The sequence below is a fragment of the Temnothorax nylanderi genome, unplaced genomic scaffold, assembly GCF_030848795.1.
Source record: "Temnothorax nylanderi isolate EJ_2023f unplaced genomic scaffold, tnyl_v1.0 TNYL_tig0497_pilon, whole genome shotgun sequence".
NCBI classification, from domain to species: domain Eukaryota; kingdom Metazoa; phylum Arthropoda; class Insecta; order Hymenoptera; family Formicidae; genus Temnothorax; species Temnothorax nylanderi.
The window spans coordinates 43956-99611 of record NW_027249559.1 but is presented as its reverse complement, the minus strand read 5'-3'; the positions used below and the strand labels follow the sequence as shown (position 1 = coordinate 99611).

Genomic DNA, 55656 nt, shown 5'->3' with positions numbered 1-55656 from the left:
GGATCCGACGAAGTTAGAAGTTTCTTAATAAGGTCTTCATTTGTTGCATTTCTACAATGTTTTCGAGTGTGATATTCTCTAAATCGCTTGAAATATTTGTTACGTGCTTCCTGCGCTTCTTCAGATAATTCACCGATTGGTAATAAATGTGAGTCTATAATCTTGCTCCCATGTAAAAGAATTTTGTGCACTGAAGCAGGCATGTAGTACCAAGGATACAGTTTAATGTACAGTTCTGCTGTTTCATAAGCATAATTTTGAAATTTAATAATATTTATTTTTTTTCCGCAAGCGAGAGTCTGAAGAATAATTCCGAATCTTCGAATAAGGGTTTCATCAACACCAGTTATCTTTGAAGTCATGTAAGGGTCTCTGAAAAATCTTCTCGCCGTGTTCCCATCATTTGATGATCCAGAACCTTGTTCTGGAGTATCCACATATAGAGCCATTTGTTTTCGAAATTCTTTTTGAATATTTTTCTTGGTTTCTTTCATCGCCATATTATTATTAGGTTCCCTTGCAGCCCATTTACAAAAACTTAGCCGGTAAGATATGTGTAGTATACACTCCATAAATCGAATCCACGCATGCAGTGTTGAAAGCCCATATTCAAAATTTTGCACAATTTCCTGCTTGTCCTTTAACTTAGAAAGATTGTTCATTTCGGATGGTTTTGCTCCACATATCACACATGTTGATGCAGATAATGTATCAGTTAAGGCTTGGCACACTTTTCCATCTATCATTGTTAAAATCATTTCATGTTTCACTTCATAATGACCCGTATCAGTATCTATAATAGTAGGAACAAGATTATCTATTTGTTTCTTTATTTGGTTAACTTCAAATATTGTTTTCTGTTTAGATTCAGATGCATATTCAAATTTAATAGGTCGACAATACTTTGTTGATGATGGGCGAGGATTTTTCCACAACTCTTTCCACTCGGATGAAGTACTAATTTCCAAGCGTAAAGGAACCATTGAAATCATGAAAATACTTTCATCTGATAATGTTTCATCAGCAAATTTTTGTTTATATTTGCTTTGACCTGATGCTCCATCACATCCCTATTTTGCTATCAACCGTAATGACATACTTTCGCCTTGAACTGCAATTGGTAGTTCAACACTTGGAATTAGTAATATGCGGTTGATAGTGTGATTTAATAGCTGCTGTAAATTAATTTCCGCACCCACCTCTGAAACCTGAAATGCATCTGGTGAGGGAAAGCATGTTTTTTTCATCTCAGAAAGTTTTTTATAAACTGGAAATATATTTGCATTTTTGGCAATTGCATGCAAACGAATTATTTCGTATTGATATTTTGTTAATTTAGCATCCTCAAACAAAGTCAAAGCTTCATGATCAGTAAATTGTGCGATATTTTTATCATTCATTATGTTTGTTGTCTCATCATTTTCAGAACAAAGCAGTTTAGAAATAGTATTTGCTAGAGCCGATTTCCCAGCATTTCTTAAGCCAGTAAGGAAAGCATTTTGTATTTCAGTATCAGAATAGGTATCTCTCAAAGAATTACTCTTTCTCCACTTAACAGACCGAGAACACTCATCAAAGTCTAAAGATTTTCTGCCACGCTTTTGAAGTGTGAAATCTGCGACGAAATCAGAATCTAACCAGTTCTTGTTATTCGATTCAAATTGTTTTTTATTATAAAATGCTATTTTATATATTTTTTTAAAAGTAGTCAAAAAGCTTTGATAAATTTTTTCTTGTATTATCTTTAGTTCCGTTTCACTAAAATTAAAATGGTGAGTAATGTAATTATAAATCTTTTCTATATCTGTATTATCTCCTTCTAACAGAATGTCCGAAAGGATCCTATTTTTTATCTTAAATTGATCCATATTAACGTTCTTTTAAAACTATTTAACTTATAACTTCTAAAAGTATAACTCAAATTTCGAGAAAATTAATGAACAGAAAAAAACGAACTAAAAGAAAAGCAAGGAACAGAAAGTAAATATAATATAAATAATAGATGATAGACTTTATTTATTTAAAGAACCTTTTTCCACCACTAGATGGCGAACAGCGCCACTAGCAAACTCGTAAGAAAAATTACTCTTCCAATGTTATATATACCGAACACATTAAGGCAGTCGATAAAGATTTGCATATATATTGTGGTGTATTTGAAGATTGTGGTTTATTTTTCAGATTTTTCGTATATTTCTTGGTGTACGTCAAAGATTGTCTATTAAAAATTGTTTGCGTTTAAAACTTTGGCTTGAAGATTTATTTCGGATTAAAATTTAATTTACTTTCTGTTCCTTGCTTTTCTTTCAGTTCGTTGTTTTCTGTTCATTAATTTTCTCGAAATTTGAGTTATACTTTTAGAAGTTATAAGTTAAATAGTTTTAAAAGAACGTTAATATGGATCAATTTAAGATAAAAAATAGGATCCTTTCGGACATTCTGTTAGAAGGAGATAATACAGATATAGAAAAGATTTATAATTACATTACTCACCATTTTAATTTTAGTGAAACGGAACTAAAGATAATACAAGAAAAAATTTATCAAAGCTTTTTGACTACTTTTAAAAAAATATATAAAATAGCATTTTATAATAAAAAACAATTTGAATCGAATAACAAGAACTGGTTAGATTCTGATTTCGTCGCAGATTTCACACCTCAAAAGCGTGGCAGAAAATCTTTAGACTTTGATGAGTGTTCTCGGTCTGTTAAGTGGAGAAAGAGTAATTCTTTGAGAGATACCTACCCGAGTCGAAATTTTAGACCTATTTTCGACCTGAATTTTCTAACATTTGTAGATGCTAGAGGATCAATGTAGGTTTAATTTACACGGAAACTTTAGTCCTACTTAGCGTCTCTAAGATAGCAGAAAACGCACAAAATGCCGCTTGTAGGTTCTAAAGAGGACTTCAGTAAAGCCTCGTAAAAGCCTCCAGTCCTCTGGATGATCAGGTCCATTAAGATTGCAGTCCTTTTAATGCTAGAGAAAAAACGAATATTCACCCGACAAAAAAAATTATTTATTTCGAAATTTTATTACTATTTTTTAACTAAATTTGTTTCTTAAGATGCAGTCTATGATTATAAATATTTTCTCGTATTTGAAAAAAACACTTACCTTGGTGGGATTCGAACTCGGGACCTCGGGACCTCTGGATCGTGAGCCAACTGCCTTACGTGGTAGACTACTTCTTAATTTAGTGTAAGTGTTATATATAGTCTACATATGTCATAACCAGCGCAAATATATAATTTTTCAAAAATCATCTTAAGAAACAAATTCAGTTTAAAAAGAGTAATAAAATTTTGAATTGGATATATGATATAATATTTCTTAATGTCGGGTGAATGTCAGAAACCAGTGCCGGCTCATTACGAAATTTTGTGTTCGTAAATATATTTATGAAAAAAGTATATTTATAAAGTTAAAACATCCTTATCAAATCCTTACAAGGGCCTCACTAGACAAAAATAAGGAAACCTTTCTTATGGCTTCCCTAATAAATAGTCATAGTCAGTAGACGTAAGTAACGCATAAGCTTTGGTGTATTTTAACAGTCAGGATATGCCAAAGCTTGTGTGTTACTTACGTCCACTGATTATGACTGTCGTATATCGTTACGCCATGTTATAATTTTTTTAATTACAGCGTAATGATCTCCATTACATCGACAAAGTCTTATGCAATTACAATTACTAATTTTAATAAAATAAATAATTGATCTTAATAGAAATAGATTATTGTTTACATATTGAATAATATAAGATTGAGTTTCTAAATTTCTTTGGTATGTTTGTGATATGTATAATTTCTCATTTTTTAATAAACGGAAATATTTATGAATTACGAGCGTGCCATTAATATCTTGCATATCCTCTTATTTTAAGAGGCTATTCGGATTATTATAGTAGAATTTGCTATAGAGGAATTTACTCTTGATTATATCTCACGCATCCACTCTTTTATAAAGTAATACGGCTTACTTAAAGAAAAATATGCTTCATGTAAGATTTTTTGCTTAGAGGAAGTGTCAAGAGGAATTCCCCACTTATCAGTAGAGTATTTTTTTTTTGGGTGTTCCATCGATGAGTTACTTCATTGGAAAGCATCAGAATTTAAAATGTGGTATTTTTTTTATTCTATTCCTGTACTTAAAGGTGTAATGCGACAAGACTATTTTGAACATTATCTTCTCTTAGTAACAGCAATAACTATATTCAATAGTGAAAAAATTACTTCGTTAATGATAAATGTAGCTGAAAATTTTTTAAAGAAATTCGTTAGAGAGTTTGAAATATTATATGGTTTAAATTTTTAGCACAGGAGTTTTGTTCGACCAAACTGGCAATTTTATTATTAAAAAGACGCTACGTTTCAACCGCAAAATTCGGTCCTTTTCAAGCGTGTATGACTCGCAAATATTAATTAGTTGGACATAGTTTCCAAAATACGCCGAATCTAAAAACTAAACATCAGATTTTGTAGAACGTAGCAGATAGAATAAGTCTAGGAGCATTATATAAATCAAAAACTTATATATTAGAGTGTTATTTCAAGAAATAGAAAACGGTTTCACTACATTTTAGTTGTCCGTAATTATATCAGAGGGACGAGTCCCTGTCGTGCGATGGTGAAATTGCGACTAACAAGAAAGGACGAAACAATAAACAATGACTTCGAAATGTGGCTGAAGTAAAGAGAGGGAAGCAGATGAGAAGGGGATATTACGTTTCCTTTATGATATGTTCGTAGAGAGCATTAAGACTCTCTGTGTCCTTTTGCATATTAATGGTATTATCCGATTTTTTGATGAAGAACATCTCCGCTAATTCCCTCTTTCTCATCAGCCTCTCCCTATGCATTATCTCTGGATTCCCCCAATCAAAGTCATGTCCACGGGATATTCGATGTTCACTAACTACAGAGTGTTTGCCGGCTGGTTTTTTGATATCCTTCTGGTGTTCTTTCAGACGCGTGCAAAGATGCCTTTTTGTTTGCCCTATATATATAGCATTACAATCCTTACAAGTGATCTTATATACGATTTCGGTTTGTTTCAGATCATCGATTTTATCTTTACCACGTTTAATTAGGCAATCCAATTTTTTGGGAATTGTGAACAGAGGCGTAATGTGGCACTTACTTAGCGTATAATTAATATTTTCGCTTAAACCCTTTATGTAAGGCAACGGCATGCACTTCCTTAAATCAAAATCTGTTTTGCCGTCCGTGGAGATGTTGTGTGGGGCATCGCGTGTTTTTAAGAGATGTAACCTTTTTAAAATGTGTTTCTTAATAATTTGTTTTGGAAAGTTATTGTTATTTAAGATGTCTTTGACTGTTTTAATATTGTTGCTATGGAATCTTTTATCAGAAAGCAGTATCGCACGATCAACAAGACTTGTAATGGTATTCAACTTGTATTTTAAGGGGTGGTTCGAATAAAAATTAGTGTACCTCCCTGAGAACGTTTGTTTTCGATACCAATTCGTTAGCAAAGTATTGCCATTTCTTATGACAGTTGTGTCGAGAAAATTGAGAGACCCGTTATTTTCAATTTCATATGTGAATTTAAGTCTAGGGTGATAGTCATTGAAAACTTTAAGTATCAAGTCCACATGTTTCCTCGGGACAACCGCGAAAATATCGTCCACATATCTGAAAAATACTGAGATGTTGAGATTTAAAAGATTCAAGCAATGTGTCTCTAGGTCGTCCATCACGATATCTGCAGTATCTGGAGATAACGGAGATCCCATTGGGCTACCAAAAATTTGTTCATATATTACCCCATTGAATACAAAACTCGTGGACGACAAAACTAGATCGATTGCGTGTAAAAATTGTGGTAACGTGAGATCAGTTTTTTTGGAAATGTGGAACCATCTCTTTTCGATACCCCTCAAAACCAAGTCCTTCGGTATGTTAGTAAATAAAGCTGTGACATCTAAAGAGATGAGTATCTCATCGTTGTTAATTTCCCTATTATTAATAAACTCAGCAAAGGCCCAGCTATCCTTGATATGTGACTTAGGTTTTGGGATAGAGGAATGCAAAGTATTTTGGAGGAGGCTGGCTACGTCATAAAGAGGGCTGCCCAACGTCGAGACAATAACGCGTAATGGGAAACCGGCCTTATGCACTTTCGGTAGTCCGTAGGCCCTTGGAAGATTTCCATTAGTACAATTCAACCTTCTGTACATCTGATCACTGACGATGCCATTATCATGCCAAGCTTTGACCAGTTCATTAATCTTGGTTGTAATCTTATTAATTGGATCTTTCATTAATTTTTTGTAAGTAGTTTGGTCATTTAGCATTTCGGTCATTTGATTCACATAAGAGTTCTTGTCTAAGATGACCGTTATTTGGCCTTTATCAGCTCTGGTGACAAGGACATCGTCATTATCACGTAGGAATTTTTTACAGATTATAAATTCCTTTGTGAAATATCTATCGATGTGATTCATATGTTTATTAAGGCTAAGAAATTTGTGCAGTGAGTTAGTAATTAAACGACGTGTTTCATCAACTGCCTTGTCAGGAATTTTGTATGTGTTGAATTCGAATTTTTTTTATAATGTCTAGAGAGGCACATACGCGATCCTTCTTCTCGCTTGAGGATTAATCCAAGCGAGAAGAAGGATCGCGTATGTGCCTCTCTAGACATTATAAAAAAATTTCGAATTCAACACATACAAAATTCCTGACAAGGCAGTTGATGAAACACGTCGTTTAATTACTAACTCACTGCACAAATTTCTTAGCCTTAATAAACATATGAATCACATCGATAGATATTTCACAAAGGAATTTATAATCTGTAAAAAATTCCTACGTGATAATGACGATGTCCTTGTCACCAGAGCTGATAAAGGCCAAATAACGGTCATCTTAGACAAGAACTCTTATGTGAATCAAATGACCGAAATGCTAAATGACCAAACTACTTACAAAAAATTAATGAAAGATCCAATTAATAAGATTACAACCAAGATTAATGAACTGGTCAAAGCTTGGCATGATAATGGCATCGTCAGTGATCAGATGTACAGAAGGTTGAATTGTACTAATGGAAATCTTCCAAGGGCCTACGGACTACCGAAAGTGCATAAGGCCGGTTTCCCATTACGCGTTATTGTCTCGACGTTGGGCAGCCCTCTTTATGACGTAGCCAGCCTCCTCCAAAATACTTTGCATTCCTCTATCCCAAAACCTAAGTCACATATCAAGGATAGCTGGGCCTTTGCTGAGTTTATTAATAATAGGGAAATTAACAACGATGAGATACTCATCTCTTTAGATGTCACAGCTTTATTTACTAACATACCGAAGGACTTGGTTTTGAGGGGTATCGAAAAGAGATGGTTCCACATTTCCAAAAAAACTGATCTCACGTTACCACAATTTTTACACGCAATCGATCTAGTTTTGTCGTCCACGAGTTTTGTATTCAATGGGGTAATATATGAACAAATTTTTGGTAGCCCAATGGGATCTCCGTTATCTCCAGATACTGCAGATATCGTGATGGACGACCTAGAGACACATTGCTTGAATCTTTTAAATCTCAACATCTCAGTATTTTTCAGATATGTGGACGATATTTTCGCGGTTGTCCCGAGGAAACATGTGGACTTGATACTTAAAGTTTTCAATGACTATCACCCTAGACTTAAATTCACATATGAAATTGAAAATAACGGGTCTCTCAATTTTCTCGACACAACTGTCATAAGAAATGGCAATACTTTGCTAACGAATTGGTATCGAAAACAAACGTTCTCAGGGAGGTACACTAATTTTTATTCGAACCACCCCTTAAAATACAAGTTGAATACCATTACAAGTCTTGTTGATCGTGCGATACTGCTTTCTGATAAAAGATTCCATAGCAACAATATTAAAACAGTCAAAGACATCTTAAATAACAATAACTTTCCAAAACAAATTATTAAGAAACACATTTTAAAAAGGTTACATCTCTTAAAAACACGCGATGCCCCACACAACATCTCCACGGACGGCAAAACAGATTTTGATTTAAGGAAGTGCATGCCGTTGCCTTACATAAAGGGTTTAAGCGAAAATATTAATTATACGCTAAGTAAGTGCCACATTACGCCTCTGTTCACAATTCCCAAAAAATTGGATTGCCTAATTAAACGTGGTAAAGATAAAATCGATGATCTGAAACAAACCGAAATCGTATATAAGATCACTTGTAAGGATTGTAATGCTATATATATAGGGCAAACAAAAAGGCATCTTTGCACGCGTCTGAAAGAACACCAGAAGGATATCAAAAAACCAGCCGGCAAACACTCTGTAGTTAGTGAACATCGAATATCCCGTGGACATGACTTTGATTGGGGGAATCCAGAGATAATGCATAGGGAGAGGCTGATGAGAAAGAGGGAATTAGCGGAGATGTTCTTCATCAAAAAATCGGATAATACCATTAATATGCAAAAGGACACAGAGAGTCTTAATGCTCTCTACGAACATATCATAAAGGAAACGTAATATCCCCTTCTCATCTGCTTCCCTCTCTTTACTTCAGCCACATTTCGAAGTCATTGTTTATTGTTTCGTCCTTTCTTGTTAGTCGCAATTTCACCATCGCACGACAGGGACTCGTCCCTCTGATATAATTACGGACAACTAAAATGTAGTGAAACCGTTTTCTATTTCTTGAAATAACACTCTAATATGTAAGTTTTTGATTTATATAATGCTCCTAGACTTATTCTATCTGCTACGTTCTACAAAATCTGATGTTTAGTTTTTAGATTCGGCGTATTTTGGAAACTATGTCCAACTAATTAATATTTGCGAGTCATACACGCTTGAAAAGGACCGAATTTTGCGGTTGAAACGTAGCGTCTTTTTAATAATAAAATTGCCAGTTTGGTCGAACAAAACTCCTGTGCTAATTGTTAATTATTTGCTGGCGACTCAACTTCTCAGTTTTGTGTTTAAATTTTTGTTCAATTAACATACATCAATTGCTTCGTTTAGCAGACTGTGTAAAAAGACTTGGACCATTATGGGCGTTTTCGTGTTTCGAATATGAAAATATTAATGGTCAATTATTGAAATTAATTCATGGAACAGGCCACATTGATACACAAATTGCTAAATCTCATGATCGCTATATTAAAATGATACGATTAATAGATGAAGTACCTGAAGGTCCTATCCGAGATTTTTGTCTAAATCGAAAAAAACAGGTTAAAATTATTGAAAGAGTTTCCGAAAGTTCTTTTAGTGTCGGGGTACATATCAAATTATACCATTAATCTTCGAATTCCTGAAAATGTAGTAATTCATAAATATTTCCGTTTATTAAAAAATGGGAAATTATACATATCACAAACATACCAAAGAAATTTAGAAACTCAATCTTATATTATTCAATATGTAAACAATAATCTATTTCTATTAGGATCAATTTATTTTATTAAAATTAGTAATTGTAATTGCATAAGACTTTGTCGATGTAATGGAGATCATTACGCTGTAATTAAAAAAATTATAACAGACTATATATTACATGTTGAAGGAGATAATTTTATATACGATAGCAATACTTTTTTACATAAATGTCACGTACAAAATAATATTGAATTAATTCCCATTGACAATATTGTTGCACCTTGTGTTCACATGATTATTAATAATGAAATGTATGTAGGTATTCCTGTAAATCAACAAGAACTTGAATAATGATGTTAACTTAACGATCAGAAATTCTCCCTGCAATTCTTAAATTGTTATAATAATTATGTCTTCAATAATTTTATATAATAAAATATTTCTGTTTTATAAAAACTAATACGTTTTGCTTGTCTTTCTTATAAATATTACATATTTTAATATATTTAAATTTCTATATTTATTTTATTTTATTGTAAAAAAATTCAAAAATAATGTAAAAAAGAAGAAAGTTTTGATTAACTATATTTAATTTATATTACAAAAGATTAAGAAGAATTTAGAAGTATCACAGTAGGATGAGTACCAATCCATCAAAATAAAATTTATAGGTTTTAAGTAGTAGCTGTAGGTTAAATAGAATCAATAGAGGTTGTTATAGACTTCAGAGTACTAAAGTAGACGTTAAGTTGAATCTGAGGTCGAAAGTAGGACCAAAATTTCAACTCAGAGGCTTCAGAGTACCAAAGTAGACGTTAAACTGAATACTGAGGTTGAAAGTAGGATCAAAATTTCGACTCGGGTATTCTGATACTGAAATACAAAATGCTTTCCTTACTGGCTTAAGAAATGCTGGGAAATCGGCTCTAGCAAATACTATTTCTAAACTGCTTTGTTCTGAAAATGATGAGACAACAAACATAATGAATGATAAAAATATCGCACAATTTACTGATCATGAAGCTTTGACTTTGTTTGAGGATGCTAAATTAACAAAATATCAATACGAAATAATTCGTTTGCATGCAATTGCCAAAAATGCAAATATATTTCCAGTTTATAAAAAACTTTCTGAGATGAAAAAAACATGCTTTCCCTCACCAGATGCATTTCAGGTTTCAGAGGTGGGTGCGGAAATTAATTTACAGCAGCTATTAAATCACACTATCAACCGCATATTACTAATTCCAAGTGTTGAACTACCAATTGCAGTTCAAGGCGAAAGTATGTCATTACGGTTGATAGCAAAATAGGGATGTGATGGAGCATCAGGTCAAAGCAAATATAAACAAAAATTTGCTGATGAAACATTATCAGATGAAAGTATTTTCATGATTTCAATGGTTCCTTTACGCTTGGAAATTAGTACTTCATCCGAGTGGAAAGAGTTGTGGAAAAATCCTCGCCCATCATCAACAAAGTATTGTCGACCTATTAAATTTGAATATGCATCTGAATCTAAACAGAAAACAATATTTGAAGTTAACCAAATAAAGAAACAAATAGATAATCTTGTTCCTACTATTATAGATACTGATACGGGTCATTATGAAGTGAAACATGAAATGATTTTAACAATGATAGATGGAAAAGTGTGCCAAGCCTTAACTGATACATTATCTGCATCAACATGTGTGATATGTGGAGCAAAACCATCCGAAATGAACAATCTTTCTAAGTTAAAGGACAAGCAGGAAATTGTGCAAAATTTTGAATATGGGCTTTCAACACTGCATGCGTGGATTCGATTTATGGAGTGTATACTACACATATCTTACCGGCTAAGTTTTTGTAAATGGGCTGCAAGGGAACCTAATAATAATATGGCGATGAAAAAAACCAAGAAAAATATTCAAAAAGAATTTCGAAAACAAATGGCTCTATATGTGGATACTCCAGAACAAGGTTCTGGATCATCAAATGATGGGAACACGGCGAGAAGATTTTTCAGAGACCCTTACATGACTTCAAAGATAACTGGTGTTGATGAAACCCTTATTCGAAGATTCGGAATTATTCTTCAGACTCTCGCTTGCGGAAAAAAAATAAATATTATTAAATTTCAAAATTATGCTTATGAAACAGCAGAACTGTACATTAAACTGTATCCTTGGTACTACATGCCTGCTTCAGTGCACAAAATTCTTTTACATGGGAGCAAGATTATAGACTCACATTTATTACCAATCGGTGAATTATCTGAAGAAGCGCAGGAAGCACGTAACAAATATTTCAAGCGATTTAGAGAATATCGCACTCGAAAACATTGTAGAAATGCAACAAATGAAGACCTTATTAAGAAACTTCTAACTTCGTCGGATCCGTACATAAGTAGTCAACGTAAAGAGTGGAAACAATCTTCAAAAACTATCGACCTTGAAGCTCAAAAGTTATTGTTGGACTTTTGTGAAAGTAACACTGTCGCATAAGAGGAGTATAACTATTTGGAGTATTCGCGTGAATAATCAATTACTTGGAAATCGTTATATGTAATTTTTTATAGAACTAGAAAACAATTTTTATTTAAATATCCGCCATATTGAATGCACCATTTTGATTTTTGCAATTTTGATTGCAGATAATGTAATCAACAATCTCTTAAACGTTTTAATATAATTTTTAACAAAAATTATATTAATTTTTAATTTTGGCATCCACCATACTTCATTTTCGCTATTTGAAATTTCTTAATTGTTGCAACATATTCACAATTAGTGGCCTTAAAAATATTTATTCATATGTATATCTTGTGCAAATCAGTTCATGATACTTACATTTATTCATATTTACTGGTACGATATATAATATATATTTCTTGTTTATGGTGACCATATTAAATTTATTATAATTAATTTTATAATTTTAATATTCTTTATTTGTTGCACTTCTGCAATGTTTTCGAGTGTAATATTCTCTAAATCACTAGAAATTTTTATTACGTTTTTCCTGTACTTCTTCAAATAATTCACCGATTGGTAATAAATGTGAGTCTATAATTTTGCTTCCATGTAAAAGAATTTTGTGCACTAAAGCAAATTCATGATCTGCGACATCAAAAACATACATATACGCAATTTAGTACAAATCGGTTTAATACTTTCTGTTTTCCAGCCGCTATATTACATCCACCATTTTGAAAGAAAACCCAATTCAAAAATCGGCTTCGACAACATTGTTCGGAATTAAATAAGCTTCAATTTAAAAAAAAAATGCATTAAAATTGAATAAGATTTGAAGGCTCTAGACAATTACGAAACACGATTTCTCATTTTGCCCCACTGTGCGACGTGCCGTGAGCGCGAGCGATCTCGAAAACAACGGTCCGCCATCTTTTCGGTCGGCCAAAACACCCGTTTTGCGACGATACGTGCGTACCATTTCCCTCCTACACAAACTGACGCACATGCAAGGGAAGACAGAATCACGCTCGAGGGAAACCTAACCTGAAATCGCCGTGAGCTGAAGTCGTGCGCCCGGCGCGCCACAGTGACGAGACTAGCGGACCAGCCCCGGGTGCTTACTAGCGGATAAGCCCCAAACATAAGTTTCAGGTTTGATCGCCCACGAAATATTAGACATTAACGATAATGAAAAAACTACACTGGATTCGTGTTCAGCATGCATTGCTCTTTATAATCACGTACCTCGAGATTTGGAGAGCAAATATTATTACAATATTTCCACGCGCAGAAAATTTCACTTTCACCTTCCGAAAACACGTTTGCCCTCGTAAAAATCATAACACGGCAGGTAACCTGCTGAAACTCCGTTGGTCACATGGGTACCATAAGCAGCGTTTACAATGTTAATAGCGAGTTCGCACAATATACAGGTTCCGAGATATTTGATTTGGCGGATTTACCCCGTTAGCGGTCTAGCCCCGGTCTCCCCTACTATAACTTACTCCGTGAACATATATGCACACACATACATAAAGAATAGATTTTTTTTAGATTTATGTTTCTTTAAATTTGATTCCTAATTATTTTTCAACTTTGATTCAATTCATTAAATAAATTCTTTATTTTGTCAGGTAGCATCTTTAGGCGTTATCATGCATGTTGTTAACGTTATTATATTAATATTATATTATGTTAAATATACGAATTTTATATTAATAATTATTGTACATTAATTGTAATTGCGTTATTATTTTTAATATTTACCGGTTATTATCATTACACGATTTTTGAACACTATAAAGATATGTTATATAGGAGTATAAGCAACAAGGAAGCGTCAGAATCAAAGGATCACCACTAGTCCGTTCGATCATCGATGTCAAGCGACGTTAGGTGCGGTACTGACTCGGATGGGTGACCGCGCGGCTGTATGCACACACGACATATACCTACATAATAAATGACTCATATTTATGTCGTTTTTAAAGCATTTTTAAAATTATTATGAACATATTTTATTTTTTAAAACAATATTTATAAAAGATTTTACAAATATTATTGAATATATTTATTTGCAATCTTTTAAAAATATTTTTGAAAATATTTTTCTGACATGATCTGACGGACATAGAAACATTCTAAAAATATTTTTGTAAATTATTTTAAATTATTTTAATCTTTCTAAAAAATATTTTAAAAATATTTAAAAAACATTTTTTGCTGTATGGGTGTTTATCCAAAATGTGGCGCCACATTTAAATGCAGCATTAGGCTGCGTTCTGCCCGTATCAGACTACGGATTGGGATTGAGATTGGATTGAAATTTGACCAATCAGAGCAAAGTTTACTAAACTTGAGATTAGTTTTCTCTGTTCTGATTGATTAAATTTCAATCCAATCTTAATCCCAATCCGTAGTCTGATACGGGCTTTCGGGGAGCGCACTATTAGCGCTATTGAATCATTCTGTCTTTATCGCTCATCAGGTGTAAAACAAAGGATAGAATAAGCAAATAGCGCTAATAGCGCGCTTCCCGAATCCAGCCTTAGTCACAGTTTGTGACAAAAATGCAAACAAAAATAAAAAATTTGTAAATATAATACGAAACCTCACAACCCTGGTGGAAATAATTTTACAAATTTTCACGCAAAAATTATGCGAAAACTACAATTTCTTATAATATAATTACAACTTTTCACGCTATTTTCACGTAATTTTTACGTCAAAAGTACGCGATTTGGGCCATGTTTGTAATTTTTCATAAATTTACGTAGAAATTTTTATGAATAACTACAACTTTTTGGATATACTACAAAATAAAATATAAAATTTACTTAAATTCTCTCGTTGAACATTATTTTATTGCTGAAAATCTTGATTACGTGCAAGCTTAATTAAATAAATTTATATTGTACTTAGAAAATTTGCTTACCACCGCTGGATTTGAACCTGAAACCCCTGGCTCTTGAGTCAGTCACCTTCCGCACTGTGCTACAACAATGATTGATGAAGACGTTTCGTAATGTCTATATATGTTACACTTATTGTTAGCAGACGTACGGAAGGTGTCAGCTCTTAATAGGGTCGGCTCATTATATATATATATTTCTTACAAAATTGATGTCGGTCATCTATTCGATATCGAATCGATGACTTATCGACATCGAATTTGACATTGAAAATCAGCCGATTTCAATCAAATTGTTTTGGCATTAAGTTGCTTCTTTCTAAGTTACTTGTGTTCAAAACTCTAAAAATTTTGTCTAAAATTAAGAGACTATCACCATATAGTATGCAGATAGTCATCGATTCGATGTCGATCGATATCGAACCGATGACTATGCATACTCTCATATGGTGACAGGCCGATATTCATAGTCGGTTCTTATATTCAAGTCCGTCTTAAGTTGAATCTTAAAATGTCATGAACCAATCGCATAGCCGTATTAAGCCTCTTGCACAATGCCAGGCAACAGGCAATAGGAACAGAAAATAACAAAAAAATCGTTAATTACGACCTAAAAAATTCGAATACTATGATTGGTTGGCAACAGGCAATAGGCACAGAATTTCCAACGTGACGGAAACTCTGTGTCTATTGCCTGTGTCACTGTTTATTCTGTATTTATACATGTATTTATACATGATTTCTGATTTCTATTCCCTGTTCCTATTGCCTGTTGCCTGGCATTGTGCAAGGGGCTTTGGCGTCTTAAGACATAACTTAAGACGGTCTTGAAATAAGATCCGACTATGAATACCGGCCATTAGTCTCTTAAGGGGGCATATACCTTTCTCGGACCAAAAAAACAGCATATTTCACGATTTTTTTCCGACGAAAATATAAAAGATACGAGGATCGGGTTTTTCGCAAATGAAAGTACATATTTTAAAGTGCATTTCCTGATTTTTTTTTTAATTAGTGATGGAAACCCCTTCCCCTACAGCCCCTCGCCCTAGGCCCTGCTTGTCGTGGAGGGTTTTGCGGTACCGGCGGAATCTCCAAGCTGGCTCATCTGAAGACAAAAAATAAAAAAGGGTCTTAAAGTTTATGATATTTTCTAGTCCCTGACGGATGGGATTTCCCAAATTTTGATTTTTAACAAAATGGCGGACTTCCAAACTTGAGACATCGATTTTTAGTCAAAATTTTCATTTTGTTTCTTAAAAAAAAATAGAAATAATTAAAAAATTGCAAAAAGCATCCGTCAGAGACTAGAAAATATCATAAATTTTAAAACTTTTTTTGATTTTTTATCTTCAGATGAACCAGCTCGGAGATTCCGCCGGTACCGCAAAAACATGCAGGGCCTAGGGCGAGGGGCTGTAGGGGAAGTACTTTCTATCGCAAATAAAAAACAAAAATCAGAAAATGCACTCTAAAATACGTACTTTCATTTGCGAAAAACCCGATCTTTGTATCTTTTATACTTTCGCCGGAAAAAAATCATGAAATATGCTATTTGTTTTTGTCCGAAAAAGGTATATGCCCCCTTAATTTTAGACAAAATTTTTAGAGTTTTGAACACAGGTAACTTAGAAAGAAGCAACTCTTGATGCCAAAACAATTTGATTGAAATCAGCTGATTTTTTTATGTTAATTTCGATGTCGATGAGTTTCCGGTGAATCGACGTTGAATTGACGTCGATTCGACATCAACCTTCTCACTGGATAAACATACTAAATATGCGACATGTTCGACATTTTTACATCAGGCTATGCTGAAATCTACAACTTTCAATAAGATCTGTTTCTATTCCTGCACTGCTAAACTAGTGCACACTGATGCAGTATAAGTTAGAGTGGGACAAGTATATCTTACATTTAATCATAAAAATATTTTTAGAATATTGTAGAAAGTTGTAAATAGTTGTAATTTTTACAATAATTTGCAACTTCTACAAATTACTAAAATTTTTATAAAAAATTTTGTTAGAACGTTGTAGAAAGTTGTAAATAGTTGATTTTTACAATAATCTACAACTTCTACAATTTACTACGTTCTCATAAAAAATATTCGCAGAATGTTGTAGATAGTTATAAATAGTTATGATTTTTACAATAATCTACAACTTCTACGATTTACTACGTCTCATAAAAATGTTCGTAAAAAAGTTGTTACAATTTTCTATTACTTTTTACAACTTACTACAATTTACTACAATTTACTACAATTCACCATGAATTTCTACAATTTTCACAAATTTGTAGAAATTTGTGATTTGTTGTAGAAGATTGCAATTTTTCATAGAAAATGCGTAAATTGTTGTAAAATTATTTCCACCAGGGAAATTAATAAAAAAATATAATACATAATATACTAATGATAAAAAAACAATATCTACATTAATAAGTAAATGAAAATTAAATATTGCAAATAAGGAATTAGAAAACGTTATTAATAAGGAAGTATACAGAAATGATTACTCGTATTGCAAACTGTAAGAACAATATTCCTGACACAATGTTATATTTAAAATCGTCTTAAGTTTATTATAAAATGCTATAATAAAATAGCCTTTGCAGCATCTTAAGATAAGCTTTTCTGTAATCTGAAATCTAAGATTGAACTATGAGCACCGTTCTAAGTTGTAGAGACGTGTAATTGATTGTAATATAAAAGAAAGTGTAGGAGTGATATTATATTAAAACAATTATAAATAAAGGAATGCAATTCTTCCAGAACATGTTTTTATTTTACATTTTGTACATTTTCCTTATTGCTTAATTTATACATTTTCTTCCTTTTTTCTTTTGATTATTATTTTGTACTATTTCTTTGTTAATTTTTCTTAACCTTATGTAAGTTCGAGTTCGAACGAGACAAGCAATGACTTCTTTCGGGAAATTATTGTCAACTTTTTGACAAACAATATTTGACAAACAATGTTGGAACAGATCCCTGTTTTAACCTTAACACTTCTTTAGCTGGTTTATTTTGTAATCGTGGTTTTGTCTTCTCAAGCATCAAACAATTTTCATCAAAATGGATTGCGCATATCGTTGCTGTAAGCATATTATATCATAATATAACACATGTAATAATGACATTGTATTGAGTTGGAAGTTAAAACATTAACTTAATTATCATTTTCTTTACATTAACTTACCCGAATCAACTTTCATATCCGTTTCTTTTCTTTGGCAGGCATTAAGCCATTGTTGACGAATAGATGTTTCTTTAGGAAAAGTAAAATACTTAATTCCTTTCGTCCCATTATGATTCGTACGATTCTTACAATTTTTTACACAGCACGTTGGCATAGCTTCTACGCAAAAATAGAATATCTAATATCTAAACACAATATAACCTTTAACTATACTTCACAATAATATGGGAGGAGCCATATTGCTTTTGGCATCTTGGATAAAATTCTGATTGGTCAAAGAAAATGACGACTGCGCATCCTCGAAACTGTTACACCTGTCTTCTAACACCATGCTCCTATATAACATATCTTTATCCCACGGAAAACAGTTAAATATGAACTTTATATGGACCTTAATAAAATCTCCATTTAAATTTTATTTGATTTAAATTAATGCTGAATAACTGCATTAATATGGCTCATATTTGTTCTATATATAAAACTTAATTAAGAATATAAGAAGAAATGCCGATATACATTTCGATTAAAAATCTCGAACATATGAATACATGTCGTATATTTTTAATCGACGTGTATACTCGTACGTATGTTTCGTAGTATACAAAGTATATATACGTACTTCTTACAGTATCATTTCATCATCAAAATATTCGTATTTAATTTGGCTTAATAAGGATTTAATTAGCTAATATATTCAATTTAAATATTAATCTTATTGAAACCATAGGGGAGACCGGGGCTAAGCCGACACTATTTTTTCAAAGGCAATTTTTAATATTTAATTAAAATTTTTAGGCAAATTCAATGGTACATATTTAAAGAGTGTTTCTTCAGGTACAAAATTGATTCAGGAAGTTTTGCTGTACGTCGCTTTGTTTTGCCGCCAGGAAAGAAAAAGTGACGCGAAGACAAATTTTCGAATTGAAAAATGCCGAGGCAAACTCGACACCCCGCCGGAGCAAACTCAACACTTTGTCTGATCGACACAAATTGATCTGGAACTTATTTTTTACTGTCTGAAAATGAAAATACATTGTTTATTGTGTATTTAAAAAGTACAAAAATTCGGAATAAAGTAGCTAGAACAATCATTTGAAATAATGAGAACAAAAATTGTTGAACTTTCAATTATCTTCATCTAAACTCATGTCTGAAAAACAATTAATGCAGGTAAACTCGCGATCGGACGTGCGCATACATTTGTCATGAGCCATACGGCTGCATGACAAGCATCGTTTGTTACTGGGAGCCGACGAAACGGCGTGGTGTTGACTTTGCCCCGGACGTTGTTTTTCACTTTTGTCACTTCAAAAACATGAAAATTTTGAAAATATCCAAAAACGATTATCGGATTCATATAGAGCATCAAATTTCCCATCAAAATCACTTACCGGTAGATTCGCAAGAGTAAAGCTCGATGAAAGAGTAGACATTTTCGAGAGATCAGAAAAATTACTTTTCACTATCAAAAACGCTTATGTCGCGTTAAAAATTACACTATAACTCAGAATGTTACCAAATTCCGTTGATAATACTGGCACATAAAGACGCATTTACAGTAGGAAAGGCAAGTTTCTACGATAGATTTAAATTGGCAAAAAGCCTAGTGTCAAGTTTGCCCCGTTGTCGGCTTAGCCCCGGTTTCCCCTATATGAAATTAATAAGTTGTACATTTTATTCAAATTTCATTAAATTCAAATAAAACTTTTATATGTTCTTAATATGTTGAATTCAAATAAGACCTTTATACGTTCTTAATGAGGCTTTTAAGGCACAGCGCGCACGCACCTGGGGCTGGATCCTTGAATTTATTCGCAAGAAAAACGTATGCGGAAATTCTGCTCTTATAAAAAAGTTGCAAGTTGATTAACTAAAAGCCATGCGATCAACTTGCAACTTTTCTGTAAGAGTAGAATTTGCGCATACTTTTCTCTTGCGAATAAATTCAAAAATCCAGCCCCTATTGTAGCTTGCCGAAATTTTGCGGTTTCAATCAACAGGCAATGTTTTTCAAACGTTTTGTAATATGTGTTTAAAACTGATTTTCAAATATTTTTCAAACGTTTAAAAAACATTGTCTGCCAATTAGGATAATAATGGGATTAGAGAATATGGTATCAACAGAGAATGAGTTATAAGATAAAAAAAAACGTTTATAAATTACAATTATTGTGTTTATATTGATTTGCTTTAAATCCAGTGGTACAAAAAGAAGATATGTAAACTTCTGATAAAATTAACGAAATGCGCAACACTTGCGCAGTAATCGAATACATAAAAACAAATATTAACCGCTAGCAACAAAAAGATTGATGCAGTTGCACAAAATATTAATCACCATAAAAACCAAGAATACAATTTGCTAGCTCAAAAGAATAAAAATAGAGACATTTTTTATATACTTAATCAAACTGAACCCTTATGGAAAAATACACTCAACTTTTGGTGTTAACCGTTAAAAAAACACCATAGAAAAACTCTTAAAGTTGGGTGTGATTTCGGACCAATTGAAGGTTAACCATTATTTGAAGGTTAATCTTCAATTGGCGGTCCGAAATCACACCCAACTTTAAGAGTTTTTCTTCGGATGATGATGGTTAACCTTCAAGTGATAGTTAACCTTCAATTAATGATTAATCCTTAAAAAATGACGGTATAAACCCTAAAAATATGAACCCTCAAATGAAAGTAACAAATATGGCGTCCCAATGAGAATCTCTTAAGGAGGGTGGTTAGTCAAATCAATTTGATAAGAATTAGTTCAATGGAGAATATTCGTCTATGGGAATCTGTCGTCCATATATGCCAAAGTTGAAGATAATCGTCTGCATGGTTGTCGAGTAATTAATTATTGAAGTTATACTCTTGTCTCTCTCTTATACACGGGCGACACAGCAAAAATGTTACCTAACCTGTAATGTAACTCTCGAAAGCAAATTAAATATTGCGATATTATATACGCATCAAGATCTTGTAGAGAGATTAGACGAAGAGGAGCTAATCAATTCATTTATAAAGAAAAAAAACTTGCACATTGCTTCCTCATAATTCTTAAGTGTGCAAGTAGAAACTTGCACATTGCTTCCTCATAATTCTTAAGTGTGCAAGTAGAAACTTGCACATTGCTTCCTCATAGTTTTTAAGTGTGCAAGTAGAAACTTGCACATTGCTTCCTCATAGTTCTTAAGTGTGCAAGTAGAAACCTGCACATTGCTTCCTTTAAGTTTTTAAGAGTGCAAGTAGAAACTTGCACATTACTTTGTCATAATTTTTAAGTAGGCAAATTATTTTTAAGTGTGCAACCTGCACATTGCTTCCTCATAGTTCTTAAGTGTGCAAGTAGAAACCTGCACATTGCTTCCTTTAAGTTTTTAAAAGTGCAAGTAGAAACTTGCACATTACTTTGTCATAATTTTTAAGTATGCAAATTATTTTTAAGTGTGCAAGTAGAAACCTGCACATTGCTTTCTTATTTATTTTTAAGTGTGCATTTTAAGTGATAGGGGTAGAAAAAATATTTTTTTTAGGCAGAAATCAGTAACTCTCACCAATTTTCGCGAAATTCAAAACAATCTTCCTTTAATGATACGTTCTATATATAAGATTACATATATAACTTGTACACTTTTTAGGCAAAAATCGGTAACCCCTTCACCGATCATTGCCAAATTCAACACCAACCTACCTTTAATGATACTTGCGATCTATCCATAAAAAAAATTAAGCTCGATATCTCAAAATTTGTGGAAATTAGGGCAATCTTGTAGATTCTTTTAGATAGAAATCGGTAACGCCTTTATTATTAACAATTTTTATTAATTCTATTATATTCTTCAGTTTTTTTACCCCTATTTTATATATAATTCTTTAAAATTTGGTTAATCAATTCTTAAGTTATAGAAATTTTAGTAAGTTTGGCTGTTTTTTTAACAGAAATCGGTAACCCCTTTATTATTAACAAAATTTATTAATTCTATTATATTCTTCAGTCTTTTCTACCCCTATTTCATATATAATTCGTTAAGATTTGGTTAATTAGTTCTGGAGTTATAGAAATTTCGGTAAACTTAGTTATTTTTTTTAACAGAAATCGGTAACCCCTTTATTATTAACAATTTTTATTAATTCTATTATATTCTTCAGTCTTTTCTACCCCTATTTCATATATAATTCGTTAAGATTTGGTTGATCAGTTCTGGAGTTATAGAAATTTCTATAAATTTGGCACAGACATACATACACACATACCGACATTTTTTTTTAATGCAATATTTCGACGTTTTAAAACACTCTGAACATATTGACATTAAAAACTCAAAAAACAATCTTTTCTTTGGTTTCTTGTACCCCTATTTTATATATAATTCTTTTAAATTTGGTTGATTAGAGCCAACTTTATACACAATCAAAGGTTCATATACGAATTTACGAAAACAAAGCTTCCTCTATGAGGAAGCAATAAGAATTTAATGAAAATAGGTGCAAATAACTCTTTACATATTTAGGAAAAACTTTCTCGAAGACTGAAATGATTCGTCTTTATAGTTATCAAGAAATTGTAAAAATAAAAAAAAACAGGACCACATTTATTATTTCCACATTTCAATGTGGATAATAACGTATTTGGGTTTCAATTGTACAAACAACTCTTTTTAAACCTTAAGAAACAGCAATTAAATGCATTCCACATATTTATTTGCTAAAATTCGTTTATTTCACGCGACGAAAATCTAACCTATATGCTTTCCCCCTGCCGCGCCGCCTGCCTCGCACCGAGAACTAACCAACCTCCTTAAGGACTCCGCTCGCTGAACTGGATTCCTCGCCTCGATCCTCCCTCTCGGACGCTAGCTGCCGCAGCTCTCCCTTTCCTGGCGGTGAGCTCTCCCTGGTGATCCGACTCTCGCTCGGTTAGTCTCCAGAACACGCGCCGCAACGATCAATCCGTCAAGAAAGAAATAACGGACTCGACACGTTCGAAGAAACGCAAGCAAGTGCGGCCATGACACCTAACGAGTGAGGAAGGAGGCGGGGGCTCTTTGAGAGTGGCGACTCGCGCGTCGCGCCATCTAATGTGAAACGATCGGGCGTTGTAAAACGCGAAAAGAATTCGAGCGCAATATCTGAACAAATTATTTAATTTTTAATAAGTCCAATTATTAATATTTATTTTCATAATTGAACTTATTTTTTATTTTGATAAATGTAAATACAAATATCTTATTGTATTAATATTTAATATTAATAATTTAATTAGTTGCTTAATTTAACTTCTTGTTTAATAAATGAGCGGATGTAGTACTGAAAATGTACCTATTATATAATATTTTAATTTTCAAAATTGTCAAATTACAAACAGGAATTTTGTTGTAACTTTTACAGTTATAAAGTAACTATTTAATGGAAATGGAAGCCTAAAAAAATTAATATTGTAACGCAATTATTATAATGCTCAAATTATAAAATATTTACATTATCCATGTCTGCCAATACAATATAATTTTTTATTCATATTGCATTCTATATAATGGCAATGTTATTATATATTTGACAGGCAAATCAAAATAGCTTTGAATCGATATCGAAATGATGAAATATCCATGTCTTAACAGAAAATACATAATTTGCCTGTTTTTCGATACATAGGGGAGACCGGGGCTAAACCGCCAGCGGGGTTGAACCGCCAAATCAAATATCTCGGAACCTGTATATTGTGCGAACTCGCTATTAACATTGTAAACGCTGCTTATGGTACCCATGTGACCAACGGAGTTTCGGCAGGTTACCTGCCGTGTTATGATTTTTACGAGGGCAAACGTGTTTTCGGAAGGTGAAAGTGAAATTTTCTGCGCGTGGAAATATTGTAATATCTGCAATAATATTTGCTCTCCAAATCTCGCGGTACGTGATTATAAAGAGTAATGCATGCTGAACACGAATCCAGTGTAGTTTTTTCATTATCGTTGATGTCTAATATTTCATGGGCGATCAAACCTGAAACTTATGTTTGGGGCTTATCCGCCAGTAAGCACCCGGGGTTGGTCCGCCAGTCTCGTCACTGTGGCGCGCCGGGCGCACGACTTCAGCTCACGGCGATTTCAGGTTAGGTTTCCCTCGAGCGTGATTCTGTCTTCCCTTGCACGTGCGTCAGTTTGTGTAGGAGGGAAATGGTACGCACGTATCGTCGCAAAACGGGTGTTTTTGGGTGTTTTGGCCGACCGAAAAGATGGCTGACCGTTGTTTTCGAGATCGCTTACGCTCACGGCACGTCGGCGAGGTACGGCGAGGCACGGCACGGCTCTGAGATCCCGCGATTTCCGCGCGAGAGTTGACATGCCGCGCGCGCTGTAGATCGTCCCGACTCCCGGCCGCGGTAAATCGTCGTTGTTGGTCGTTGTGTCAGTGACAGTCGCGCGTGCGACCGCATCGTCCAGCGTTCGCCGCATCGTCTCGGCGTCATTGTCGCCGCCGTTGTAGTGGTGGTGGTGTCGGTGGTGGTCATCGTCGTCGTCGTCGTCGTCGTCGTCGTCGTCGTCGTCGTCGTCGTCGTCGTCGTCGTCGTGGTGGTCGTGGCCGTTGTCGTCGTGGTGGTCGTGGCCGTCGTCGTCGTGGTGGTCGTGGCCGTCGTCGTCGTGGTGGTCATGGCCGTCGTCGTCGTCGTCGGCGGCGCGTCGAGGAATCGGCGCGAGGACGCCGTCGAGTCGGTAAAATGGTCGCGCTCCACCGCGAGCTTTTCTAACCCCCCTGTCGCTATTTATCGCTCCCCCGCGAGAAACGCGGCTTGGTTAGGTTGCTCGAGGGTCCGCGCTGATCCTATGGCACCGGAACGCCGTCACGCGTATTCCCCGTGGTTGCCCGCGTTGACAATGTGACGTGCCGTTGGGGAGTTTACGATTTGGTTAACCTCTGTATTCACGTGCCTAAATTGTTTTATGGAATAGGTAAAACAATTATTTTTTAATGTTTTGCATAAAAATTTTTAATAAATTTTTATATTTTTCTCTTAAAAAACAATTATTAAAATGTATCCTATCATTTTTCAGGATTACATGTACGTATATGTATTGAAAATGCAGTGTGGCGGATAAACCCCGGGGGGGTGGCGGTTCAACCCCGGCATTTTTGAGATTTCAATTTTTGCACCGTTGTCGTTTTTGTTCTATACCGGTTAAACAAAGCGACGTAGATAAAAATTTCCTTAATAAATTTTGTAGCTAAAGGTTCACTCTTTACAGTGGTATACCACATTTAACTTCAATTATTTATTTTGTTGTTAAAAATCGGCTCCGAAAAAAAACTGGCGGTTTAGCCCCGGTCTCCCCTATATATTTAAAATGATTAAAAACTCACATAGCATGCATATCAAAAAGACGTCCCGAAGATATCCCGAGAAGATATCCTATCTCCTAAATATATCTTCGGGATATCTTCTGGACGTCTTTTTGATATGCATGCTATGTGGGAAGCCAATGACCTACATAACTAAAACTGAAATTATAAAATATATGTACGATGTAGACAGTATAAAATAATTAACATAATTAAACATGCAGATTTGTGGTTGATAATGACAAAATTCAATAATAAACCTATAACCTAACAGACTACAACGCAAGACTAACATAACTCGCAGGTTTATTAAAATCTTATGAATCACAATTTTTGATTAAATATGAATATATGATGGGTCAATGGGAACACTTTCAGTTAAATAAAAATTTAATTTGGGTGTTAATTAAAATTTTATTTGTTTCAAATACAAATAAAATTTGAACTCAGGATGGTTAGATGCTTATTAAATATTAATATGATCCATATATGCGCCTGGACAAGTTAAATCCAATAGCAAGATCTTATTTAAATTTAATTTCGATCCAAATTTGGAACATATTTAAATTTAATTACTTTTATATTCAATATTTGGTTTTTATTTGAGTTTAATTTCGTTCATATAAATGACTAATATAAACCATATTTAAAACATATCTAACTCTTTTCCGCGGGATAGTGTTCAAAAATCGTGTCATGATAATAACCGTTAAATATTAAAAATAATAACGCAATTACAATTAATGTACAATAATTATTAATATGAAATTCGTATATTTAACATAATATAATATTAATATAATAACGTTAAGGGGATGCTGGAGTGGCAAGAATTACCGACATTTTTTTGAACAGACTAAACTTTGAATTGGCTTTACGGAATTGAAAAAACTTTTTTACAGAATTAAAGTACGCACAAAAACGGAGGGCGCTGCAGTCGATTTTACATCAAAAACGAAAAAAAATAGAAAAATTATAGTTCGACTCGTGACAACATTTGCTGCACATAAAAATTTAGACTTTGTACGTATAAAATAAGCATACAGCACCCTCGGAATTGCAAAAAAGAACAATGTTGTGCTTTCAGAAATGAGCCTAGAAGCTTTAGTATAAGAGAAAAATTTGTCTGAAAATCTCATATGTATGTATGCGTGCGGAGTAGTATTGCGTGTAGCGAGAGATGGCGCAGCAATCGAACAAAGGACAGATGTCATTTCGTTAGACAAAGACAGATATAGAGAAAACAAAATTAGAAATGTTGACATTATCGACACCGAGGAAGTTCGGCCGTCACTCCAGCATCCCCTTAAGGGGATCCTAAAGCCGTCTGTAATACCTACACTCGTACTTTAACAATATTTGCTTCGTATAAAAATTCTACAACTTGATGTTACAAAATGAGGGTGCAGGTCCATTCAGTAGACATCAAGGAATATCATACCGTTTGTAGAATTAGGCTGAGACTCCAAACAAAAAAGTTAAACGAAAAGTACGATTTAGAAAGACCTTTACGTTCACGTAATCGTACTTTTCGTTTAACTTTTTTGTTTGGAGTCTCAGCCTAATTCTACAAACGGTATGATATTCCTTGATGTCTACTGAATGGACCTGCACCCTCATTTTGTAACATCAAGTTGTAGAATTTTTATACGAAGCAAATATTGTTAAAGTACGAGTGTAGGTATTACAGACGGCTTTAGGATCCCCTTAACAACATGCATGATAACGCCTAAAGACGCTACCTGACAAAATAAAGAATTTATTTAATGAATTGAATCAAAGTTGAAAAATAATTAGGAATCAAATTTAAAGAAACATAAATCTAAAAAAAATCTATTCTTTATGTAGGTATGTGTGTGCATATATGTTCACGGAGTAAGTTATAGTACTATATTTTCAATTATTCTTACAATATTTCTGCAATGTTGTTCTAATATTTCAACGAAATGTTGCAATTGTCTTTACAACATTACATTGCAACTTGTAACGTTCCTGCAATGTCTTGCAAGCTTCTATGCTGTATGGGTCTGTTTTAATTAAGAAAAACTCAAAAAATGAAAATAAAATTGTCGTGTACCAAATTTGGTCTTAAAATGACGTCTAATTCATGTCCTTTTCATGACGTCATACTTTCATATCCACAATAGGACGCCAAATACACGTCATGTAAAGGACATATGACGTCGTGGACGAAATATGACCTTAAATTGACGTCAATAAGACCATGTGTGCTACCTGGGATATTTACATGGGAAGTATATACATATATATATATATATATATATATACAATTTCTGTAACTTTTAAAGTAAATATCTCAGAAACGGGTCGGACAATCGATCGCAAATTTAACACAGGTTTCTGGGATATATAAGTGCACAATCTCTGTAAATTTCAGCTTTATCCCTTTATTTTGACATAAGCGACATACATCTTTAATTAAGAATATTTTATAATATTTCAAAAATATTTTTGAAAATATTTGAAAAAAGATTATAAAACCAATAAGAAATAAAAATATTTTTTAAATATTTTGAAACAAGATTATGATACAATAAATATGTAGATTAGAATTAATATTTTAAAAATACATTTCAAATATTTAAGAAAATTTTATCTGGGTGATAAAAAAGAACGTTTTTAAAAATATTTTTAAAATATTTTTAAAATATTCTTAAAAATGTTACCACAAAAGGTTTTTAAACTATTTTAAAATATTCCTAAAACCATTTTAAAATGTTTCTCACAATATTTTTATAGAAATATTTAGAAATATTTTTTGAAAACATTTTGTGCTGAATGGGACTCAGCGAGCATGATACGAACAGTGCTATTGGAAAACATTCTCAGTGTAATTAAGTTTTTCTTCTTTTTTCTTTTTTTATTTATGACAACAAACTTACCCTTTTGACGAATTAATTTTTTAGCACTTGTGACTTTTCTATCAAAATCTCATGAACAGTTGACTGAGAATGGTTTGACGATGGTACATTTTCCTCATCAGGTACTTTCAATTGTTACACACGACTTAAATTCCGTACATTCATTAACCTAACTTATTGACGCTGCGATTCTTATAATTGTTGTTTGTTAGATCACTTGAGAAGGACCCGAAGCCTGGGTCGAAACGTCGTAAAAGTTATGTAATTTTTGCCAATTAGTAGTCGATTAAATATATGCACCTTTTGTTATTTATTATTAGCGGAACAAACACGTACTTCTTGATAATAATAAATAAATTTAAAATATTTTTTTAAATATTTTGGAACGAGATTATAAAACAATAAATATGTAGATTTGAATTAATATTTTAAAAGTATATTTCAAATATTTAAGAAAATATTGTCTGGGTGATAAAGAAGAACATTTTTATAAATATTTTTAAGGTGATGCTGGAGTCGTCTGTTTTATCGATAAAATTACCATTTTCTTTCTACTCATGTAGTGTCGTATTAATTTGACAGAATTAAAAATGCTTCTCCATAATAGCAGTACATACGTCACTGATTCAGGGAAACTCCGATTTTATATAGAAAACGAGAAAAAATTACGGAATTACAGATTTCCTTACCTACTTTTATCCTAATATGGCGTCTCGAGTTACAGTGATCGCTGTCAACTCATCACAAAATGTGCTTCATATAAAAGATATACCATTGATACGAACGTGAAAACGAGTTTCCCTGAATTGCACAACAAGAAAAACATCGATGAACCCTCCAAATCGAGATTAGAAGTCTTATAAGTGTATAGGTATCCTTGTCTATACAAGGACAGATATAGGTTTCGATAACATAGAAAATGGTAATTTTCTAAAATTTTCTTAAAATTTTCTTAAAAATGTTAGCACAAAGGATTTTAAAGCATTTTAAAATGTTTCTTACAATATTTTTATAGAAATATTCAGAAATATTTTTTGAAAACATTTTGTTCTGTATGGGAATTACACCAATTGGTAGATTGACAGAAAAGCCAATTATGTGCATTTCTAACCATTTCTTTAATAAAATATTCTTGTCAAGTTCTATCACAAATAAAAAGTGTTTGTAATCTAAAAAGGAAGCGTTTTTAGACTCATGTTTACATGACTTTTATCCTTACAGTGAGTAGAAAATGCTATATAAAGTTTGGCCATTTATTTCTAAAATACTCTCTATGTGTGTTGTATATGCATGTATACGTATGTATAGCATATATACATACATTTCTATGTATAGTCAGATTTATTGGCTGGGAGATTTAAATTATCGGATAACGGATATGGATGCAGCAACAGCTAAGCAGTACATTTCAGAGGGTAACTACGGCCCGGTCTTAGCATTGGATCAACTTGGACATCAACGCAAGGCAGGACGTGTGTTTCAAGGATTTCAGGAGGCCGAAATTAACTTCAAACCCACATATAAATATGATCCAGGTACCGACAACTGGGATTCAAGGTATCCTAAAAATTGTATTAAATTTCCAAAATGCACCTATCATTTATTATGTAAAATTTAATCTAATCTGTTAATCTGTTCCTTTTTTAATGCTCACATCGACAATATATAGCGAGAAATGCAGAGCTCCAGCTTGGTGTGATCGAGTATTATGGAAGGGAGATATGATTAAATCAGTCGGTTATAAAAGTTATCCGGAACTAAAGATATCTGATCACAAGCCGGTCAGTGCAAGTTTTGATTCTCAGGTAAGTATGCAAATATATATGAATACTGATTTCTTATTCTTTTTTTTTATTAATTACGTATTTATCACTCGAAAGAGATGGCATACTATTGTACATTGCGTTATATAATTTTCCAAAACAGATACGAATTATAGATACGGCTAAGTATCGTAAAATTCATGAGGAAGTTATGAAAAAACTGGATAAATTAGAGAATGAATTTTTACCTCAAGTAATGGTCGACACCACGGATATTATCTTTGATATTTTGAGATTTCTCGAGCCTAGCAGTAAAGAGCTTATTATCGCTAATACAGGCCAGGTAGAGTGAATAAATAATTATTTCTTATTGAATAGATAATTAATTTTTGCCATGTTATGACATGCATACGCAGAGAGGGGGAGAGGGAGGGAGGAGGAGAGAGAGAGAGAGAGAGAGATAGAGAACACACAATCTTTACTTTTATTCTTTATGTTTATATTCTACAAACTAGGTACCAGTACAATTTGAATTTATAAAAAAGTTAGACGATACAAGTTACTGCAAGGATTGGTTGCACATAGAACCCTATACAGGCTTCATAAAACCAGGTAAAATTTATCATTTATAATTACAATTTCTCTTACACTTTATTAAATGTATCTCTCTATGTTAATATATTTTTATATTATTATGTATTTCCTTCTCCTTATGTTAAGGTGAAAAATGCGATATTAAACTAGAAGTGTATGTAGACAAAAAGACTGCATGTAAATTGAATTCCGGTGAAGACAAGTTGTATGATATATTAGTATTGCATCTTGAGGGAGGCAAAGATATTTTCATTACTATAACAGGTATATTACATGCACATAATAGCAACGACAATATATAATAGAACTGAGGTTATTTATTTTTACATTTTTATATCATAAGTCATTAAGTCATGTTAGTTTAGAAATAATAATTATGCAAATTAATGACATTTTTCAGGCACTTATGAGAGGAGCTGTTTTGGCTCTTCTATGGAAGCACTTGTTCATATTTCAGTTCCAATTAGAGAAATCCCTATTGGACGATTAATCGAATTGGTAAATATCTAAAAATTGACAGGTATTTTATTATTCCAAAAGTTTCTCTGTAATCTAATTTATACCTTAAATTTAATTTAAAAACTGCAGGAGAATAATAAAAATCTCACGCAAGAACCGTATCCAGTACCGAAAGAGATATGGCACTTAGTAGACAGGCTATATCGGCATGGCCTTAAAACTTCAGGACTTTTTGAAACGCCAGGCCTTCATAGTGAGATTGTAGCTATTCGAGATTGGCTAGATGAATGGAGTCAAGATCCAATGCGTATCCTTTTGATATTTTAAAAAATACAATATATATGTATATGCATATGTATGTATATGTATGTATATGTATGTATATGTATGTATATGTATGTATATGTATGTATATTAGGGTGGCAATATTTTTGGGTCAAAAATTTGATTTTAAGTCTCACCCCTTAAATTCGTTCTACGAACTCTCAAATGAAGACCCTTGCAGAGCAGGCGCTGTAACTTAATATTTAGAGGTCGCTCAAAGCTTCTAAACATGACATTTTTTTCGAAAAAGTGGTAAAAAACTGCATTTTTCACTCATTTTCACTGCTAAATCTCTTTTAGTTACCTTATTAAAGTACCTGTCCATCAAGTTTGAAGTACAACACATGAAACAAAAATGTAAATATAAGTAATTAATACAATCTTTGGCATAAGATCATCTATAGCAAATATAAAATGATTTAATGAATTTAACCATTTTTTAACCATCCGCGGCTTATAATCTTGTTTTGTAAGTAAATATATCAAACGTCACTTTAGAAAAACATTCTATCATCTTCAAACTAAAGCCTCTCTAAAGTTATATGCTGTAGCTTAAAAATTAATGGTCGTTAATTGCTTCAAAATATTGCTATTTTATAAATAGTGTACTTAAAGTAATTTTCTACATTGAATCCTTTTATTATTTTGGAAAATAAATTATATTATCAATATATCATTTAAATAAAGTCTACGTTTCCCGCAGGAAGTTTTCGTGCATCGCATTTATTAGATTTCATATAGTTTATGCTATAGGTGATTGTTTTAATGAATTTTGTATGTATTATGTACAGTCGGCTACTAAAAAAACAACACATGAAATTGGCCGCGTATTGGATCTCTTCTTCTTTCTTGGGTAATGGCTCCTAATTTTTGAGTTGGTGCTTCCCTGGGGCACTAAAAAATTTTAACTAAAATCCCCTATATTGTAGTATATTGTTTGAAAGGGCATAAAAAAAGAAAAATTTTGACATAAACCAGAGATCGATACGTTAACCCATTCGGGAGTTATTTAGGGTCAAAGTTCGGAAAAACCAATTTTTGAACCTAAATAACTTTTGAATGGGTCAACGTATCGACCTCTAACTTGCGCCAAAATTTTTCTTATTTTATGCCTTTTCAAAGGATATAGGGGAGACCGGGTATGTGTCCACACTTTACGCTTTTTTCAAGTTTACTAAAAAACTAATAAAGATATTTGGCTAAAATTTTAATGGTATAACCTTTCAACCTTGCTATTAAAAAAAACATAATTAAAATCGTTGATCTTTTAACATTTTAAAGAGGCGAATTTTTTAAGTGGACAAGTCAAGCGTAGACAGATACCCAGTAAACAATTTGTCAGCAAATTGTAACCAAATTGACACCAAATACGCGCAAAACTTGTCGACAAATTCGGTGCGATCTGTGTCTGCAATACGCTTGTGTTTTGCTAGCAAAGCTTGTGTACATGACTTGACACCAAATTGACGCCAAATATCGAGCAAAACAGGGCAGCAAAAGTTCAACGGCAAATTTGCGCCATATTGTGAACAAGGCTTGCCAACAAAAGCTCGACAGCAAATTTGTGCCAAATTGCGAGCAAACCTTGACGAAAGAACTTGACGCCAAATTGACACCAAATACCGAGCAAATCTTGATGACACAGCTTGACGCCAAATTGCAGCAAGCCTTGTTACGTAGCCATTAATAAATACTAATATTTTTTTTTTTTAGGAAAAATTAAAAGCATTAAATTATAAAAAAGCATATAATTTGTTATTGATTTACAATAAATTATTTTATACATATGTTACATATGTTAAAAGAAATCTTTATATTTATAAAACATTATAAGACATTTATAAAATCTAACGGTGGCAATAAAGTAATTAATTATATATTAATTACAGTAAATGTTATACAATGTGAATTTACTGACATATGCAAACATTTAACTTTGTCAACAGCACATACAATATTTGTAAACACTCGAGAATCTTATATAATGCCTGGAACACATACTCCGTGCGCAGATAATGCATTGGCCGGTATAAGAAGGATTTATAGAATCTTACTGAAAACACGAGTATAATTTCTATGAAAATGCATCTAAAACAATATTCTTATAAACCTAATACTACTAACTTTCCTTTCTTTAATCATACAATAATAACTACCGTGCATATTTAAACAACTAGTTCAAACTTGAAACACGATTTATTATTTGCAAGAATGCAAAATTGAAATAAACAAATGTTCACAATGTGCATAGTTCGTCGATTACGATGGAATAATGCAGTACTGTTGTCAGAAAGAAATAACAAAAGAATAATATACATCATTTAGGTGCAAGCAACCGAAGTGAATTTTGTAGTGTTTGATGTAATAGAAATTAATATACAGCAGAAAAAAACTGTTCAAACAAAACTTTTAAACCGTTTAAACAAAACTTTTAAACTATTCAAACAAAACTTTAAACTTTTACAGATAAAAAAATACACGATATTTCATCAACAGTTCCAAGATTATTTTGAGAAATATTTTAATCAAAGAAAGAATATGTAAAATTTTTAATATTGCAAGAATATAATAGTTATAAAACTAAAGCATTTCCCTTGTATTTTAAATTGTTTTAAATTGTTTCTATTTCAAACTAATATTACAATTTTGCCTTAATCAGATTCAAACGGCAAGTAGAATGAAACATTTTATTACATAATATTACATATTCTTTATACTCTTATAACTCTTCTTTAAGATTATAAGAGTATAACTCTTTATACTCTTATAACTCTTCTTTATAACTCTTATTTTCACGAAACATTTCGAATATTTTTTATTCTCATCACTATTCTCGCAGTTTTCAGAATTATCATCGTTGTCATCTGAATGAGCCTCGTTATTGTTGCCGGTGTGTCTGTTAATGTTAAATATATCTCTATAATTATCGTTATTTTCGAAATCAAAGTGTTCAGAGTACTCAAAATGATCAGAATTATTAGAAAATTCAGAATGGTGAGGAAGTTCAGAATGATGAAAAAGTTAAGAATAATGAGAAAGTTCAGATTCTTTTTGATTATGAAGAAAATCTGGTATTACGGAACTTTGGCTTTTAACGGAAGCATGTGCTTGCTGAATATGCGACTGATCGAATTCAATTAAAGAATCTGTTGAATTGAGTTCTTCTACAACATTCACTTTCTGTCTTTTAACTTTCTTAGAAAGCTTATGAAACTGTGTTTTTTGGCATGTTCTAAAATAAACTGCAAATAAATTTAAATGTTATGTTTACATAAAATACATAGATTTCAAAATATATACTATCTTTACTCTTTAAAAACATTTATTTTTTCAGATTTTCTACTGCACAATCACTATAACAAATGGAATGTTAATGGAAAAAAATATAACTAAATTAATTAAACTAACAGTACAAAATAAACTTATAGGATGGAAGGCTGGCTGATTTTCTCGAGTTATAAAAAGGTCATCAATTTAAATTTAAAAACAAAATCTCGTTTAATTAAACAAATTTTAAATACAATTAACGTTTTACGTTTCGACTTTATATACTTAGTCTTCTTCAGAAACCTGATACATAAGAGATAATACATAAAAAATAATTAAAAAATAAAAAGAAATAAAATTGCTACAGATAAAAAGGATAGAGAACAAAGCCGCATACTTTGGACTGACTTGCCAGAAATGTAGCTAAGATCTACACTATGACATAGTATAGACCTTAGCCACAATTAATGTATATACGAGTTGTCAAAAATAGAATGAAATAAGTCAAGTAATAAAATTGTACTATTATCTATACTGTTGTTATTATTATCAAACGATATTATTTATTATTTGACAGTGTAAAATTGTAATGCATATATTAAAATTACATTAGGGCTAGAATATAAACCAGACCCACAAGAATGAGAGCAATTCCAAGATCTCAAGACGAGAATTAACCAGATCTTACAGGGCGGAATTAAGGAGTCTGGATTACTGATTGAAATCAAAGTAAGAAAAGAAAAGAAAAAAAAGAAAAGAAAAGAGAGGGGGGCCTCTGCTTTTGTCTACGAGATCAATTCTAAGGCTAGAATATAAACCAGAGCCACAAGAATGAGAGCAATTCCAGATCTTAAGACGAAAATTAACCTTGCAGAGCCCCTTGTACTACCACGATCAATGTCGATCTTCCAATATGGCGTCCCAAATGAGAATATCGGAAGGGCCCTGCTCGCTGGACCGGACTCCTCGCCTCAATCCTCCCTCACAAGCTCTCCTTTTCCTGGCGGTGAGCTCTCCTTGGGAAGTCGAATCTCGCTCGGTTGGTCTCCAGAATACGTGCCGCTTAGCTCAATCAGTTACGAAAGAAGGAAAACGTACTCGTCTCGTCCGAAGAAACGCAGCAAGAGCGGCCATGACACTGAACAAGAGCGAGGAAGGAGGTGGGGGCGCGTTGAAAGTGGCGACTCACGTGTCGCGCCATCTGAATGAAACGCCCTAAACATCGCTTGGTATTTGGCGTCAATTTGTTCTTAAGTTTTGTTACCAAAATTTGCTCAATATTTGGCATCAATTTGGCGTTAGGTTTAGTCAACAAACTTTAACAGCAATTTGGTGCCAATTTGTTATCAGGTACTACTAAGCTTTGCTCGATATTTGGTATCAATTTGGCGTCAATTGTGTACGCATGTTTTGATACGTATTTGCTAGCAGTTTGTCGACAACATTTGATAAAACAAATTTTGATGCAAATTTGTACCATTTCTGAAACCAAAATTTGTAGCAAGTATTTGGCATTATTTGTTCGAACAGATTTGGCTATCTGGGTAGCCCCATATGCGGGGCTATATCTGTCTACATTCGAGGGGCTATCTGTCCACATAATAAAAAACATTATTTATATTAATTTTTATACTTATTTATAATATTATTTATTATTAATATATAATATTGAAAAAACTGCCTAGTCGTTGGAGTCAGAGAAGTAGTAGGCACTTTGTGTAGATTTTTTGACAAGTTTCCTGCGTAGAGCTGATTTTTCTTTATATACGGTGGCATCAAACTGATTTTGAGTCTGTTGCAAAATCAATGTGATGAGTTTCTTTTGTCCCCTCAATTCTTTAATCTTTTTTTTTATTTAGGGCCTTTACTTTATCCTCGGCAGCGTTTGAAATAGAAAATACTCAATAATTTAAGACAAACTCATATATTTAACTTGACGTGTATTAGAATCGTCACCAAATTCTTGAATCGCAGGATCAAGTAGTTGCTCGTAGGTCACTTTTTTACAGTAGCGAGTGAGAGCCCGAACATTTATTCCAAAGTCTAACGCTGTTTTTACGAAAAAATTCTCGCTCAATTTTGATTCTTTTAATCGCTCTAAATATAATTTTATTGCATATGTCTACCTTATCCGTCTTAAGAAAAGTCTTTCTTTTGTAGTTACGCACCATTATCTATTTATAAAAGAACAATTATTCGTCATTGAAGTGTGGACACATTGCCCCATCAAAAATAGGACAGATAGCCCCGACCACATTTTTCAGTCTTTAACATGTTGCCAATTTTAGATAATGCGGAATTAAGATTTGACGCTTCTCACACCTGATAATTATATATTAATTGATAATATTATGAATTGCTTACTTAAATAAACTACTGTCGCACAGCAAATTTTTCGACCGTCGAAAAATATGAATAATTGTTTTCGCTTTTCTATTTAAAAAATTGAAAGTGACCTTCATATATATATATATATATATATATATCATATTTATATTTATATACATATACACGGTGTTTCAGGTTAAATGTCCTAACTTAAAATATGAACCTCAATTAGGACCTCAAAACAAGAAAAAATTTTCCTCTAGAGGTATGCCCGTAAATGCTTTATTTAAGAGATATTGATATCTAAACATTTTCATTATATTATGAAATTGTTATCAGGTTATAATAAATAATTTAATAATGTGCTTTAACTACTTTAGTAGCTGAGAGTAGCTGTTATTGTTTCACATGTTATGGGGCACGGTTACAGCTGCTGTAAACAGACGGCCTAAATAATTTAGGTCAAATTTGAGGTATAGGCCGCGGCCTAAATGCAGGGTGTAACCGTGCCCATTGTTTAATTGCCTGTGATATTCCCTGTTCTTATTGCCTGTTACTTGACATTGTGCATGAGCCTTAAGGACGGAACACAATACAAAGGTACAGGCAATAGGAATAAAGAATAGCAACAGAATATAGATTTTCAACCTATCAGAAGCCGTGTATCAATGCATTCTGTTGCTATTCCCTATTCCTATTGCCTGTACCTTTGTATCGTGTTCCGGCCTTTAATATTTGTTTGACCTTGAGTATAGGCGTCAAGATGACGTAAAGATCACTTTCAATTTTTTAAGTGAAACCCCTATCTTTTATTGTATCATATTTTTCTAGCTATTAATTAATTTAAGCAACTTTCATGTAAAATATTTTTTTATTTACCCAATATTTATTGAGATATTTAATTAAGGAAAACTTGGTAACTTTTTCAATATTTAGCTTGATATCTCGATAATTATTTGTCAGAGGGAAAAGTGGTACAGGATTTCTTGATTTGATTTGATCTTAAAAGTATGCTGTTGCAATAGTATCTCAACTTATATAAATACTTGTGTATACACGAAAGTTCAATCCACAATGACCCACCCCGTGAATGCGTGTATATACATACATGCACGCACACATACATACATATCGTTGTTCCTTGACTAATTATTCTCGTTACATACAGCTGGTGGTGTACATTCGGTAGCAGAGGCATTATTGCTACTTTTAGAATCTACCGCTGAACCCTTGATACCATATAATCTGCATAATGTTTGTCTATCTGCGGCAACCAATTATTTACAATGCAAACAAGTAAATCAAATCGGAAACTGACATTTTACTATATGTAATATTTTTTTGTACAATCAAAAATTCAGATTATATATTTTTCTCATTTACAGATTGTAATGCAGCTACCCGAGACTAGAAGAACAGTCTTCCTCTATATCAGCTCGTTTTTGCAAGAGTTATTAAGTCATACGCAAGATAACGAACTCGATGCTAAGACGCTTGGTAAAGTTGTTCTTATTCATATATTTCTCTTGCCCATTTCTGTCTCATTCTTAACCCTTTGAGGACGGGCGAGCGCTATATTTGCCACTCTCCTTTATTTTGTGTAAAGGCTCGCTCGATTTTCATGTAACCTGGCTTATTGGAATAATTCGCTAATGTTTTATTCGAATTTAAGATTAAGAAACAAAATTAAAAATGGTGAATCCAAACAAAATTTCAAAATCTGATTATGCAATAATCTGATTATTGCAAAATTTGATTTTAGGAAATTTTTAACGTTACTAAATATATATAATTAATATCAAGTTTCCAGTTTCTTTTTGTTTGACATTTATCGATTCCAAGAACACCGTAAATCGAGTTTTACGGTAATTGGATTGTTTTGAAATTTGACCCACTATATTGATATCGCGATCCTGAAAGCCCTTAAAAAAGATTTTTCATAAATTAGTTTTTTAGAAAGCTCTCGTCCTCAAAGGGTTAATTTATCGTTCTACTACCACATATGTGGGCATTGATACTTTAAAAACCACCAAGATACTTTAAAAACATTGTATTATTTGTGCAGCGACGTTGTTTGGATCAATATTTCTGAGAGATCCGCCAAGAAGCCGGGACGATTGTCATCAGAGAAGTCGCGCAACTCAAATTACCTTTGATAAAAAGAAAGCTGCGTTTGTTTATCATTTCTTGGTCAACGACCAAAGCGATTTTATATTGGGTCGATAACGAGCGATTTGAACATTCGAAAGAATATCAGCAACACGACGAATTTTTCATTTACAGCTTTAAAATAGAGAAAAAATAATTAAATTAGTTAATCTTACTGCAATTATTATATCACTTTTTTAATAATATAATATCAAAGATAGGACGTATGCTTTTTCATTCACCGCAATTAAAGCATTATTTTGAAAGCTGCATAAGTATAATTCAGTGAATATCTATCATAGTTAATGAATTTTGTACAAATATATTATTAAAAATACGAGAATCAGTACAAAAGTAATGCCTCCTAACTTTTTTCTTTCGAATCTGGCGGCATAGAAAATGTTGTGTTTCACTGAGGGTGACAGTACATGAAACGTAGAAAACAAAATTAACTAGACTTTACTAGATTCTCATGGTCTGTTCCGTGCCGATGGTCCGCCCAAAATAATGACGGAAAATCGGAAACCCGTGGTTTTTCTAAATAATTGCCGAAAAATGTTTGCAGTAACTATTAAATTTTGAACTCGACGTAGTTTTTATTGGTTTTTCTAACGGAGAATTTTTTGGGAGTATTCGTGATAATACAATAAAATCGTAAAGTTTGCAAGAATATTTATCAACGTACGTTTTATTAAAAACGAAAACTATAAAGGAATAAATAATACTGAGCCCTTTTACACAAAATTTATAATACATAATACATAGAGTAATAGATCAATTATATTATTAATCGTGACAATCGATTCTACAAATTATCGAAACTAATATTTAAAAATAACGGTTTTAAATAAGTCTGTAAAGAAATGATTGAATATTAGTAAAAATACAAGAGAAAACCTGAGATTTAATAGATTAATCATTTTCTGCATAAAAAAAGGAAGAATAAAACATGATCAAGTAGCATTATCTTTTTTTCAACGAAAGTAGTACAAAGAAAGCTAAACTCAATTATTTCTATTACAAAATGTACTTATCAGTTACGAGATTTAACAAATAAACCTGTAAATATATAAGTCTGAAAAATGTTTGCAGTAACTTCTAGAAATTACATCAAATAATGAGTATCAAAAGCTTTTTTTCTTAAGTTAATAGGTCTGTTCGTTTTCGCTGCACTTCTGAACTAGTGCAATATAGTGCAATAAGTTAGAAAGAAACAAATATATTTTCTTTTATTCTAACTTATTGCACTAATTCAGAAGTGCAGCGAAAACGAACAGGCCTAATGTAACAATGAGATTTCATGTAAATATATCTAGAAACATTTAAAAGATGCGAGACTCAATTATCAAAACAAAATTATTGTGTTCAACACTTAATTATAATTTTATTCTTATAATACATATAAAAAGATAAGATCATTGTTTATAGTTGAATAGATTCGTGTTGCTTTTTCTTTTCTATTATTTTTTGTCACAAATATTGCTGACACTCGAATTTTTATTGTAGGCAGCCATCATTATGAACTATAACAAATTGATAATCAAGTCTCATATTGATAAATTGTTTAATTCATAATTCTTCAATCCAAATTCAAAGACGTACTCATTCAAAAATTAAATTTATTTATCGGCGAATCTTCCGTCATATTAAATTCAATCTGTTCCTCAGCATTCTCGTTAACTTTAGAAGTAGAAACCTCTTCTTCGTCCTAAAAAAATTACTTTTTTTATTTGTTGAAAGAGGAATACGAAAGTATCTTTATTGAAATAATAATTTGATTAACATCGCTCAATTGAGTGCAGATAAAATAATTTTATTAAAATTATAAATTTGTCTATATCTAGGTAAAATATAAAACTGTCTACGAGAAAAATAGTTTTTCTATATAGTCAACATTATGAACATAAAACAAATGTACAAACCTTTTGAGAAAAGTACGTATCAAGTATAGCCATAGATTTCTGATAAACTTGTTCATTCTGATGATGTTGAAGAGCTTCTATTTTATCTAATCCTCCAGCTTCTTCGATCATAATGGCAACTCTTTCTACTTGTCCTATTTTTTCTGCAGCATGTAAGATATTAGTTAGGCCATCTAAGACAACAATGATAACACCCCAGTCTTTTGTCTCCAATAAATTACAAAAAGGTGGCAATACACCCGCTCCCACTAATTCAGTTAAATGTTGAATCATTCCTCCCGTTGTTAAGTTAGTTACAGCCCATGCAGCTTCCTTTTGTGCCTTATAGTCTCCCTAAAAAATAAATGGATATATTTATCTACAAAATTCTCTATCAAAAAGTTTAAAAAAATCTTGCGTGTATGCATAAACAAACTTACAAACTGAAGTACTTCTATCAATGGTGGTAACAGACCAGCGTTTATCGCACTTTGGATTTGGTCTGTGTTACCAGCCATAATGTTACTGGTTGCCCAAGCAGCTTCCTTTACAATATTGGCGCGATGATACCGCAACAAGGCACCAAGATGCGTCAATCCTCCCGCGAGAATCACAGCATCCGTTTGAGTATCGTCACCCGTCACTATGTTTCCAACTGTACGCAATGCTGGAGTAAGAATAGTTCCTTCCTGTGACGTCAGCAACTGTACAAGTTTTGGTATAATGCCAATTTCCAATACCGCTTGTATTTTGTCGTTGGATCCATCGGTGAGATAAGAAAGTGCCCAGCAGGTATCAGCTAGAACAAATAGCTGCATAAGTATCTCAGATACAAAACAAATTATGTAATATATAAAATAACGATAACCGATAAAACGTGAATGTTTCTTACCAAGCACATCTTGATCCGTATAACTAAACAGACGATTAAATACTGGTAGAACAGGTCTGATCAATTCGAAGGGTGGAGGTGGACTCTTGTTTCGACATAAATTAGATAAGGTCCATACGATGTTGCGCATGAATGTTATCTGCGTATTTCATTATTATCAGAAAACATTGGAATATTGTCTACTTATTAGAAACAAGATGACGATATAATTTACAGATAAAGATATAATTTTCCAAATACATTATTGTTACTCGCTCATGTTTGCTTTCTTAAAAGCGCAATGAAGGTGTAAGCGTTTTCAACTAACAATAAGACGAATACAAATTCTGATGCTAACAAAGAACAAAGAGAGAGAAATTCAAGTCCAAAAAATATTGTATTTCAACGTAAACATATCCCAAATAACTGATTCAATGAATGAGAAGAGTTATGATCTCAAACTATTATCAAACGAAACAAAACATCAGGAACAAAATATGAGGAAATAGTTTGTTGAAAATATTTTTTAACTTTAATCACAACTCTCAAACAGGTAACGTATTTGAGGTTTTTGTTACATCAAGATGTTTATAATAAAAATCCTTTATATATAATGAATTACTCTGCATTTTCTCTATAATTTTATTTCTTTATGAATAATTATTATTAATACTCTCCTGTACATTTACTAATAAGAAGCCCAATTTGTCAATGCTGTTATATATCTTTAATACAGTATATAACTCTCTATTTTTAGTTTAGATATTTTTTAAATTACTTATAACTTAGTTAAGAAAACAGACTGTTAAGAATATTACAATGCTGTCTAAATGTTTTAAACCAATATCGACATAGTTCGATATCATCTTCACCTTCTTGCAACAAAGATAACGTAATATTGTAAAATTCTCATTTATTGCCAATATTAACAATTCAGCTATTGTTGAATGCAGTTGCTTTTAAAAATATTTTTGTCTAATTGCCATTTGGCTTGCAATAGGCATTTTAGATGAACGAACAAAACTATTATTTCCAAGTGTCAATACTGACAAGGTGAAAGCAAGCAAGACGAATGTAGTTAAAAAATTATCGATTTAGTTATGTGAATTTACTATTCTAACGAGACTGTGTTTCAAGACCGACAAATAATTGGCACACAGTTTGCCGAATGGAAAAATATATATAAATTCACACAAAAATATTATTAGGCAAAAAAATCTAGTCTGACCAAAAATGGCATTTCTCTATTTACCTGTGGTATTCAGACACCGATCAAGTTTCACTTATTATTGTAAACAAAAGATTTTTTAAATACAATGTCACTTACTGGGGTATCAGGTTTAATTAAATCCAGCAGAAGAGGTAGAGCATCATGTCCAAGAACAAGATCGCGTGCATATGGTCCATCTCCGGCTATGTTTCCCAAAGCCCATACCGCTTGTTCGGCAACAACAGGCGACGCAGACTTAAGCATCTTCACTAATTTTGGTACCGCTCCATGTTTCACAACGTTCTGCGTTTGTTCGGACGTACCCGAAGCTATGTTAGTCAATACCCATGCTACTTCAAATTGCAAAGGGATACTGGATAGAAATAATGAAATTATATCTTGTTAAAAAATATATAAAAATAAAAAAATAAAAACGTAAATTAATCAATTATTTAATTGGTTTTTAAACGTACTTATGATCACTATCTAAGAGCTCAATACAGCGTGGTACTATGCCACCTTTTATCATATCATTTATAGGAGGGTTTTTTTCTCGACTTAATAATTTTCTACAGGTTTGAATCGCCAGTAATTGTGATGTTTCATCTGGCAAGTTTATGTGATTTACAATCTCATCTATAGAAAGAGCAGAAGTGGGCGAAAGAGCAGCTTTATCTCCTAAATTTGTCAGTTCTTGTGTATCCAAGTTACGTCGTTTTGACAACTGATCATCTTTCTTGGCTTTTCGTAGTTCCACCGATAATGCGTTTCTTCTTATTCGTGCCTCCTAAGATACATATACATCAAATATGTAAAATGTTTCGTATACATGTAGCAATCTATATCAAATAATTGCAAAATCTTTATATAAGTTACACGGAAGATCAACACAAAAAGCATACAAGATCTAGATATCTAGATACAAAATACTATTGTATCTCAAATATGAAATAAGATTAAAATAGAAATATTAATTATCGTAAATCCTTCATTTAAGTCATATAAATTAGAAAATAATTCGATTTACACTTACTTCGTGTTTATTATTAAATTTAAAATTTGCTATGCGTCCATGGCTGTGATCATCTCGAGAAGGCATTGTTTCAATGTTATACTTAAGATAGCTTTATGTACTGTCTCGGCTTATTTCGTCTATTGTAGGTTTCTCCTACTTAAAAAAGATTCAAATTAGATGTATATCGATAACGATCAGATAGAATATGTAAGAAATAAACTGCAAGAAATATACAAATGAGCCTGATAGAATTCGTCTGTAGTTAACCTCTTCAAAATTCACATTTGCTTATTCAAAGAAAATTTGAATATTATTATAATACGATTTAAGTATGAAAACGCGCTTAAATGTCGCTGTTTTAAAATTTATCTTCCATAACAGTTACACACACAAATAAGTATTAGATATTTATAACAAAAATATAATCATGTCTGGAACGTTCCTTGTATGTACAGGTCTGTATTGGTATAAATCGGTCTCAAGCGTATCATCATTAATAAATACCTTAAGTCAGTGTAATAATTACCTCAAGCAGCAGATTCTCCCGCGTATACCCGTTTTTCTTTATCGGAGGATTCAATTAACCTGTTACTATATTTAAAAGTAAAAAAAAAAGAAAAAAGCGTTGCTGTCGCTGAAAACCGGTCGCGTTCAGCAGACCAAGCCGCTCAGTAGCAGTCGAACGTGATTGGCCGCGTTCAGCAGACCAAGCCGCTCAGTAGCAGTCGAACGTGATTGGCTCTTACTTTTAGAACCAACCAATCAACGCAGAGTGTTGACACAGTATAACTAGAGTCCCTATATATAGAGTCTGGCCACGTTCGTGTTCCTTCCTATTGGTCGAAACAACTTTTGTAAAATAATGTATTATTTCGGAAACATTTTAAATGCACAAATTTTGCATACAAAATCATATTTTTATTATATTCTGTTGAACCAGCAGAATTTAAACAAGTTGCGCATATTACACTTTTACCTCTAGCAATACTGTTAACAATATAGGCCGGTATTCATAGTTATTTAAGACCGTCTTAAGTTCAATCTTAAGATGTCATGAACCAATCACAGAGCCGTATTAGCGTCTTAAGACATTACTTAAGACGATCTTGAAGACTATGAATACCGGCCATAGTCAGCTATATTATATAATACATTTAATTCTATGGCCGGTATTCATAGTCAGTTCTTATATTTAAGACCGTCTTAAGTACAATCTTAAGACGTCATGAACCAATCACAGAGCCGTATTAGCATCTTAAGACATTACTTAAGACGGTCTTGAAATAAGAACCGACTATGAATACCGACCTATATTATTAAAATTTATATGTTTGGAACTAACATCAATAGAAATATTGGGAAATTGTCCTAAATTTCTTTTTTTTTTGTTTATTCAAGAAGTCACATAGAAATTCTCTATCATCTAGATCATAATTTGAATATTTAGATGGTTTTATATGTCGAGATATGCAAAGTTCTTTTAAGTCTTGCTTGAATTGTAAGGCATTGGGTATTTGATGTTTTGCTCTTATTCCTGAAAATAAATTCTCGACACAGTCCTGCGTAAACCGACCTGTTAATACAAATACGTAGCCTCTTTCATTTATCAAATATTTTGTTAGCTCGATAATATATAGATTTTGTAGTAATCATGATACCACATTGGACGGGTTTGAATTTGTGATTTTCACCTATTTCAATATTTCTGAATAGTTCTATAATAGACTCTAGAAATTCAACACTTTGATTATATTTTTTTTCACTTTTTTCATTGCCTAATGTTTTACCTAATGCTACTTTTTGAGATCGTGATGTAACAAGTGTAAACCATTTGGAAACAACTTCTATAAATGATGCTGTTGTTTCATATTCTATTTTACAATTTTCTTCAGCAAGAAATTTGAGTGCACTACTGGTATCCGTGCTCATAACATTTTTCGCTTTATTTACCTTCATTTTCTTATATTTTCCGGAAATAATATCACTACGGTGAAGTTTAGGAGTTAATTTGAGGACTGAATTTTCTTGCAATTCAACTAATTCACTTAAATGCTTGAATTGTACGATACAAGAGGATAATTTATGAGTATGCACGAATGTCTGTGGTAGTTGTATTATTTTATTATTTTCCTAACTTGATCTTAAATTTTTTAAAAGATGTGGCGCATCAGCAAAAAAAAACAATTTTCGTGTATTATCAATAGCCCAGTAAACAATTTGTCAGCAAATTGTAACCAAATTGACACCAAATACGCGCAAAACTTGTCGACAAATTCGGTGCGATCTGTGTCTGCAATACGCTTGTGTTTTGCTAGCAAAGCTTGTGTACATGACTTGACACCAAATTGACGCCAAATATCGAGCAAAACAGGGCAGCAAAAGTTCAACGGCAAATTTGCGCCATATTGTGAACAAGGCTTGCCAACAAAAGCTCGACAGCAAATTTGTGCCAAATTGCGAGCAAACCTTGACGAAAGAACTTGACGCCAAATTGACACCAAATACCGAGCAAATCTTGATGACACAGCTTGACGCCAAATTGCAGCAAGCCTTGTTACGTAGCCATTAATAAATACTAATATTTTTTTTTTTTAGGAAAAATTAAAAGCATTAAATTATAAAAAAGCATATAAGTTGTTATTGATTTACGATAAATTATTTTATACATATGTTACATATGTTAAAAGAAATCTTTATATTTATAAAACATTATAAGACATTTATAAAATCTAACGGTGGCAATAAAGTAATTAATTATATATTAATTACAGTAAATGTTATACAATGTGAATTTACTGACATATGCAAACATTTAACTTTGTCAACAGCACATACAATATTTGTAAACACTCGAGAATCTTATATAATGCCTGGAACACATACTCCGTGCGCAGATAATGCATTGGCCGGTATAAGAAGGATTTATAGAATCTTACTGAAAACACGAGTATAATTTCTATGAAAATGCATCTAAAACAATATTCTTATAAACCTAATACTACTAACTTTCCTTTCTTTAATCATACAATAATAACTACCGTGCATATTTAAACAACTAGTTCAAACTTGAAACACGATTTATTATTTGCAAGAATGCAAAATTGAAATAAACAAATGTTCACAATGTGCATAGTTCGTCGATTACGATGGAATAATGCAGTACTGTTGTCAGAAAGAAATAACAAAAGAATAATATACATCATTTAGGTGCAAGCAACCGAAGTGAATTTTGTAGTGTTTGATGTAATAGAAATTAATATACAGCAGAAAAAAACTGTTCAAACAAAACTTTTAAACCGTTTAAACAAAACTTTTAAACTATTCAAACAAAACTTTAAACTTTTACAGATAAAAAAATACACGATATTTCATCAACAGTTCCAAGATTATTTTGAGAAATATTTTAATCAAAGAAAGAATATGTAAAATTTTTAATATTGCAAGAATATAATAGTTATAAAACTAAAGCATTTCCCTTGTATTTTAAATTGTTTTAAATTGTTTCTATTTCAAACTAATATTACAATTTTGCCTTAATCAGATTCAAACGGCAAGTAGAATGAAACATTTTATTACATAATATTACATATTCTTTATACTCTTATAACTCTTCTTTAAGATTATAAGAGTATAACTCTTTATACTCTTATAACTCTTCTTTATAACTCTTATTTTCACGAAACATTTCGAATATTTTTTATTCTCATCACTATTCTCGCAGTTTTCAGAATTATCATCGTTGTCATCTGAATGAGCCTCGTTATTGTTGCCGGTGTGTCTGTTAATGTTAAATATATCTCTATAATTATCGTTATTTTCGAAATCAAAGTGTTCAGAGTACTCAAAATGATCAGAATTATTAGAAAATTCAGAATGGTGAGGAAGTTCAGAATGATGAAAAAGTTAAGAATAATGAGAAAGTTCAGATTCTTTTTGATTATGAAGAAAATCTGGTATTACGGAACTTTGGCTTTTAACGGAAGCATGTGCTTGCTGAATATGCGACTGATCGAATTCAATTAAAGAATCTGTTGAATTGAGTTCTTCTACAACATTCACTTTCTGTCTTTTAACTTTCTTAGAAAGCTTATGAAACTGTGTTTTTTGGCATGTTCTAAAATAAACTGCAAATAAATTTAAATGTTATGTTTACATAAAATACATAGATTTCAAAATATATACTATCTTTACTCTTTAAAAACATTTATTTTTTCAGATTTTCTACTGCACAATCACTATAACAAATGGAATGTTAATGGAAAAAAATATAACTAAATTAATTAAACTAACAGTACAAAATAAACTTATAGGATGGAAGGCTGGCTGATTTTCTCGAGTTATAAAAAGGTCATCAATTTAAATTTAAAAACAAAATCTCGTTTAATTAAACAAATTTTAAATACAATTAACGTTTTACGTTTCGACTTTATATACTTAGTCTTCTTCAGAAACCTGATACATAAGAGATAATACATAAAAAATAATTAAAAAATAAAAAGAAATAAAATTGCTACAGATAAAAAGGATAGAGAACAAAGCCGCATACTTTGGACTGACTTGCCAGAAATGTAGCTAAGATCTACACTATGACATAGTATAGACCTTAGCCACAATTAATGTATATACGAGTTGTCAAAAATAGAATGAAATAAGTCAAGTAATAAAATTGTTACTATTATCTATACTGTTGTTATTATTATCAAACGATATTATTTATTATTTGACAGTGTAAAATTGTAATGCATATATTAAAATTACATTAGGGCTAGAATATAAACCAGACCCACAAGAATGAGAGCAATTCCAAGATCTCAAGACGAGAATTAACCAGATCTTACAGGGCGGAATTAAGGAGTCTGGATTACTGATTGAAATCAAAGTAAGAAAAGAAAAGAAAAAAAAGAAAAGAAAAGAGAGGGGGGCCTCTGCTTTTGTCTACGAGATCAATTCTAGGGCTAGAATATAAACCAGAGCCACAAGAATGAGAGCAATTCCAGATCTTAAGACGAGAATTAACCTTGCAGAGTCCCTTGTACTACCACGATCAATGTCGATCTTCCAATATGGCGTCCCAAATGAGAATATCGGAAGGGCCCTGCTCGCTGGACCGGACTCCTCGCCTCAATCCTCCCTCACAAGCTCTCCTTTTCCTGGCGGTGAGCTCTCCTTGGGAAGTCGAATCTCGCTCGGTTGGTCTCCAGAATACGTGCCGCTTAGCTCAATCAGTTACGAAAGAAGGAAAACGTACTCGTCTCGTCCGAAGAAACGCAGCAAGAGCGGCCATGACACTGAACAAGAGCGAGGAAGGAGGTGGGGGCGCGTTGAAAGTGGCGACTCACGTGTCGCGCCATCTGAATGAAACGCCCTAAACATCGCTTGGTATTTGGCGTCAATTTGTTCTTAAGTTTTGTTACCAAAATTTGCTCAATATTTGGCATCAATTTGGCGTTAGGTTTAGTCAACAAACTTTAACAGCAATTTGGTGCCAATTTGTTATCAGGTACTACTAAGCTTTGCTCGATATTTGGTATCAATTTGGCGTCAATTGTGTACGCATGTTTTGATACGTATTTGCTAGCAGTTTGTCGACAACATTTGATAAAACAAATTTTGATGCAAATTTGTACCATTTCTGAAACCAAAATTTGTAGCAAGTATTTGGCATTATTTGTTCGAACAGATTTGGCTATCTGGGAGGATGACATATTGAATTTTGAATGGAAGAAAATTTTCCATTTGAAATTCCAAATGCTTTCCACATAGACTGATTTACGGGTCCCATATCGGATGTTATACTATGTACATATAAACCAATGGATTCCGCTTTTCTAATTACTGTTTCTATAATAGCTTTTAAATTGGTACCGTTAAATCCATTGGGCGTATCCCATAGAGCACAAAATGTTTTTAAAATATTTTTTAAATATTTTTTAGGAAGATTAAAATAATTCACAAAAATATTTTTTGAATGTTTCTATGTCCGCCAGATCATGTCAGAAAAATATTTTCAAAAATATTTTTATAAGATTGCAAATAAATATATTTAATAATATTTGTAAAATCTTTTAGAAATATTACTTCAAAAAATAAAATATGTTTAACCCAATAAGTAATAATTGTGTTTCATGTTTGAAAGATTTTTTTAATATCTGTAAAGTATAGGTACATCTTTTTTTTTATATATTTGAAAAATATACATATCTATCTTGTGAATGTCATGATTTTGCTTCGCCAGAGACCTGCTTATATTAGCCCTCAACTGAAATTTACTTACGAGTTAGTCTTACCATTATGCGCCGCCTAGCAGCGTCGTTCCAAACTAGCACGGAAAGATGCGCTATCATGCATCTTTTAATTAAGAATATTTCATAATATTTCAAAAATATTTGAAAAAAGATTTTAGAACCAATAATAGATTTAAAATATTTTTAAATATTTTGGAACAAGATTATAAAACAATAAATATGTTGATTTAAATTAATATTTCAAAAATATATTTCAAATATTTAAGAAAATATTTTCTGGGTGATAAAGAAGAACATTTTTATAAATATTTTTAAAAGATTCTCAAAATATTCTTAAAAATGTTATCGCAAAAGGTTTTTTAACTTTTTTAAAATATTCCTAAAACCATTTTAAAATATTTCTTGCAATATTTTTATAGAAATATTCAAAAATATTTTTTGAAAACATTTTGTGCTGTATGGGATAGTAGTAGGCAACAACTTGTTTCCACCGCGAAAAAATACCAGCAAGCATTATGACTAAAGCATGTGACGCTTTTTGAAATTGTCCTGTGAAAGAAAAAAATTTTTTCTTCTATTGTAAATACAAAACTTTTAAAATTTTGCAATTTCTGCAAAAAAGAACCACAATATAAAATCTGTTCTTTTTTGTTGAAGTAATGCAAATGCCTCGTTGCCAGTCGCAAGTACTAATTAAAAATATTATTACTGGTTGTACTTAGCAGGTGCCTTTATGAGAAGAAAATTGTTAACTTTTAACTTTTTTAAACAACTGCAACTACCAAGTGCAAGTGGAAATTACATTTTTAAACTAATAGTTATATTATCCTTTGTGTCTTTGTAACGGGGCATTTGTGACATGTTATAAGAATGGTTCTTAGGAAAGAGGTATACCTGAACTGTCAGGCATACTACTATTGCCAATATATGAAAGAGTGGAAGGATCAAATTGTTCTCCAGGTACTATGCTCATTTCGTCAATAGCAATTACAGCATCCTTTTCTCGCTCATCTTTAAACAATGATATTTGTTTTTTTTTAATTTCAAAAACGTCCTCTAATATTCCTGGTTCGAAATCAATGCCTTCTTTTTTTCTTCGTAAAGTACGTTCTGATGGTAAAGGTATATGGTGCTTTACTAATTCATTATATCCATTGCTGCCACACAAAAACCTTAATTGTAATGCTTTCAGAATTGTGTTGTCCGACCACTTAAAGCCGCGTGAATTTTGACCAAGAATAATTTGAATTTGATCATCGTTAAATCGTTTTCTCAAATTTAATTTTAGTTTTGACTTTAAATTGTCTAGTTCAATTTTTTTCTTTTTATCTATCAGTCTTCTTACATGTTTTTTTTAATATTTTTCTTGATCTTTCAGTTTTATGAATAATTATGTTTGCTTGCTGTAGTTTTTGTGTTGCTTCTTGCGTTCTTAATTCTGCTTGTTGAAGTTTTAGTTTCAAATCCCTTAGGAAAATTTACTTTAAAAAACTTAAAATAAACTAGAAAGTTTACCAAAGAAATTACTATTGATAAACTATTGATAAACTAGAAGTGATTTCGAACCAAACTTTAAGTATTTCTATAATATACTTTAAAGGTTACTTTAAGTTAACTCATGCAATTACTATTAATCACCCCAAAAAAAATATTCTGTCATTTAGTGGCTCCCACTTGATTTTAGAGGATTTTCCTCTGAAATACGGTCTCAAGAAGATATTTTAAAATCTAGAGGAATATCCTCTAACCATGAGACACTAGACTTAAGATTACAGTCCTCTTAACACTAGAGGACACTGATTTCCGATATTCACCCGGAATAAAAAAAAATTATTTATTTTGAAATTTTATTACTATTTTATAACTAAATTTGTTTCTTAAGATGCAGTCTATGATTATAAATATTTTCTCGTATTTGAAAAACACACTTACCTTGGTGGGATTCGAACTCGGGACCTCTGGATCGTGAGCCAACTGCCTTACGTGGTAGACTACTTCTTAATTTGATGTAAGTGTTATATATAGTCTACATATGTCATAACCAGCGCAAATATATAATTTTCCAAAAATCATCTTAAGAAACAAATTCAGTTTAAAAAGAGTAATAAAATTTTGAATTGGATATATGGTATAATATTTCTTAATGTCTCGTGTGGTGCAAGTGTGGTGAAAAAGGGAACTTGTCTTTTTAAGTATACTGTTGAAACAACACGCATAAGTTAAAATTAGCTTTGTTAGAAATATGTTGGATTGTGTAACTTCTATTAAAAAAGAAGAAATAATGATCTTAAGGAGGGAGCGGCACATCCATTTAAGTCTATTTTGTTCGAGAGAGATTGCATATATTTTCTCTTATAAGCTAGATGATATTTGTCTCAGAAGATAAAAACATATGAACATACACACAATAAATCAGTGACGCAATAGATACATGAAAATAACATAAAGATTAGTTGGTGAATGATCCCTTTCTTTATCTGATTTCGATGTGGTAGTATTTCTTAAAAACACTTCAGGGTTCTGTTCGTTTTCATCTTTTAATGTTAAGCCATTATAAGAAGACTTATCCAAGCATGTAAACCTTTAAAGGTACCATGAAATGGTTACTATAAATATTCATAGAAAAGTATATCATGAAAAGAATCATTCATCTGAAATTATGACTCAATAATTCTAAGCGAGAGATGGTAAACAAGATCACCGCCGTAACGATTGTTATCTTTGTAACTCAATGGATAGTCGTGACAAATCCTTAATATGTTTAAGAATAACTTAACGAATATGAAATTAGAATACAGAGTTTCTTTTACATTTATGTGCACTTTTCACAAGAATCGTGTTTCTCAAACTATCAAAATGAATCGTAATGGAATTAACAAACTTGTTTGATTGCAATCAATTGAATGAAAATGTATCTTGTACTGAGCTCAGCTTTTCGTTATAAAACCAGAAAGGTTTGTTATCATAAGAAGGACTTTCTTTCCGAAAGTTGACCTTCCTTGAGGTAAACAAATTTGGTGGCCTCTGTAAGAGAGATTGAATATGAGCCGACTGTAACGCACGTTACCTAAGGCTTTATTCAACTAGCTAAACTTCGATAGATTTCTTGGTTTACCTCACAAACAGCAGAATCTTCGCTTCTGTATAGGCACATCCTTGAAAGGATGGCGTGACTGGCTTGCGCCGTAATTGAATCCCTCTTATTAATGTTGATAATAATTAGCTACGAGGGAATGCTCGAAACAGTAACGGCAGTAGTCGTCCTTCCTTCCTTTGAAATATACTGGAATACTGGCCCTCCTTCCTTCGTGTAATTAACTGAGCGGCCAGCTCTCGTGCTTCGTGGAACTTCTCGCTCGGATGCGGGATAAAACAATGTCCCTTTCGATCAAGTGATTAACAAATCTCTTGGATGATGCAACATCCGTTTTACTAACTGATCGTATACACGTGCGACTTGATCTACGTTTCGGTAACGAATGGCCTCGCGCTTCGACGAGATCGAGCATGCTCGGCCCGCGCACGCGCCTACAGCCTCACACACTGCCCGGGCTCGCATCGCAACCGAGTCACGGTCGGCTCACGTGACCGACGTCCCCCGAACAATGCCGACTGCGCCGCGCGCTTCTATATATACAATCTCTCTTTCTAACAAGCCGTAAGTATTACCTTTATAAAAAGTAAAGTTAAAGTATATTTATAAGTATTACGTTTGTTAAAAGTAAATTTAAAGTATATTTGCGACTTGCTTATAAAGTTTTTATTGAGGTTAATAACTTAAAGAAAACTTTACGCTCGGCTGTCAGTATACTATTAGTCTACTATTATACTATTAGTATACTATTATTACGGCTAGTATACTTTATAATACTTTAAAATACTTTAAGTAACTTTAAAAAACTTTAAGTAAATTTTCCTAAGGGATTCTCATAATCATTTTGATTATATATTAGAGGTGACTCTAATACATCTTCTACAACAGATAATTGTTCTGCTTCTGTGAAACATTCTTTAGCTTCAGAAAAGTTTGATATTTGCATAGAAAGATCTGAGCTGGTTCTGTTATCATCAAATTGATCTTCATTGTTTAAAACTATCTTCAAAGCTGACTTTGATGATGATTTTTGATTTTGATTTTTAACATTTCTTGTATCAGCCTGCAAGTACAAATTTATTATTGATTTATACAATTAAAAATTAAATTTAATGATAATGTAAGCGCTAAAAAAAATTAACTTACATCACAAGTAAGTATATTATTAAAAATTGTTGGAACTGCGTTTTGCTTTAATTTCCGCTTTCCATCACTGCGAGGCTTCTCCCACATATCATCAGAAAAGTGTATCTAAATAATATATACATAAATAAAAAAGAATTGTTTCTTAATTTCATAACAAAGATATTTGATATTTTACCTCGCATATAAACAATTTCTTAGATGAGTTATTTAAATCATATTTCTCAATATTAGCAATCCATAATGCTCTTCTACTGGGATCTGCGGGAAGCGAGTAAAGGGAAAAGCCTTTCTGAGAATAATTCTTGCATTGTGAAATACAACAAGACGGCATTTTAAACTCTGAAAATTCATATTTTATTTGAAAAAAGTGGTTTTTTCGGGTAAGGTTAAAAATATGTGAGGTTAAAAAAACAATTTTTATATTAAATTCAAATAACAAATAATTTAATAATAATAACTACTTTAATAATAAATAATTCAATAGTTTTTTATAATAAATATTTTTACATACATACGTCTCTATTTTATTAACTTTATATTCGTATCAGCTCAATCAGCTGTGTTTATATGTATATATACATATACTGCCGCCATGTTCCCGCGGAAAAGAGTTAAATATGTTTTAAATATGGTTTATATTAGTCATTTATATGAACGAAATTAAACTCAAATAAAAACCAAATATTGAATATAAAAGTAATTAAATTTAAATATGTTCCAAATTTGGATCGAAATTAAATTTAAATAAGATCTTGCTATTGGATTTAACTTGTCCAGGCGCATATATGGATCATATTAATATTTAATAAGCATCTAATCATCCTGAGTTCAAATTTTATTTGTATTTAAAACAAATAAAATTTTAATTAACACCCAAATTAAATTTTTATTTAATTGAAAGTGTTCCCATTGACCCATCATATATTCATATTTAATCAAAAATTGTGATTCATAAGATTTTAATAAACCTGCGAGTTATGTTAGTCTTGCGTTGTAGTCTGTTAGATTACAGGTTTATTATTGAATTTTGTCATTATCAACCACAAATCTGCATGTTTAATTATGTTAATTATTTTATACTGTCTACATCGTACATATATTTTATAATTTCAGTTTTAGTTATGTA

The 55656-nt window shown here is 32.2% G+C and overlaps 4 protein-coding genes and 2 long non-coding RNA genes across 13 annotated transcripts; 3 read left to right on the top strand and 3 right to left on the bottom strand.

The window, feature by feature from the left end:
• Window positions 1-4727: 4727 nt before the first annotated feature.
• LOC139783396 (uncharacterized) lies at window positions 4728-6323 on the bottom strand. The gene is made up of 3 exons (XM_071722545.1): window positions 5461-6323; window positions 5147-5277; window positions 4728-5002 (listed from the first exon to the last, which is right to left on the bottom strand). The coding sequence occupies exons 1-3, from the start codon at window positions 6321-6323 to the stop codon at window positions 4728-4730; spliced, it is 1269 nt and encodes a 422-aa protein (XP_071578646.1).
• A 610-nt stretch (window positions 6324-6933) lies between these two features.
• Window positions 6934-8529, top strand: LOC139783395 (uncharacterized). The gene is made up of 3 exons (XM_071722544.1): window positions 6934-7796; window positions 7980-8110; window positions 8255-8529. Exons 1-3 carry the CDS (start codon window positions 6934-6936, stop codon window positions 8527-8529), a joined length of 1269 nt encoding a protein of 422 aa, XP_071578645.1.
• Window positions 8530-27986: 19457 nt separating this feature from the next.
• Window positions 27987-39406, top strand: Ocrl (Oculocerebrorenal syndrome of Lowe). 6 transcript variants are annotated; one of them, XR_011721250.1, is made up of 10 exons: window positions 27988-29722; window positions 29835-29970; window positions 30092-30271; window positions 30444-30540; window positions 30649-30786; window positions 30923-31020; window positions 31111-31288; window positions 34640-34770; window positions 34940-35080; window positions 35186-35338. XR_011721250.1 is itself a non-coding variant. In XM_071722555.1 (10 exons), exons 1-10 carry the CDS (start codon window positions 29397-29399, stop codon window positions 39124-39126), a joined length of 1554 nt encoding a protein of 517 aa, XP_071578656.1. In that variant the 5' UTR covers window positions 28026-29396; the 3' UTR covers window positions 39127-39406. The 6 variants fall into 6 exon arrangements, 3 of the variants coding, with proteins under 3 accessions (XP_071578657.1, XP_071578656.1, XP_071578658.1); XM_071722555.1 differs by lacking the exons at window positions 34640-34770; window positions 34940-35080; window positions 35186-35338 and adding exons at window positions 38069-38196; window positions 38286-38397; window positions 38966-39406 and having other exon boundaries at window positions 28026-29722; XM_071722557.1 differs by lacking the exons at window positions 34640-34770; window positions 34940-35080; window positions 35186-35338 and adding exons at window positions 38069-38196; window positions 38286-38397; window positions 38966-39406 and having other exon boundaries at window positions 28034-29700.
• Window positions 39407-40001: 595 nt separating this feature from the next.
• Window positions 40002-44726, bottom strand: Pen (karyopherin subunit alpha). Of its 2 annotated transcripts, none has more exons than XM_071722553.1 (8): window positions 44572-44726; window positions 44064-44201; window positions 43504-43817; window positions 43148-43403; window positions 41842-41980; window positions 41390-41748; window positions 40971-41303; window positions 40002-40756 (listed from the first exon to the last, which is right to left on the bottom strand). In XM_071722553.1, the coding sequence occupies exons 2-8, from the start codon at window positions 44127-44129 to the stop codon at window positions 40655-40657; spliced, it is 1569 nt and encodes a 522-aa protein (XP_071578654.1). In that variant the 5' UTR covers window positions 44130-44201; window positions 44572-44726; the 3' UTR covers window positions 40002-40654. The 2 variants fall into 2 exon arrangements, with proteins under 2 accessions (XP_071578654.1, XP_071578655.1); XM_071722554.1 differs by having other exon boundaries at window positions 44064-44198; window positions 44572-44721.
• Window positions 44727-46255: 1529 nt separating this feature from the next.
• LOC139783403 (uncharacterized) lies at window positions 46256-48961 on the top strand. Of its 2 annotated transcripts, XR_011721252.1 has the most exons (3): window positions 46256-48392; window positions 48562-48702; window positions 48809-48961. It is a non-coding gene; the product is annotated as an uncharacterized lncRNA (long non-coding RNA). The 2 variants fall into 2 exon arrangements; XR_011721253.1 differs by lacking the exon at window positions 48562-48702.
• A 3649-nt stretch (window positions 48962-52610) lies between these two features.
• Window positions 52611-54190, bottom strand: LOC139783404 (uncharacterized). Its single transcript, XR_011721254.1, has 2 exons — window positions 53406-54190; window positions 52611-53314 (listed from the first exon to the last, which is right to left on the bottom strand). It is a non-coding gene; the product is annotated as an uncharacterized lncRNA (long non-coding RNA).
• Window positions 54191-55656: the final 1466 nt, after the last annotated feature.

What these genes read in the sequence shown, in the direction of transcription:
- LOC139783395 (XM_071722544.1), top strand. Translation starts at nt 6,934, where the DNA reads ATGCTAAATGACCAAACTACTTACAAAAAATTAATGAAAGATCCAATT. An exon ending in AAACAAACGTTCTCAGGGAG is followed by an intron (nt 7,797 to 7,979) that starts GTACACTAATTT and finishes CATTTTAAAAAG; the next exon opens with GTTACATCTCTTAAAAACAC. An exon ending in AAATATTAATTATACGCTAA is followed by an intron (nt 8,111 to 8,254) that starts GTAAGTGCCACA and finishes CTATATATATAG; the next exon opens with GGCAAACAAAAAGGCATCTT.
- LOC139783396 (XM_071722545.1), bottom strand. Translation starts at nt 6,323, where the DNA reads ATGCTAAATGACCAAACTACTTACAAAAAATTAATGAAAGATCCAATT. An exon ending in AAACAAACGTTCTCAGGGAG is followed by an intron (nt 5,278 to 5,460) that starts GTACACTAATTT and finishes CATTTTAAAAAG; the next exon opens with GTTACATCTCTTAAAAACAC. An exon ending in AAATATTAATTATACGCTAA is followed by an intron (nt 5,003 to 5,146) that starts GTAAGTGCCACA and finishes CTATATATATAG; the next exon opens with GGCAAACAAAAAGGCATCTT.
- Ocrl (XM_071722555.1), top strand. Translation starts at nt 29,397, where the DNA reads ATGCTATATAAAGTTTGGCCATTTATTTCTAAAATACTCTCTATGTGT. An exon ending in TTATCGCTAATACAGGCCAG is followed by an intron (nt 30,272 to 30,443) that starts GTAGAGTGAATA and finishes TCTACAAACTAG; the next exon opens with GTACCAGTACAATTTGAATT. An exon ending in ATGGAGTCAAGATCCAATGC is followed by an intron (nt 31,289 to 38,068) that starts GTATCCTTTTGA and finishes CGTTACATACAG; the next exon opens with CTGGTGGTGTACATTCGGTA.
- Pen (XM_071722553.1), bottom strand. Translation starts at nt 44,129, where the DNA reads ATGCCTTCTCGAGATGATCACAGCCATGGACGCATAGCAAATTTTAAA. An exon ending in AATTTAATAATAAACACGAA is followed by an intron (nt 43,818 to 44,063) that starts GTAAGTGTAAAT and finishes TATGTATCTTAG; the next exon opens with GAGGCACGAATAAGAAGAAA. An exon ending in CTCTTAGATAGTGATCATAA is followed by an intron (nt 43,404 to 43,503) that starts GTACGTTTAAAA and finishes ATTTCTATCCAG; the next exon opens with TATCCCTTTGCAATTTGAAG.